The sequence below is a fragment of the Panulirus ornatus genome, chromosome 52, assembly GCF_036320965.1.
Source record: "Panulirus ornatus isolate Po-2019 chromosome 52, ASM3632096v1, whole genome shotgun sequence".
NCBI classification, from domain to species: domain Eukaryota; kingdom Metazoa; phylum Arthropoda; class Malacostraca; order Decapoda; family Palinuridae; genus Panulirus; species Panulirus ornatus.
In genome coordinates this window covers 1,030,873-1,102,961 of record NC_092275.1, presented here as the reverse complement: position 1 = coordinate 1,102,961, position 72,089 = coordinate 1,030,873, and positions in this window count along the sequence as shown.

Below are 72,089 nucleotides of genomic sequence, written 5' to 3'. Positions count from 1 at the left end.
GACAGTCCTGGGGAGAGGGTGTGTACAGTCCTGGTGATATTGAGGAGATGGTCCTGGGGATAGTGTGTGGACAGTCCTGGGAATAGGGTGTCGACAGTCCTGTGGATAGCATATGGACAGTCCTAGGGATAGTGTCTGGACAATTCTGGGAAAAGCGTTTGGACATTCCTGGGGATAGCTTTACCTCAGTCCTGGAGATAGCGTGTCGACAGTCCTGAGGATAGTGTTTGGATAATCCTGTTAATTGCGTGGGGACAGTCCTGGGAACAGCGTGTAGACAGTCCTGGGGATAGCGTCTCGACAGTCGTGGAGATAGTGTGTGGACAGTCCTGGGAATAAGGTGTCGACAGCCTTGGAGATAGTGTGTCTACAGCCCTGGAGTTAGTGTGTGGACAGTCCTTGGGATAGCGTGTCGACATTGCTGAGGATAGTTTGTGGACAGTTCTGGCGATTGCATGTCGACAGTCCTGAGGATAGTGTGTGGATAGTCCTCTTAATAGCTTGTGGACAGTCGGGAATAGCGTGTAGACAGTCCTGTTGATAGCGTCTCGAGAGTCCCGTGGATAGCATGTGGACAGTCCTGGCAATTGTGTGTCGACAGTCCTGGAGACAGCCTACAGACAGTGCTGGTGAGATTCTATCATAGGGATAGTGTGTGGACAGTCCTGGGGATAGCTTATGGACATTTCTGGGGATAGCGTTGCGTCAGTCCTGGAGATAGTGTGTGGACTGTCATGGGGATAGTGTGTGGACAGTCATGGGGATAGTTTGTGGATAGTCCTTGGGATAGCGTGTCGACAGTGCTGGCGATAGTTTGTTCACAGTCTTGGCGATAGCATGTCGAAAGTCCTGAGGATAGTGTGTGGGCAGTCCTGCATTACTGTGTGGACAGTCCTGGGAATTGCGTGTCGACAGTCTTAGGGATAGCGTGTTGACTGTCTTAGTGATAGCGTGTGGACAGTCCTGGGGATCGTGTTTCGACCTTGTTGGCGAAAGCGTGTCTCGAGTCCTGGAGATAGCATGTGGACAGAGTTGGGGATAGCGTGTGGACAATCCTTGCCAGAGCGTGTCGATAGTCCTGGGGATAGTATATGGACAGTCTTGGGGGATAGCGTTTGGACAGTCCTGGGTATCGCGTTTCGACAGTCCTGGCAAAAGCGTGTCTACAGTCCTGGTTATAGCTGATGGACAGTCATGGGGATAACTGGTGGACAGTCCTGGGGATAGCGTTTGGACAGTCCTTGGTATCGCGTTTCGACAGTCCTGTCGAAAGTGTGTCTACAGTCATGGTGATAGTCTGTGGACAGTCATGGGGATAACTGGTGGACACTCCTTGGGATCGCGTTTCGACATTCCCGGCGAAAGAGTGTCTACAGTCACGGTGATAGCATCTGGATAGTCCTGGGGATAGCGTGTGGACAGCCCTGGGGATAGCGTGTGAACAGTCTTAGGGATAGCGCGTGGACAGTCGTGGGTATAGCGTTTCGACAATCCTGGTGAAAGCGTGTGGACAGTCCTAGGGATAGCATGTGGACAGTCCTGGGGATATCGTGTGGTCAGTCCTGAGGATAGCGTTTCCACAGTCCTTGGGATAGCGTGTGGACAGTCCTGGCGATAGTGTGAGGATATTCCTGGGATAGTTTGTCGACAGTTCTAGGGATAGTGTGTAGACAATTGAGGGGATAGCGTGTCTACAGTCCTGTGGACAGTGTGTGGACAATCCTGGGGATTGTGTGTTGACAGTCCTGGAGATAGTTTTTCGACAGTCCTGGGCATAGCTTTCGACAGTCTTGGGGATAGTGTTTGGACAGTCCTGGGGATAGAGTGTGTACAGTTCTAGGGATAGCGTGTGGACAATCCTTAGGATAGTGTGTGGACAGTCCTGGGAATAGGATTTCGAGAGTCCTGGGATAGAGTGTCGACATTCCAAAGGATATTGTGTGGACAGTCCTGGGGATAGCGTATGTACAGTCGTTGGCTATAGCGTTACGCCAGTCCCGAGGATAGCGTGTCGACACTCCTGGGGATAGTTTGTGGACAGTCCTGGCGATAGCATATCGACACTCCTGTGGATAGTGTGTGGACAGTCTTGGTAATAGCGTGTGGACAGTCCTGGGGATAGCGTATGTACATACATTCCTAGGGTTAGCGTCTCGACAGTTGTGGGGATAGCGTGTGGACAGTTCTGGGGATAATGAGTGGAGAGTCCTGATGATAGTGTGTCGACAGTCCTCATAAAAGCGTGTGGAAGGTCCCTGGGATAGCCTGTCTACGGTTCAGAAGATTGTGTGTGTTCAGTACTGGGGATAGCATTTGGACTGTCTTGGGGAAGCATGTGGACAGTCCTGGAGATTGCGTTTAACCTTCCTGTCGAGAGCGTGTCTACAGTCCTAGGGATAGCATGTTGACAGTTCTACGGATAGTATTTGGAGAGTCCTCGGGAAAGCATGTCGACAGTCATGGGGATAGTATATGAACAGTCCTGGGGATATCGTGTAGACAGTCCCGGGGTTAGCGTGTGGACAGTCATGGGGACAGCGTTTCGACAGTCCCGTGGATAGCTTGCAGACAGTCGTGGAGACAGTGTGTAGACAGTCCTGGGGATAGCGTGTGGACAGTCCTAGGGATAACGATTTACAGTCCTGGCGATAGTGTGTGGACAGTCCTTGGGATACAGTGTCGACATTCCTCTGGATAGTGTGTTGTCATTCCTGGAGTCAACGTGTGGATAGTTCTGGGGACAGCGTCTCGACAATCCTGGGGATAGCCTGCCGACAGTCTTGGGTATAGTGTGTGGATAGCCCTGGGGATAGTGCGTCGACAGTTTTGTGGATGATGTGTAGACAGTCCTAGGGATACCGTGTTGATAGTCCTGGAGATAGTGTGTCGACAGTCCTTGCGATACTATGTCTACATTCTCGGGATAGTGTGTGGTCAGCCCTGAGGTTAACGTGTGAACAGTCTTGGGGATAGCGTTTCGACAGTCCTTGGGATATCCTTGGGATAGTCCTGGGAATACTGTGTGGATAGTCCTTGGGATAGTGTGTCGACAGGTCTGAGGATTGTGTAGACAGTCCTGGGGATAGTGTGTCGACAGTCCACGGAATAGTGGTTGGACAGTCCTGGGAGTAGTCTTTCGAGAATCCTCGGGATATTTTGTCGACATTCCAAAGGATAGTGTGTAGACAGTCCTGGGGATAGCGTGTGGACAGTCATAGAAATAGCGTTACGCCAGTCCTGAGGATAGCGCGTGGACAATCTTAGGGATAGTATGTGACCAGTCCTGGGTATAGCGTGTCGACACTCCTGGGGATAGTTTCTGGACAGTCCTGCCGATAGTATATCGACAGTAATGAGTATAGTGTGTCAATAGTCCTGGTAATATCGTGTGTGCAGTTCTGGGGATAGCGTATGTACATTGCTTGGGATAGCCTCTCAACAGTTGTGGAGATAGCGTGTGGACAGTCCTGGGGATAATGAGTGGATAGTCCTGATTATAGTGTGTCGACAGTCCTGATGAAAGCGTGTGGACAATCCTGGGGATAGCGTGTGGATGGTCCTGAGGATAACGTGTGGACAATCCTGGGGATAGTGTGTGGAAAGGCCTTGGGATAGCCTGTCTACAGTTCTGAAGATAGTGTGTGGTCAATACTGGGGATAGCGTGTGGACTAACTTCGGGATAGCATGTGGACAGTCCTGGGGATAGCGTGTGGAGAGTCCTGGGGATAGCGAGCCGACAGCCATGGGGATAGCATATGGATAGTCCTTGGGATAGCGTGTGGACAGTCCTGGGGATCGCGTTTCGAGGGTCCTGGCGAAAGCGTCTATAGCCCTTGTGACAGCCTGTGGACAATCATGGGGATAGCGTGTGGAAAATTCGTCGGATAACGTGTGGAGAGTTGTGGGGATAACATGTCGACAGTCCTGAGTATTGCGTGTAGACAGTCCTGGGGATAACATGTGGACAGTCCTGGAGATAGCATTTCGAAGATAGTGTGTGGACAGTCCTTATTATAGCGTATGATCAATCCTGGGGATAGTGTGTGGACAGTCCTGGGGATAGCGTTTCGACAATACTAGGAATAGCTTGTGGACAGACCTTTGGATAGTCTATGGACAGTCCTGAGGATAGAGTGGGGACAGTCCTGGGGGAAGTGTTTCGATAGTCCTGGGGATTGTGTGTGGACAGTCCTGACGATAGCTTGTCGACAGTCCTCGAGATACTGGGCAGACTGTCCTGTGGATAGAGTGTGGACAGTCTTGGGGATAGCGTGTGAAGAGTCCTGGGGATAGCGTTACGACAGTCCTGGGGATAGTGTGTCAACAGTCCTGGGGATAGCGTGTTGACAGTCCTGGGGATAAAGTGTGGACAGTTGTGGGGATAACATGTCGACAGTCCTGAGAATAGCGTGTCGACAGTCCTGGGAATAGCATTTCGACAGTCCTGGAGATAGTGAGTGGACAGTCTTTAGGATAGCGTATGGACAGTCCTGGGAATATTGTCTAGACAGTCCTGGGGATAGCGTTTCGACAGTACTGGGGATAGCTTGTTGACAGTCCTGGGGATAGTGTGTGGAAAGTCCTGGTTATAGCGTAGGGACAGTCCTGGGGATCGCTTTGCGACAGTCCTGGCGAAAGCGTGTATACAGTCCTTGTGATAGTCTGTAGATAGTCCTTGGGATAGTGTGTGGACAGTTCTGGGGATAGCGTTTTGACAGTCCTGTGGATAGCGTGTGGACAGTCCTGGGGATAGTGTGCATGGACAGTCCTCGGGATAGCGTGTCGATAGTCCTTGGGATAATGTGTAGACAGACCTGGGGATAGCCTTTCGACATTCCTGAGGATAGTGTGCTGATAACCCTGGGGATAGCGTGTGGAGAATCCTAGGGATAGCTTTTCGACAATCCTGGGAATAGCTTGTGGACAGTTCTGGGGATATTGTGTGGACGATCCCGGGGATAGGGTGTGTACATTCCTGGTGATATTGTGTGGATGGTCCTGGGGATAGTGTGTGGACAGTCCTGGGAATAGGGTGTCGACAGTCCTAGGGATAGTACTTGGACAGGCCTGGGGAAAGCGTTTGGACATTCCTGGGGATAGCTTTACTTTAGTCCTGGAGATAGCGTGTCGACAGTCCAGAGGATAGTGTGTGGATAGTCCTCTTAATAGCGTGTGGACAGTCCTGGAAATAGCGTGTAGACAGTCCTTGGGATAGCGTCTCGACAGTCCTGGGTATAGTGTGTGGACAGTCCTGGGAAGAGGGTGTTGACAGTCTTGGAGATAGTGTGTGGATAGTCCTGGGGATAGTGTGTGGACAGTCCTTTGGATAGCCTGTCTACATTGCTGAGGATAGTTTGTGGACAGTCCTGGCGATAACATGTCGACAGTCCTGAGGATAGTGTGTGGATATTCCTCTTAATAGCGTGTGGACAGTCCTGGGAATAGCGTGTAGACAGTCCTGGGGATAGCGTCTCCACAGTCCCGGGGGTAGCGTATGGACATTCCTGGGGATAGCGCTGAGTCAATCCTGGAGATAGCGTGTGTACTCCTTTGGGGATAGTGTGTGGACAATCACGGGGATACTGTGAGGACAGTCTTTGGGATAGCGTGTCGACAGTCCTGGGGATAGTGTGTGGACAGTCCTGGGAAGAGGGTGTTGACAGTCTTGGAGATAGTGTGTGGATAGTCCTGGGGATAGTGTGTGGACAGTCCTTTGGATAGCGTGTCGACATTGCTGAGGATAGTTTGTGGACAGTCCTGGCGATAACATGTCGACAGTCCTGAGGATAGTGTGTGGATATTCCTCTTAGTAGCGTGTGGACAGTCCTGGGAATAGCGTGTAGACAGTCCTGGGGATAGCGTCTCCACAGTCCCGGGGATAGCGTATGGACATTCCTGGGGATAGCGCTGAGTCAATCCTGGAGATTGCGTGTGTACTCCTTTGGGGATAGTGTGTGGACAATCACGGGGATACTGTGAGGACAGTCCTTGGGATAGCGTGTCGACAGTGCTGGCGATAGTTTGTGGACAGTCCTGGCGATAACATGTCGACAAGACTGAGGATAGTGTGTGGACAGTCCTATTATTAGTGTGTGGACAGTCCTGGGAATAGCGTGTCGACAGTCTTGGGGATAGCGTGTTGACTGTCTTAGGACAGCGTGTCCTGGGGATCACGTTTCGACCTTGCTGGCGAAAGTGTGTCTACAGTCCTGGGGATAGCATGTAGACAGAGTTGGGGAGAGTGTGTGGACAGTCCTGGCACGAGCGTGTCGACAGTTTTGTGGATAGTTTATTGACAGTCCTGGGGATAGCGTTTGGACAGTTCTGGGTATCGCGTTTTGGACAGTCCTGACGAAGGCGTGTCTACAGTCCTGGTGACAGCTGATGGACAGTTATAGGGGTAACTGTTGGACAGTCCTGGGCATAGCGTTTGGACAGTATTCGGTATCGCGTCTCGACAGTCCTGGCGAAAGCGTGTCTACAGTTCTGGTAATAGTCTGTGGACAGTCATTGGAATAAATAGTGGACAGTCAGTCCTGGGGATAGCGTTTGGACAGTTCTGGGTATCGCGTTTGGACAGTCCTGACGAAGGCGTGTCTACAGTCCTGGTGACAGCTGATGGACAGTTATAGGGGTAACTGGAGGACAGTCCTGGGCATAGCGTTTGGACAGTATTCGGTATCGCGTCTCGACAGTCCTGGCGAAAGCGTGTCTGCAGTTCTGGTAATAGTCTGTGGACAGTCATTGGAATAAATAGTGGACAGTCCTGGTGATCGCGTTTCGACAGTTCCGGCGAAAGAGTGTCTACAGTCATGGTGATAGCATCTGGACAGCCCTGGGGATAGCGTGTGGACAGCCCTGGGGATAGCGTGTGGGCAGTCCTGGGGATAGCGTGTGGACAGTCTTGGGAATAGCGTTACGACAGTCCTGGGGATAGTTTGTGGATAGTCTTAGGGATAGCGTCTGGACAGTCCTTGGGATACCATGTAAACAGTCCTGATGATAATGTGTATTCAGTCCTGGTGATAGCGTGTGAACAGTCTTAGGGATAGCGCATGGTACAGTCATGGGTATAGCTTTTCGACAGTCCTAGCGAAAGCATATGGACAGTCCTGGGAATAGCATGTGGACAGTCCTGGGGATAATGTTTGGACAGTCCTGGGGATAGTGTATGGACAGTCCTGGGGATAGTGTGTGGACAGTCCTTGGGATACCGTGTTGACATTCCTCTAGACAGTGTATGTTCACTCCTGGAGTCAACGTATGGATAGTTCTGGGGATAGCGTTTCGACAATCTTGGGGATAGCGTACCGACAGTCTTGGGTATAGTGAGTGGATAGCGCTGGGGATAGTGCGCCGACAGTTTTGAGGATAGTCTGTAGACAGTCCTAGGGATAGAGTATTGACAGTCCTAGTGATAGCGTGTGGACAGTCCTTGCAATACCATGTCGACATTCCTCGGGATAGTGTGTGGTCAGTCCTAAAGTTAACGTGTGTACGGTCCTGGGGATAGCTTCTCGACGGTCCCTGGGACAGCGTGTGGACAGTCATGTGGATAGTGTGCGGATTCTTCTGGGATACTGTGTCGATTGTTCTGGGGATATTGTGTGGACAGTCCTGGGGATAGCGTGTCGACAGTCCTGGGGATAGTGTGTGGACAGTCCTGGGTATAGTGTCTCGACAGTCCTGGAGATAGCTTTTCGAAAGTCCTGGGAATAGCTTTTCGACAGTCTTGGGATAGTGTGTGGACAGTCTGAGGATAGTGTGTGTACAGTCCTAGGGATAGCGTGTGGATAATCCTGAGGATAGTGTGTGGACAGTCCTGGAAATAGGATTTCCAAAGTCCTGGGATAGTGTGTCGACATTCCAAAGGATAGTGTGTGGACATTCCTGGGGATAGCGTTTGGACAGTCCTTGGCCATAGCGTTACGCCAGTCCTGAGGATACCGTTACGCCAGTCCTGAGGATAGCGTGTGGACAGTCTTAGGGATAGTGTGTGGATAGTCCTGGGTATAGCGTCTCGACACTCCTGGGGGATAGTTTGTGGACAGTCCTGGCTATAGCATATCGACAGTCCTGAGGATAGTGTGTGGACAGTCATGGTAATAGCGTGTGGACAGTCCTGGGGATAGCGTATGTACATTCCTAGGAATAGAGTCTCGACAGTTATGGAGATAGCGTGTGGACAGTCCTGGGGATAATGAGTGGAGAGTCCTGATCATAGTTTGTCGACAGTCCTCATGAAAGCGTGTGGACAGTCCTGGGGATAGCTTTTTGACAGTCCTGGGGATAGCGTGTGGACAGTCCTGGCATAACGTTTCTACTGTTCAGAATACAGTGTGTGGTCAGTACTGTGGATAGCGTGTGGACTGCCTTGGGGATAGCGTGTGGACAGTCCTGGGGATCGCGTTTAACCTTTCTGGCGAGAACGTGTCTGCAGTCCTGGGGATAGCATGTGAACAGTGCTGGGGATATTGTGTGGAGAGTCCTGGGGACAGCATGTCGACAGTCATGGGGATAGTATATGGACAGTCCTGGGGATAGCGTGTGGATAGTCCTGGGGATCGCGTTTCGACACTCCTGGCGAAAGCGTGTATACAGTCCTGGCGATAGCCTGTGGAAAGTCATTGAAGAAAACTGGTCGAAAGTCATTCCGATTGCGTTTTGACAGTCCCGGCGAAAGAGTGTCTACCGTCCTGGTGATAGGATATGGACAGTCCTAGGGATAGTGTGTGGACAGTCCTGGGGATAACGTGTCGACAGTCTTGTGGATAGTAAGTGGACAGTCCTGGGAATATCGTGTGGACGGTCCTGGGGATAGCGTTTCGACAGTACTGGGGATAGCTTGTAGACAGTCGTGGAGACAGTGTGTAGACAGTCCCGGGATAGTGAGTGGACAGTCTTGGGGATAACGTTTTACAGTCCTGGCGATAGTGTGTAAACAGTCCCGGGACACCGTGTCGACATTCCTCTAGATAGTGTGTGGTCAGTCCTCGAGTCAACGTGTGGATAGTTCTGGGGATAGCGTTTCGACAGTCTTGGGGATAGCTTGCCGACAGTCTTGGGTATAGTATGTGGATAGCCCTAGGGATAGTGCAATGACAGTTTTGGGGACGGTGTGTAGACAGTCCTAGGGATACCGTGTTGACAGTCCTGGGGATAGTTTGTGGACAGTCCTTGCTATACTATGTCTACAACCTCGGGATAGTGTGTGGTCAATACTCAGGTTAACGTGTGGACAGTCCTAGGGAGATAGCGTTTCGACAGTCCTTTGGATAGCGTGTGGACAGTCCTGGGGATAGTGTGTGGTTAGTCCTGGGGATAGTGTGTCAACAGTTCTGAGGATTGTGTAGACAGTCCTGGGGATAGCGTGTCGACAGTCCTGGGGATAGTGTGTGGAAAGTCCTGGAGATAGTTTGTCGACAGTCCTGGGAATAGCTTCTCGACAGGTCTTGGGCATAGCTATTCCACAGTCTTGGGAATGCTGTGTGGACAGTCCTGGGGATGGCAGTGTGTACAGTCACAGGGATAGCGTGTGGACAGTCCTGAGGATATTGTGTGGACAGTCCTGGGAATAGGATTTTGGGAGTCCTGGTGATAGTGTGTCGACATTCCAAAGGATAGTGTGTGGACAGTCCTGGGGATAGCGTGTGGACAGTCCTAGGAATAGCGTTACGCCAGTCCTGAGGATAGCGTCTAGACAGTCTTAGGGATAATGTGTGGCTAGTCCTGGGTATAGCGTGTCGACACTCCTTGGGATAGTTTCTGGACTGTCTTGGCGATAGCATATCGACAGTATTCAGGATAGTGTGTCGACAGTCCTGATGAAAGCGTGTGGACAGTCCTGGTGATAGCGTGTGGATAGTCCTGGGGATAACGTGTGGACAAATTTGGTGATAGTGTGTGGAAAGTGCTTGGGATAGCGTGTCTACAGCTCTGAAGATAGTGTGTTTTCAGTACTTGGGATAGCGTGTGGACTGTCTTAGGGATAGCGTGTGGACAGTCCTGGGGATCGCGTTTAACCTTCCTGGCGAGAGCGTATCTGCAGCCCTGTGGATAGAATGTGGACATTCCTGGGATTAGCGTGTGGACAGTCCTGGGGATCACGTTTCGAGAATCCTGGAGAAAGCGTGTCTATAGTTCTGGTGATAGCCCGTGGACAGTCATGGGGATAACTGGTGAACAGTCCAGGGGATCGCGTTTCGATAGTCCCGGCGAAAATGTCCACAGTCATTTTGTTAGCATCTGGACAGTCCTGGGGATAGCTGTGTGGACAGTCCTGGGGATAACGTGTCGATAGACCTGGGGATCGTAAGTGGACAGTCCTAGTGATATCGTGTGGACAGTCCTGGGGATAGCGTGTGGACAGTCTGGGGAATTGAGTTATGATAGACTTGGGGATAGATTGCAGACATTCTTGGAGACAGCGTGTGGACAGTCCTGGGGATAGTGTGTGGACATTCCTGGGGATAGCGTATGAACAATCCTTGTGATAATGTGTGAACAGTCCTAGGGATAGCGTGTCTACAGTCCATGGGATAGCGTTTCGACAGTCCTGGCGAAAGCTTGTGGACAGTCCATGGATTGGCATATGGACTGTCCTGTTGATAGCGTGTGGAGAGTCCTAGGGATTACGTGTGGATAGTCCTGGGGATAGTGAGTGGACAGTCTTGGGGATAGAGTTTTGACAGTCCTATGGATAGCGTGTGGACAGTCCTAGGTATAATATGTGGACAGTCCTCGTGATAGCGTGTCGATAGTCCTGGGGATAGTGTGCATGGGTTGCAGATGTGTGTGTGATGATGTCTGGTTATGGCTTGAGGATGTGTGTTTGATGATCACTGGTCATGAGTTGAAGATGAATGATGACCATTGGTCATGGGTTGAGGATGTCTGATGAGTCACTGGTCTTAGTTGAGGATGTGTGATCACTTGTCATAGGTAGAAGATATATGATGATGATAGTCTCCGGTCATTGGTTGAGGATGTGATCACTGTTCATGGGTTGAGAATGTGTGATGATGACTGGCCATGTGTTGAGAATGTGATAATGATTGTCACTTGTCATGGGTTGAGGATGTGTGATGGTCACTGGTCATGGGCTAAGGATGTGTGATCACTGGTCATGGGTTGATGATGTGAGTATGATCACTGGTCATGGGATTAGGATATGTGATGATGATCACTGGCCACGGGTTGAGGATGTGATGATCTCTATTCATAGGTTGCGGATGTGTGTGTGATGATCACTACTTAGGGGTTGAGGATGTGTGTGTGATGATCAATGGTCATGGGTTGAGGATGTATGATGACCATTGGCCATGGGGTAAGGATGTCTGATGAGAAACTGGTCATAGTTGAGGATGTGTGATCACTGGTCATGGGTAGAGGATGTACGATGATGATTGTCTCTGGTCATTGGTTGAGGATGTGATCACTGGTCATAGGTTGAGAATGTGTGATGATAACTAGTTATGGCTTGAGGATGTGTGATCACTGGTCATGGGTTGAGGATGTGTGATCACTGGTCATGGGTTGATGATGTGAGTATGATCACTGGTCATGGGATTAGGATGTATGATGATGATCACTGTTCATGGGTTGAGGATGTGATGATCTCTATTAATGGGTTGCGGATATGAGTGTGATGATCACTGCTTATGGGTTGAGGATGTGTATGTGTGATGATCACTGGTCATGGGTTGAGGATGTATGATGACCATTGACCATGGGGTGAGGATGTCTGATGTGTCACTGGTCATAGCTGAGGATGTGTGATCACTGATCATGGGTAGACAATGTATGATGATGGTCTCTGGTCATTGGTTGAGGATGTGATCACTGGTCATAGGTTGATGATGTGTTATGATCACAGGTCTTGGGTTCAGGATGTGATGAGGTCAGTGGTCATGGGTTGAGGATGTGTGTGATGATCACTGGTCATGGGATTAGGATGTGTGATGATGATCACTGGTCATAGGTTGAGGATGTGATGATCTCTATTCATTGGTTGCGGATGTGTGTGATGATCAATGCTTATGGGTTGAGGATGTGTGTGTGTGATGATCTCTGGTCATGGGTTGAGGATGTATGATGACCATTGGCCATGGGGTGAGGATGTCCGATGAGTCACCGGTCATAGCTGAGGATTTGTAGTCACTGGTCATGGGTAGACAATGTATGATGATGATGGTCTCTGGTCATTGGTTGAGGATATGATTACTGGTCATAGGATGAGGATGTGCGATGATCACAGGTCTTGGGTTGTGGATGTGATGAGGTCAGTGGTCATGGGTTGAAGGTGTGTGTGAGAATCACTGGTCATGGGTTGAGGATCTGTGATGATCAATGGTCATGGGTTGAGGATGTGGTGATGATTGTCACTGGTTATAAGTTCAGGATGTGTATGATGATCACTGGTCATTGGGTTAGGATGTGTGTGATGGTCACTGATCATAGATGATGATATGAAATGATCACAGGTCATGGTTGAGGATGTGAAGAGGATGCTTATTGGTCATAGGTTGAGGATGAGTGATGATTGCTCGTCATGGGTTGAGGATATGTAATGGTCACTGGTCATGAATTGAGGATATGTGAGCACTGGTCATGGGTTGAAGATGTGTGTATGATCATTGGTCATGGGATCAGGATGTGTGTATGATCACTGGTCAAGGGTTGAGGATATGATGATCATTGGTTATGGGTTGCCGATGTGTGTGTGATGATCACTGGTTATAGGAGGAGGATTTGTCTGTGATAATGACTAGTCACGGGGTGAGGATATATGATGAACATTGGTCATGGGCTGAGGATATCTGACGAGTCACTGTTCATATATGAGGATGTGTGATCACTGGTCATGGGTAGTTGTATGATGATGATGATCTCTGGTCATTGGTTGAGGATATGATCACTGGTTATGGGTTAAGGCTGTGTTATGATCACTGGTCATAGGTTGGGGATGTGGTGATAGTGGTCACTGGTCATGGATTGAGGATGTGTATGATGATCACTGGTCATGAGTAGAGGATGTGGTGACGTTGGTCATTGCTCATGGGTTGATGATGTGTACGATTATCAATGGTCATGGGTTGAGAATGTGTGATGATCACTGGTCGTGGATTAAGGATTTGTGATGATCACTGGTCAGGAGTTTAGGATGTGATGATGATGGTCATTGGTCATAGGTTGAGGATGAGTGATGATCACCGGTCATGGATTGTGTATGTGTGATTGTCACTGGTCATGGGTTGGGGATTTGTGATCACAGGTCAGGGTTAAGGATGTCTGCATAATTACTGGTCATGGAATTAGGATGTGGTATGATGATCACTGGTCATGGGTTGAGATTGTGATGATCACTTGCTCTGGGTTACGGATATGTGTGTGATGATCACTGGTTATGGATTGAGGATGTGTGCTTGATAATCACTGGTCATTGGTTGAAGATGTATGATGACCATTGGTCATGGGTTGAGGATGTCTGATGACTCACTGGTCATAGATAAGGATGGGTGATCACTGATCATGGGTAAAGGATGTATGATGACGATGGTCTCTCGTCATTGGTTGAGGATGTGACCACTGATCATGGGCTGAGAATGTGTGATGATAACTGGTTATGGTTGAGGATGTGTGATGGTCACTGGTCATGGGATGAGGATTGAGGATGATGTGATCATGGGTTGATGATGTGAGTATGATCACTGGTCATGGGAGGATGATCTGTGATGATGATCACTGGTCAGGGGTTGAGGATGTGATGATCTCTATCCATGGGTTGCGGATGTGTGTGTGATGATCACTGCTTATGTGTTGAGGATGTGTGTGTGTGATAATCACTGGTCATGGGGTGAAGATGTATGATGACCATTGGCCATGGGTGAGATGTCTGATGAGTCACTGGTCATAGCTGAGGATGTGTGATCACTGGTCATGGGTAGAAAATGTATGATGATGATGGTCTCTGGTCATTGGTTGAGGATGTGATCACTGGTCATAGGTTGAGGATGTGTGATGATCACTGGTCTTGGATTGATGATGTGATGAGGTCAGTGGTCATGGGTTGAGGATGAGTGTGATGATCACTGGTCATGGGTTGAGGATCTGTGATGATCAATGGTCATGGGTTAAGGATGTGGTGATGGTGGTCACTGGTTATGGGTTGAGGATGTGTATGATGATCACTGGTCATGGGTTGAGGATGTGTGTGATGATCACTGGTCATAGATTGATGATATAAATGATCACTGGTCAAGGTTGAGGATGTGATGATGATGGTCATTGGTCATAGGTTGAGGATGAGTGATGATCGCTGGTCATGGGTTGAGATATGTGATGGTCACTGGTCATGGTTGAGGATATGTGAGCACTGGTCATGGGTTGAAGATGTGTGTATGATCATTGGTCATGGGATTAGGATGTGTGTATGGTCACTGGTCATGGGTTGAGGATATGATGATCATTGGTTATGTTTTGCCGATGTGTGTGTGTGATGATCACTGGTTATAGGAGGAGGATTTGTCTGTGATAATGACTAGTCACGGGGTGAGGATATATGATGAACATTGGTCATGGGCTGAGGATATCTGACGAGTCACTGTTCATATATGAGGATGTGTGATCACTGGTCATGGGTAGTTGTATGATGATGATGGTCTCTGGTCATTGGTTGAGGATATGATCACTGGTTATGGGTTAAGGATGTGTTATGATCACTGGTCATAGGTTGAGGATGTGGTGATAGTGGTCACTGGTCATGGATTGAGGATGTGTATGATGATCACTGTTCATGAGTAGAGGATGTGGTGACGTTGGTCATTGGTCATGGGTTGATGATGTGTACGATTATCAATGGTCATGGGTTGAGAATGTGTGATGATCACTGGTCGTGGATTAAGGATTTGTGATGATCACTGGTCTGGGGTTTAGGATGTGATGATGATGGTCACTGGTCATAGGTTGAGGATGAGCGATGATCACCGGTCATGGATTGTGTATGTGTGATTGTCATTGGTCATTGGTTGATGATGTGTGATCACTGTTCAGGGTTAAGTAGGTGTGCATAATCACTGGTCATAGAATTAGGATATGGTATGATGATCACTGGTCATGGGTTGAGATTGTGATGATCACTTGCTATTGGTTGCGGATGTGTGTGTGATGATCACTGGTTATGGCTTGAGGATGTGTGTTTGATGATCACTTGTCATTGGTTGAAGATGTATGATGACCATTGGTCATGGGTTGAGGATGTCTGATGACTCACTGGTCATAGATGAGGATGTGTGATCACTGATCATTGGTAAAGGATATATGATGACGATGGTCTCTGGTCATTGGTTAAGTATGTGATCACTGGTCATGGGTTGAGAATATATGTGTGTGGACAGTCCTGGGAATAGCATATGGAGAATCCTTGGGATAGCGTTTTAACAGTACTAGGGATAGCGTGTGGATAGCCCTGGGGATAGTGTGTAGACAGTCCTGGGGATAGTGTATGAACAGTCCTAGGGATAGTGCGTCGACAGTCCTGATGATAGTGTATGGACAGTCCTAGGGATAGCTTGTGAACAGTCCTGGAGATATTTTGTCGACAATCCTGTGGATAGCGTGTGGACAGTCTTGGGATAGCGTGTGGACAGTCTTGGGGATAGCGTTTTGGCAGTCCTGGGAATAGCGTGTGTAGTCCTGGAGATAGGGTTTCGACAGTCCTGGGGATAACGTGGGGACAGTCCTGAGGATAGCGTGTCGACAGTCCTAGGGATAGCGTGTTCACAGTCCTGGCGAGAGCGTGTGAACAGTCCTGGGGATAGCTTGTGGATAGCCCTGGGGATATCATGTGGACAGTCCTAGGGGATAGCATTTGGACAGTCCTGGGGATAGCGTGTGGACAGTCTTGGGGATAGCGTGTGGACAGTCCTGGGGATAGCGTGATGGACAGTCTTGGGGATACTATGTGGACAATCCTGGGGATAGCTTGTCGAAAGTCCTGGGTATAGTGTGTGGATCGCCCAGGGTAGTCTCTGGGAACCCTTGGGATAGTGTTTTGACAGAACTGGGGATAGCGTTTGGACATCCCTGTGGATAGCGTGTCGACAGTCCAGGGTCCTTGGGATAGCGTGTCGACAGTCCTTGGGATAGCGTATGAACAGTCCTTGGGATAACATGTGGACAGTCCTGGGGATAGCTGTCGACAGTCCTGGGGATAGTGTATGGATAGTCAAGGGGATAGCGTGTGAACAGTTCTGGGGAAAGTGCATGGACAGTCCTGGGAATAGCGTGTGGACAGTAGTGGGGATAGTTTTTTACAGTCTTGTGGATAGCGTGTGGACAGTCCTAGGGATAACGTTCCGACAGTCCTGGGAATAGCGTGTGGAGAGTCCTGGGGATAGTGTGTCGACAGTCCTGGGGATAGTGTGTCGACAGTCCTGGGGATAGCCTGTCGACAGGCCTGGGGATAGTGTGCGGACAGTTCTGGGGATAGAATGTGGACAGTCCTGGGAATACGGTGTCGACATTACTGGGGATAGCGTGTCGACAGTCCTAGGGATAGTGTGTGGATAGTAATGGGGATATTGTGTTGACAGTCCTGGGGATAGCTTGTGGACAGTCCTGGGGATAGGGGTACGACAGTCTTGAAGATAGTGTGTCGACAGTCCTGGGGATAGCGTGTGGACAGTCCTGGGGATAGCACGTGGACAGTCCTGGGGATAACGTGTGGACAGTCTTGGTGATAACATGTCGACGGTCCTGAGTATAGCGTGTCGACAGTCCTGAGGATAACATGTGGACAGTCCTGGGGATAGCATTTCGACAGTCCTGGAGATAGTGTGTGGACAGTCCATAGGATAGCGTGTGGACGATCCTGGGATAGTGTCTGGACAGTCCTGGGGATAGTGTGTCGTTAGTCCTGGGATAGGTTGTCGACAGTCCTGGGGATAGTGTGTGGACAGTCCTGGGGATAGAGTGTGGACAGTCCTGGGAATACGGTGTCGACATTACTAGGGATAGCGTGTCGACAGTCCTAGGGATAGCGTGTGGACAGTAATGGGGTTATTGTGTCGACAGTCCTGGGCATATTGTCTGGACAGTCCTGGGGATAGTTTCGACAGTAGCTTGTAGGACAGACTAGGGATAGTGTGTGGACAGTGTGGATAGTGTGAACAGTCCTGGAAATAGTGCAAGGACAGTCCTGGGAATAGCGTGTGGACAGGCCTGAGGATAGTTTGTCGACAGTCCTGTGGATAGCGTGTGGACAGTCCTAGGGATAACATTTCAACAGTCCTGGGAATAGCGTATGAAGAGTCCTGGGGATAGTGTGTCGACAGTCCTGAGGATAGCTTGTCAACATTCCTGGGGATAGTGTGCGGACAGTCCTGGGGATAGAGTGTGGACAGTCCTGGGGAGAACGCATGGATAGTCGTGGGGATAACATGGCGACAGTCATGAGTATTGCGTGTCGACAGTCCTGGTGATAACATGGAGACAGTCCAGTGGATAGCATTTCGACAGTCCTGGAGATAGTGTGTGGACAGTCCTTAGGATAGCGTATGGACAATCCTGGGGATAGTGTCAGGACAGTCCTCGGGATAGCGTTTCGACAGTACTGGGAATAGCTTGTAGACAGTCCTGGGGATAGTGTGTGGAAATTACTGGGGATAGCGTGTGAACAGTCCTGGGGATAGTGCATGGACAGTCCTGGGAATAGCGGGTGGACAGTCCTAGGGATTGTTTGTCGACAGTCCTGTGGATAGCGTGTGGACAGTCCTGGGGATAGCGTTTGGACAGTTCCGGGGAAAGTGTTTCGACAGCCCTGGGGATAGCGTGTCGACAGTCCTGGGATAGTGTGTCGACATTTTTGGGATAGTTTGTCGACAGTCCTAGGGATAGTGTGCGCACAGTCCTGGGGATAGAGTGTCGACAGTCATGGGAATACGTTGTCGACATCACTGGGGATAGCGTGTCGACAGTCCTAGGGATAGTCTGCCGACAGTAATGGGGATATTGTGTCGACAGTCTTGGGGATAGGTTGTGGACAGTCCTGGGGATAGCGTTACGACAGTCTTGGATATAGTGTGTCGACAGTCCCGGAGATAGCGTGTGGACAGTCCTGGGGGTAGCGTATGGACATTCCTGGGGATAACGTGTGGACAGTCGTGGGAATAACATGTGGACAGTCCTGGGGATAACATGTGGACAGTCCTGTGGATAGCATTTCGACAGTACTGGAGATAGTGTGTGGACAGTCCTTAGGGTAGCGTATGGACAATCCTGGAGATAGTGTGTGGACAGTCCTGGTAATAGCGTTTCGACAGAACTAGGAATAGCTTGTGGACAGTCCTTTGAATAGTGTGTGAACAGTCCTGGGGATAACATGTCGACAGTCCTGGGAATAACATGTGGACATTTCTTAGGATAACTTGTTGACAGTCCTTGGGATACTGGGCAGACTGTCCTGGGGATAGTGTGTGGACAGTCTTGGGGATAGCGTGTGAACAATCCTGAAGATAGCGTTACGACACTCTTGGAGATAGTGTGTTGACAGTCCTGGGGATAGCGTGTGGACAGTCCTGGGGATAGCGTGTGTTCAGTCCTGGGGATAACGTGTGGACAGTCGTGGGGATAAACATGTCGACAGTCCTGAGAATAGCGTGTCGACAGTCCTGGGGATAACATGTGGACAGTCCTGGGGATAGTATTTCGACAGTCCTGGAGATAGTGTGTGGACAGTCCTTAGGATAGCGTGTGGACAATCCTGGGGATAGTGTTTGGACAGTCCTGGGGATAGCGTTTCGACAGTACTGGGGATAGCTTGTGAACAGTCCTGGGGATAGTGTGTGGAAAGTCCTGGATATAGCATGGGGACAGTCCTGGGGATCGCGATTCGACAGTCCTGGCGAAAGCGTGTCTACAGTCCTCTTGATAGTCTGTGGATAGTCCTTGTGATAGTGTGTGGACAGTTCTGAGGATAGCGTCTTGACAGTCCTGTGGATAGCGTGTGGACAGTCCTGGGGATAGTGTGTGGACAGTCCTCGGAATAGCCTGTTGAAAATCCTGGGGATAGTGTGTAGACATACCTGGGGATAGCCTATCGACAGTCCTGAGGATAGTGTGTTGATAGTCCTGGGGATAGCGTGTGAAGTGTCCTAGGGAAGCTCTTCGAAAATCCTGGGCATAGCTTGTGGACAGTTCTGGGGATATTGTGTGGACAATCTTGGGGATAGGGTGTTTACAGTCCTGGTGATATTGTGTGGATGGTCCTGGGGATAGTGTGTGGACCGTCCTGTGAATAGGGTTTCGACAATCCTGTGGATAGCATTTGGACAGTCCTAGGGATAGTGTGTGGACAATCCTGGGAAAGCGTGTGGACATTACTGGGGATAGCTTTACGTCAGTCCTGGAGATAGCGTGTCGACAGTCCAGAGGATAGTGTCTGGATAGTCCTATTAATAGCGTATGGACAGTCCTGGGAATAGCGTGTAGACAGTCCTGGAGATAGCGTCTCGACAGTCGTGGAGATAGTGTGTGGACAGTCCTGGGAATAGGGTGTCGACAGTCTTGGAGATAGTGTGTAGACAGCCCTGGGGTTAGTGTGTGCACAGTCCTGGGGATAGCGTGTCGACATTGCTGAGGATAGTTTGTGGACAGTTCTGGCGATAGCATGTCGACAGTCCTGAGGATAGTGTGTGGATGGTCCTCTTAATAGCGTGTGGACAGTCCTGGGAATAGCGTGTAGACAGTCCTGGGGATAGCGTCTCGACAGTCCCGTGGATAGCATGTGGACAGTCCTGGGAATAGTGTGTCGACAGTCCTGGAGATAGCCTGCAGACAGCGCTGGCGAGATCCTATCATAGGGATAGTGTGTAGACAGTCCTGGGGATAGCGTATGGACATTCCTGAGGATAGCGTTGAGTCAGTCCTGGAGATAGCGTGTCTACAGTCACGGTGATAGCATCTGGACAGTCCTGGGGATAGCGTGTGGACAGCCCTGGGGATACCGTGTGAACAGTCTTAAGGATAGCGCGTGGACAATCCTTGCCAGAGCGTGTAGGATAATCCTGGGGATAGGATATGTACAGTCCAGGGGATAGCGTTTGGACAGTCCTGTGTATTGCGCTTCGACAGTCCTGGCAAAAGCGTGTCTACCGTCCTGGTGATAGTTGATGGACAGTCATGGGGATAACTGGTGGACAGTCCTGGGGATAGCGTTGGACAGTCCTTGGTATCGCGTTTCGACAGTACTGTCGAAAGTGTGTCTACAGTCCTGGTGATAGTCTGTGGACAGTCATGGGGATAGCGTTTGGACAGTCCTGTGTATTGCGCTTCGACAGTCCTGGCAAAAGCGTGTCTACCGTCCTGGTGATAGTTGATGGACAGTCATGGGGATAACTGGTGGACAGTCCTGGGGATAGCGTGTGGACAGCCCTGGGGATAGCGTGTGAACAGTCTTAGGGATAGCGCGTGGACAGTCGTGGGTATAGCTTTTCGACAGTCCTGGGGATAGCGTGTAGACAGTCGTAGAGACAGCGTGTAGACAGTCCCGGGGATAGCGTGTGGACAGTCCTGGGGATAACGTTTTGCAGTCCTGGCGATAGTGTGTGGACAGTCCTTGGGATACCGTGTCGACATTCTTCTGGATAGTGTGTGGTCAGTCCTGGAGTCAACGTGTGGATAGTTCTGGCGATAGCGTTTCGTCAATCCTGGGGATAGCGTGCCGACAGTCTTGGGTATAGTGTGTGGATAACCCTGGGGATAGTGCGTGGACAGTTTTGGGGATGGTGTGTAGACAGTCCTAGGGATACCGTGTTGACTGAACTGGGGATAGTGTGTCGACAGTCCTTGCGATACTATGTCTACATTCTCGGGATAGTGTGTGGTCAGTCCTGAGGTTAGCGTGTGGACAGTCTTGGGGATAGCGGTTCGACAGTCCTTGGGATAGCGTGTGGACAGTCCTGGGAATAATGTGTGGATAGTCCTTGGGATAGTATGTCGACAGTTCTGAGGATTGTGTAGACAGTCCTGGGGATAGTGTGTCGACAGTCCTGGGAATAGTGTGTGGACAGTCCTGGGAATAGGGTTTCGAGAGTCCTGGGGATAGTGTGTCGACATTCCAAAGGATAGTGTGTAGACAGTCCTGGGGATAGCGTGTGGACAGTCCTAGGGATAGCGTTACGCCAGTCCTGAGGATAGCGTGTGGACAGTCTTAGGGATAGTGTGTGGCCAGTCCTGGGTATAGCGTGTCGACACTCCTGGGGATAGTTTCTGGACAGTCCTGCCGATAGTATATCGACAGTACTGAGGACTAGTGTGTCGACAGTCCTGGTAATATCGTGTGTGCAGTCCTGGGGATAGCGTATGTACATTCCTTGGGATACCCTCTCGACAGTTGTGGAGATAGCGTGTGGACAGTCCTGGGGATAATGAGTGGATAGTCCTGATGATAGTGTGTCGACAGTCCTGATGAAAGCGTGTAGACAGTCCTGGGGATAGCGTGTGGATAGTCCTGGGGATAACGTGTGGACAATCCTGGGATAGTGTGTGGAAAGGCCTTGGGATAGCCTGTCTACAGTTCTGAAGATTGTGTGTGGTCAATACTGGGGATAGCGTGTGGACTATCTTGGGGATAGCGTGTGGACAGTCCTGGGGATCGCGTTTAACCTTCCTGGCGAGAGCGTGTCTACAGCCCTGGGGATAGCATGTGGACAGTCCTGGGATAGCGTGTGGAGAGTCCTGGGGATAGCGAGTCGACAGTCATGGGGATAGCATATGGATAGTCCTTGGGATAGCTTGTGGACAGCCCTGGGGATCGCGTTTCGAAAGTCCTGGCGAAAACTTGTCTATAGTCCTAGTGATAGCTTGTGGACAGTCATGGGGATAGCGTGTGGACAATTTTTAGGATAACGTGTGGAGAGTCTTGGGGATAACATGTCGACAGTCCTGAGTACTCATTGCGTGTAGACAGTCCTGGGGATAACATGTGGACGGTCCTGGATATAGCATTTCGACAATCCTGAAGATAGTGTGTGGACAGTCCTTATTATAGCGTATGGACAATCCTGGGGATAGTGTGTGGACAGTCCTGGGGATAGCGTTTCGACAGTACTAGGAATAGCTTGTGGACAGACCTTTGGATAGTCTGTGGACAGTCCTGGGGATAGAGTGGGAAAGTCCTGGGGATAGTGTGTGGACAGTCCTGAGGATAGCTTATCCACAGTACTTGGGATACAGGACATACTCTCCTGGGGATAGTGTGTGGACAGTCTTTAGGATAGCGTGTGAAGAATCCTGGAGATAGCGTTACGACAGTCTTGGAGAAAATATGTCAACAGTCCTGGGGATAGCGTGTGTACAGTCCTGGGGATAAAGTGTGGGCAGTTGTGGGGATAAAATGTCGACAGTCCTGAGAATAGCGTGTCGACAGTCCTAGGGATAACATGTGAATAGTCCTGGGAATAGCATTTCGACAGTCCTGGAAATAGTGTGTGGACAGTCTTTAGGATAGCGTGTGGACAGTCCTGGGAATATTGTGTAGACAGTCCTGGGGATAGCGTTTCGATAGTACTGGGGATAGCTTGTGGACAGTCCCGGGGATAGTGTGTGGAAAGTCCTGGATATAGCGTAGGGACAGTCCTGGGGATCGCTTTCCGACATTCCTGGCGAAAGCGTGTATACAGTCCTCGTGATAGTCTGTAGACAGTCCTTGGGATAGTGTGTGGACAGTTCTAGGGATAGCGTTTTGACAGTCCTGTGGATAGCGTATGGACAGTCCTGGGGATAGTGTGTGTGGACAGTCCTCGGGATAGCGTGTCGACAGTCCTTGGGATAATGTGTAGACAGACCTGGGGATAGCCTGTCGACAGTCCTGAGGATAGTGTGCTGATAGTCCTGGGGACAGCGTGTGGAGAATCCTGTGGTTAGCTTTTCGACAATCCTGGGCATAGCTTGTGGACAGTTCTGGGGATATTGTGTGGACAATCCCGGGGATAGGGTGTGTACAGTCCTGGTGATAATGTGTTGGTGGTCCTGGGGATAGTGTGTGGACAATCCTGGGAATAGGGTGTCGACAGTCCTGTGGATAGCGTGTGGACAGTCGTAGGGATAGTATGTGGACATGCCTGTGGAAAGCGTGTGGACATTCCTGGGCATAGCTTTACGTCAGTCCTGGAGATAGCGTGTCGACAGTCCTGAGGATAGTGTGTGGATAGTCCTCTCAATAGCGTGTGGACAGTCCTGGAAATAGCGTGTAGACAGCCCTTGGGATAGCGTCTCGACAGTCCTCGGGATAGTGTGTGGACAGTCCTGGGAATAGGGTGTCGACAGTCCTGGAGATAGTGTGTGGATAGTCCTGGGGATAGTTTGTGGACAGTCCTTGGGATAGCGTGTCGACATTGCTGAGGATAGTTTGTGGACAGTCCTGGCGATAGCATGTCGACAGTTCTGAGGATAGTGTGTGGATATTCCTCTTAATAGCGTGTGGACAGTCCTAGGAAGAGCGTGTAGACAGTCCTGGGGGTAGCGTCTCGACAGTCCCGGGGATAGCGTATGGACATTCCTGGGGATAGCGCTAAGTTTATCCTGGTGATAGCGTGTGGACTGTCTTGGGGATAGTGTGTGGACAGTCACGGGGATAGTGTGAGGACAGTCCTTGGGATAGCGTGTCGACAGTGCTGCCGATAGTTTGTGGACAGTCCTGGCGATAACATGTCGACAGGACTGAGGAGAGTGTGGAGAGTCCTATTAATAGTGTGTGGACAGTCCTGGGAATAGCGTGTCGACAGTCTTGGGGATAGCGTGTTGACTGTCTTAGTGATAGCGTGTGGACACTCCTGGGGATCACTTTTCGACCTTGCTGGCGAAAGTGTGTCTACAGTCCTGGGGATAGCATGTGGACAGATTTGGGGATAGCGCGTGGACAGTCCTGGCCAGAGCGTGTCGACAGTCCTGGGGATAGTATATGGACAGTCCTGGGGATAGCGTTTGGACAGTCCTGGGTATCGCATTTCGACAGTCCTGGCTAAAGCGTGTCTACAGTCCTAGTGATAGCTGATGGACAGTCATGGGGATAACTGGTGGACAGTCCTGGGCATAGCGTTTGGACAGTCCTTGGAATCGCGTTTCAACAGTCCTGGCGAAAGCGTGTCTACAGTTCTGGTAATAGTCTGTGGACAGTCATGGGAATATGTGGTGGACACTCCTGGGGATCGAGATTCGAATGTTCCGGCGAAAGAGTGTCTACAGTCATGGTGATAACATCTGGACAGTCCTGGGGATAGCGTGTGGACAGCCCTGGGGATAGCGTGTGGGCAGTCCTGGGGATAGCGTGTGGACAGTCTTGGGAATAGCGTTACGACAGTCCTGGGGATATTTTGTGGACAGTCATAGGGATAGCGTCTGGACAGTCCTTGGGATACCGTGTAAACAGTCCTGGGGATAACGTGTATTCAGTCCTGGTGATAGCGTGTGAACAGTCTTAGGGATAGCGCGTGGACAGTCATGGGTATAGCTTTTCGACAGTCCTGGCGAAAGCGTGTGGACAGTCCTGGGAATAGCATGTGGACTGTCCTGGGGATAATGTTTGGACAGCCCTGGGGATAGTGTGTGGACAGTCCTAGGGATAGTGTGTGGACAGTCCTTGGGATACCGTGTCGACATTCCTCTAGACAGTGTGTGTTCAGTCCTGGAGTCAACGTATGGATAGTTCTGGGGATAGCGTTTCGACAATCTTGGGGATAGCGTACCGACAGTCTTGGGTATAGTGAGTGGATAGCGCTGGGGATAGTGCGCCGACAGTTTTGAGGATAGTCTGTAGACAGTCCTAGGGATAGAGTATTGACAGTCCTAGTGATAGCGTGTGGACAGTCCTTGCAATACCATGTCGACATTCCTCGGGATAGTGTGTGGTCAGTCCTAAAGTTAACGTGTGTACAGTCCTGGGGATAGCTTCTCGACGGTCCCTGGGACAGCGTGTGGACAGTCCTGTGGATAGTGTGCGTATTCTCCTGGGATAGTGTGTCAACAGTTCTGAGGATTGTGTAGACAGTCCTGGGGATAGCGTGTCGACAGTTCGGGTGATAGTGTGTGGAAAGTCCTGGAGATAGTTTGTCGACAGTCCTGGGAATAGCTTCTCGACAGTCTTGGGCATAGCTTTTCCACAGTCTTGGGAATAGTGTGTGGACAGTCCTGGGGATGGCAGTGTGTACAGTCACAAGGATAGCGTGTGGACAGTCCTGAGGATTGTGTGTGGACAGTCATGGGAATAGAATTTTAAGAGTCCTGGGGATAGTGTGTCGACATTCTAAAGGACTGTGTGTGGACAGTCCTGGGGATAGCTTGTGGACAGTCCTAGGAATAGCGTTACGCCAGTCCTGAGGATAGCGTGTGGACAGTCTTAGAGATAATGTGTGGCTAGCCCTGGGTATAGCGTGTCGACACTCATGGGGATAATTTCTGGACAGTCTTGGCGATAGCATATCGACAGTATTCAGGATAGTGTGTCGACAGTCCTGATGAAAGCGTATGGACACTCCTGGTGATAGAGTGTGGATAGTCCTGGGGATAACGTGTGGACAAATTTGGTGATAGTGTGTGGAAAGTCCTTGGGATAGCGTGTCTACAGCTCTGAAGATAGTGTGTGGTCAGTACTGAGGATAGCGTGTGGACTGTCTTAGGGATAGCGTGTGAACAGTCCTGGGGATCGCGTTTAACCTTCCTGGGGAGAGCGTGTCTACAGCCCTGTGGATAGTATGTGGACATTCCTGGATGAGCGTGTGAACAGTCCTGGGGATCGCGTTTCGAGAGTCCTGGAGAAAGCGGGTCTATAGTCCTGGTGATAGCCCGTAGACAGTCATGGGGATAACTAGTGAACAATCCAGTGGATCGCGTTTCGATAGTCCCGGCGAAAATGTCCACAGTCATGGTGATAGCATCTGGACAGTCATGGGAATTGTGTGTGGACAGTCCTGGGGATAACGTGTCGATAGACCTGGGGATCGTAAGTGGACAGTCCTGTTGATATCGTGTGTACAGTCCTGGGGATAGCGTGTGGACAGTCTTGGGAATAGCGTTATGACAGTCTTGGGGATAGATTGCAGACATTCTTGGAGACAGCGTGTGGACAGTCCTGGGGATAGCGTGTAGACATTCCTGGGGATAGCGTATGAACAATCCTGGTGATAATGTGTGAACAGTCCTAGGGACAGCGTGTCGACAGTCCATGGGATAGCGTTTCGACAGTCCTGGCGAAAGCTTGTGGACAGTCCATGGGATAGCAAATGGACTGTCCTGTTGATAGCGTGTGTAGAGTCCGAAGGATTACTTGTGCATAGTCCTGAGGATAGTGAGTGGACAGTCTTAGGGATAGAGTTATCACAGTCCTATGGACAGTACTAGGTATAATGTGTGGACAGTCCTCGGGATAGCGTGTCGACAGTCCTGAGGATAGTGTGTATGGGTTGCAGATGTGTGTGTGATGATCTCTGGTTATGGCTTCAGGATGTGTTTGATGATCACTTGTCATGGGTTGAAGATGAATGATGACCATTGGTCATGGGTTGAGGATGTCTGATGAGTCATTGGTCATAGTTGAGGATGTGTGATCACTGGTCATAGGGTAGAGGATGAATGATGATGATAGGTCTCCGGTCATTGGTTGAGGATGTGGTCACTGTTCATGGGTTGAGAATGTGTAAAGATAACTGGTTATGGGTTGAGGATGTGTGATCACTGGTCATGGGTTGAGAATGTGTGATGATGACTGGCCATGTGTTGAGAATGTGATGATGATGGTCACTGGTCATGGATTGAGGATGTGTGATGGTCACGGGTCATGGGTTGAGGATGTGTGATCACTGGTCATGGGTTGATGATGTGAGTATGATCACTGGCCATGGGATTAGGGTGTATGATGATGATCACTGTTCATGGGTTGAGGATGTAATGATCTCTAATCATGGATTGCGGATATGAGTGTGATGATCACTGCTTATGGGTTGAGATGTGTATGTGTGATGATCACTGGTCATGGGTTGATGATGTATGATGACCATTGGCCATGGGGTGAGGATGTCTGATGTGTCACTGGTCATAGCTGAGGATGTGTGATCATTGGTCATGGGTAGACAATATATTAAGATGATGGTCTCTGGTCATTGGTTGAGGATGTGATCACTGGTCATAGGATGAAGATGTGTGATGATCACTGGTCTTGGGTTCAGGGTGTGATGAGGTCAGTGGTCTAGGGTTGAGGATGTGTGTGATGAACTCTGGTCATGGGATTAGGATGTGTGATGATGATCACTGGTCATAGGTTGAGGATGTAATGATCTCTATTCATTGGTTGCGGATGTGTGTGTGATGATCACTGCTTATGGGTTGAGGATGTGTGTGTGTGATGATCTCTGTTCATGGGTTGAGGATGTATGATGACTATTGGCCATGGGGTGAGGATGTCTGATGAGTCACTGGTCATAGCTGAGGATGTGTGGTCACTGGTCATGGGTAGACAATGTATGATGATGATGGTCTCTGGTCATTGGTTGAGGATGTGATCACTGGTCATAGGTTCAGGATGTGTGATGATCACTGGTCTTGGGTTGTGGATGTGATGAGGTCAGTGGTCATGGGTTGAAGGTGTGTGTGATAATCACTGGTCATGGGTTGAGGATCTGTGATGACCAATGGTCATGGGTTAAAGATGCGGTGATGGTTGTCACTAGTTAGGAGTTGAGGATGTGCATGATGATCACTGGTCATGGGTTCAGGATATGTGTGATGATCACTGGTCATAGATGATCATATAAAATGATCACAGGTCATAGTTGAGGATGTGATGTTGATGGTCATTCGTCATAGGTTGAGGATGAGTTATGATTGCTGGTCATTAGTTGAGGATATGTGATGGTCAATAGTCATGGGTTGAGAATATGTGAGCACTGGTCATGGGTTGAAGATGTGTGTATGATCATTGGTCATGGGATTAGGATGTGTGTATGATCTCTGGTCATGGGTTGAGGATATGATGATCATTGGTCATGGGTTGCGGATGTGTGTGTGATGATCACTGGTTATAGGAGGAGGATTTGTCTGTGATGATGACTAGTCACGGGGTGAGGATATATGATGAACATTAGTCATGGGTTGAGGATGTCTGACGAGTCACTTCATATATGAGGATGTGTGATCACTGGTCATGGGTAGTTGTATGATGATGATGATCTCTGGTCATTGGTTGAGGATATGATCACTGGTTATGGGTTAAGGATGTGTTATGATCACTGGTCATAGGTTGAGGATGTGTTGATAGTGGTCACTGGTCATGGGTTGAGGATGTGTATGATGATCACTGGTCATGAGTAGAGGATGTGGTGACGTTGGTCATTGGTCATGGGTTGATGATGTGTACGATTATCAATGGTCATGGGTTGAGAATGTGTGATGATCACTGTTCGTGGATTAAGGATTTGTGATGATCACTGGTCAGGGGTTTAGGATGTGATGATGATGGTCACTGGTCATAGGTTGAGGATGAGCGATGAACACCGGTCATGAATTGTGTATGTGAGATTGTCACTGATCATTGGTTGAGGATGTGTGATCACTGTTCAGGGTTAAGGATGTGTGCATAATCACTGGTCATGGAATTAGGATGTGGTATGATGATCACTGGTCATGGGTTGAGATTGTGATGATCACTTGCTATTGGTTGCGGATATGTGTGTGATGATCACTGGTTATGGCTTGAGGATGTGTGTTTGATGATCACTGGTCATTGGTTGAAGATGTATGATGACCAGTGGTCATGGGTTGAGGATATCTGATGACTCACTGGTCATAGATGAGGATATGTGATCACTGATCATGGGTAAAGGATATTTGATGACGATGGTCTCTGGTCATTGGTTAAGGATGTGATCACTGGTCATGGGTTGAGAATATGTGATGATAACTGGTTATGGGTTGAGGATGTGTGATCACTGGTCATGGGTGAGAATGTGTGATGATCACAGGTCATCGGTTGAGGATGTGATGATGATGGTCACTGGTCATAGGTTGAGGATGAGTGATGATCACTGGTCATGGGTTGAGGATGTGTGATGGTCACTGGTCATGGGATGAGGATGTGTGATCATGGGTTATGGGGTGATGATGTGAGTATGATCATTGGTCATGGGATGAGGATGTGTGATGATGATCACTGGTCATGGGTTGAGAATGTGATGATCTCTATTCATGGGTTGCGGATGTGTGTGTGATGATCACTGCTTATGGGTTGAGGATGTGTGTGTGTGTGATGATCACTGGTCATGGGGTGAAGATGTATGATGACCATTGGCCATGGGGTGAGATGTCTGATGAGTCACTGGTCATAGCTGAGGATGTGTGATCACTAGTCATGGGTAGAAAATGTATGATGATGATGGTCTGTGATCATTGGTTGCGTATGTGATCACTGGTCATACGTTGAGATTATCACTGGTCTTGGATTTATTATGTGATTAGGTCAGTGGTCATGGGTTGAGGATGAGTGTGATGATCACTGGTCATGGGTTGAGGATCTGTGATGATCAATGGTCATGGGTTAAGGATGTGGTGATGGTGGTCACTGGTTATGGGTTGAGGATGTGTAAGATGATCACTGGTCATGGGTTGAGGATTTGTGTGATGATCACTGATCATAGATTGATGATAAAAAAATGAGCACTGGTCAAGGTTGAGGATGTGATGAGGATGGTCATTGGTCGTAGGTTGAGGATGAGTGATGATCGCTGGTCATGGGTTGAAGATATGTGATGGTCACTGGTCATGGGTTGAGGATATGTGAGCACTAGTCATAGGCTAAAGATGTGTGTATGATCATTGGTCATAGGATTAGGATGTGTGATGATCACTGGTCATGGGTTGAGGATATGATGATCACTGGTCATGGGTTGAGGATATGATGATCATTGGTCATGGGTTGCGGATGTGTGTGTGATGATCACTGGTTACAGGAGGAGTATTTGTCTGTGATGATGACTAGTCACGTGGGGAGGATGTATGATGAACATTGGTCATGGGTTGAGGATGTCTGACGTGTCACTGTTCATAAATGAGGATGTGTGATCACTGGTCATGGGTAGTTGTATGATGATGATATCTCTGGTCATTGGTTGAGGATATGATCACTGGTTATGGGTTGCGGATACGTGATGATCACTGGTCATGGGTTGAGGATGTGATGATGGTCACAGGTCATGGGTTGAGGATGAGTGTGATAATCCCTGGTCATAGGTAGAAGATGTGTTATGATCACTGGTCATGGGTTGAGGATGTGGTGATAATGGTCACTGGTCATGGGTTGAAAATGTGTGATGATCACTGGTCGTGGATTGAGGATATGTGATGATCACTGGTCAGAGGTTCAGGATGAGTGATGACCACCGGTCATGGGTTGAGTATGTGTAATTGTCACTGGTCATGGGTTGAGGATGTGTGAACACTGGTCAGGGTTAAGGATGTGTGCATAATCACTGGTCATGAAATTAGGGTGTGTGATGATGATCACTGGTCATGGGTTGAGATTGTGATGATCACTTCCTATGGGTTGGGGATGTGTGTGTGATGATCACTAGTTTTAGCATGAGGATGTATGTTTGATGATCACTTGTCATGGTTGAGGATGTATGACGACCATTGGTCATGGGTTGAGGATGTCTGACGAGTCACTGGTCACAGCTAAGGATGTGTGATCACTGGTCATGGGTAGTGGATGTATGATGATGATGGTGTCTGGTCATAGGTTGAGGATGTAATCACTGGTCATGGGTTGAAAATGTGTGATGATAACTGTTATGGGTTGAGGATGTGTGATCACTGGTCGTGGGTTGAGAATGTGTGATGACCATTGGTCATGGGTTTAGGATGTGATGATCAATTGTTACTAATCATAGGTTGAGGTTGAGTTATGATACTGGTCATGGGTTGAGGATGTGTGATGGTCACTGGTCATGCGTAGAGGATGTGTGATCACTGGTCATGGGTTGATGATGTGAGTATGATCACTGGTCATGGGATTAGGATGTGTTATGATGATCACTGGTCATGGGTTGAGGATGTGATGATCTCTTTTCATGGGTTTCGAATGTGTGTGTGATGATCACTGCTTATGGGTTGAGGATGTGTATGTGTGTGATGATCACTGTTCATGGGGTGAGGATGTATGATGACCATTGGCCATGGGGTGAGGATGTCTGATGAGTCACTGGTCATAGCTGAGGACGTGTGATCACTGGTCATGGTTAGACAATGTATGATGATGATGGTCTCTGGTCATTGGTTGAGGATGTGATCACTGGTCAGAGGTTGAGGATGTGTGATTATCACTGGTCTTGGGTTGAGGATGTGATGAGGTCAGTGGTCATGGTTTGAGGATGTGTGTGATGACCACTGGTCCTGGGTTGAGGATCTGCGATGATCAGTGGTTAATGGGTTAGAGATGTGGTGATGGTGGTCACTGGTAATGGTTTGAGGATGTGTGATGGTCACTGGTCATGGGATGAGGATTTGTGATCACTGGTCATGGATTGATGATGTGAGTATGATCACTGGTCAAGGTTGAGGATGTGATGATCTCTATTCATGGGTTGCGGATGTGTGTGTGATGATCACTGCGTATGGGTTGAGGATGTGTGTGATGATCACTGGTCATGGGGTGAGGATGTATGATGACCATTGGCCAGGGGGTGAGGATGTCTGATGAGTCACTGGTTATAGCTGAGGATGTGTGATCACTGGTCTTGGGTAAAGGATATATGATGATGATGGTCTCTGGTCATTGGTTGAGGATGTGTGATGATCACTGGTCTTGGATTGAGGATGTGATGAGGTCAGTGGTCATAGGTTGAGGATGAGTGTAATGATCACTGGTAATGGGTTGAGGATCTGTGATGATCAACGTCATGGATTAAGGATATGGTGATTGTCGTTACTGGTTATGGGTTGAGGATGTGTATGATGAGCACTGGTCATGGGTTGAGGATATGTATGTCTGATGATCACTGGTCAAAGATTGATGATATAAAATTATCACTGGTCAAGGTTGAGGATGTGATGATGATGGTCATTGGTCATATGTTGAGAATGAGTGATTATCACTGGTCATGGGTTGAGCATATGATAATCATTGGTCATGGGTTGCGGAAGTGTGTGTGATGATCACTGCTTATGGGAGGAGGATTTGTGTGTGATGATGACTAGTCATGGGGTAAGGTTGTATGATGAACATTGGTCATGGTTGAGGATGTCTGACGAGTCTGACGACTGTTCATGAATAAGGATGTGTGATCACTGATCATGGGTAGTTGTATGAAGATGATCGTCTCTGGTCATTGGTTGAGGATATGTTCAATGGTTATTGGTTGAGGATGTGCGATGATCACTGGTCATTGGTTGACGATGTGATAATGGTCACAGGTCATGGGTTGAGGATGATGTGGTAATCACTGGTCAAAGGTAAAAGATGTGTTAAGATCACAGATCATGGGTTGAGATATGGTGATAATGGTTACTGGTCATAGGTTGAGGATGTGGTGATAATGGTCACTGGTCATGAAGTAAGGATGTATATAATGATCACTGGTCATGAGTTGAGGATGTGGTGATGTTAGTCACTGGTCATGGGATTATGATGTGTACGATGATCAATGGTCATCGGGTGAGAATGTGTGATGATCACTGGTCATGGGATTAGGATGTGTGATGATGATCACTGGTCATAGGTTGAGGATGTGATGATCTCTATTCATTGGTTGTGGATGTGTGTGTGATGATCACTGCTTATGGGTTGAAGATGTGCGTGTGTGATGATCTCTGGTCATGGGTTGAGGATATATAATGACCATTGCCCATGGTGTGAGGATGTCTGACGAGTCACTGGTCAGAGCTGAGTATGTGTGGTCACTGGTCATGGGTAGACAATGTATGATGATGATGGTCACTGGTCATTGGTTGAGGATGTGATCACTGGTCATAGGTTCAGGATGTGTGATGATCACTGGTCTTTGGTTGTGGATGTGATGAGGTCAGTGGGCATGGATTGAAGGTGTGTGTGATAATCACTGGTCATGGGTTGAGGATCTGTGATGATCAATGGTCATGGGTTAAATATGTGGTGATGGTTGTCACTGGTCATGGTTTGAGGATGTGTATGATGATCACTGGTCATGGTTTGAGGATGTGTGTGATGATCACTGGTCATAGATGATCATATAAAATGATCACAGGTCATGGTTGAGGATGTGATGATGATGGTCATTTGTCATAGGTTGAGGATGGGTGATGATTGCTGGTCATGGGTTGATGATATGTGATGGTCACTGGTCATGGGTTGAGGATATGTGAGCACTGTTCATGGGTTGAAGATGTGTGTATGATCATTGGTCATGGGATTAGGATGTGTGTATGATCTCTGGTCATGGGTTGAGGATATGATGATCATTGGTCATGGGTTGCGGATGTGTGTGTGATGATCACTGGTTATAGGAGGAGGATTTGTCTGTGATGATGACTAGTCACGGGGTGAGGATATATGATGAACATTGGTCATGGGTTCAGGATGTCTGACGAGTCACTGGTCATATATGAGGATGTGTGATCACTGGTCATGGGTAGTTGTATGATGATGATGATCTCTGGTCATTGGTTGAGGATATGATCACTGGTTATGGGTTAAGGATGTGTTATGATCACTGGTCAAAGGTTGAGGATGTAGTGATAGTGGTAACTGGTCATGGGTTGAGGATGTGTATGATGATCACTGGTCATGAGTATAGGATGTGGTGATGTTGGTCATTGGTCATGGGTTGATGATGTGTACGATTATCAATGGTCATGGGTTGAGAATATGTGATGATCACTGGTCGTGGATTAAGGATTTATGATGATCACTGGCCAGGGGTTTAGGATGTGATGATGATGGTAACTGGTCATAGGTTGAGGATGAGCGATGATCACCGCTCATGGATTGTGTGTGTAGGATTGTCACTGGTCATTGGTTGAGGATGTGTGATCACTGTTCAGGGTTAAGGATGTGTGCATAATCACTGGTCATGGAATTAGGATGTGGTATGATGATCACTGGTCATGGGTTGAGGATGTGTTTGTGTGATGATCACTGGTCATAGACTGGTGATATAAAATGATCACTAGTCAAGGTTAAGCATGTGATGATTTTGGTCATTGGTCATAGGTTGTGAATGAGTGATGATCACTGGTCATGGGTTGAGCATATGATAATCATTGGTCATGGGTTGCATATGTGTGTGTGATGATCACTGCTTATGGGAAGAGGATTTGTGTGTGATGATGACTAGTCATGGGGTGAGGATGTATTATGAACTTTGGTCATGGGTTGAGGATATCTGACGAGTCTGACGACTGTTCATAGATAAGGATGTGTGATCACGAATCATTGGTAGTTGTATGATGATGATGGTCTCTGGTCATTTGTTGATGATGATGGTCACTAGTTTTGGGTTAAAGATGCGGCGATGGTTGTCTCTCGATATGGGTAGAGGATGTGTATGATCACAAGTCATGGGTTGAGGATGTGTATGATGATCACTGGTCATGGGTTGAGAATGTGTGATAAACACTGGTCATGGATTGAGGATATGTGATGATCACTGGTTATGGGTTGAGGATGCGATGATGATGGTCACTGGTCATAGGATGAGGATGAGTGATGATCACTGGTCATGGGTTGATGATGTGTGATGATCACTGTTCACGGGTTGATGATGTGTGATCACATGTCATGGGTTGAGAATGTGTATATGATCACTGGTCATAGGATTAGGAGGTGTGATGATCACAGGTCATGGGTTGAGGATGTGATGATGATGGTCGCTGGCCAGGGGTTCAGGATGTATGATGATGGTCACTGGTCATGGGATGAGGATGTGTGAATGATCACTGGTCATGGGTTGATAACATGTTTGAGAGATGATGGTCACTGTTCTTGAGGATGTGACGGTCACAGGTAATGGGTTGGGGATATGTGTAAGACGGTGATTACTGGTAATGGGTTGAAGATGTGTGATGATGGTCACTGGTCATGGGTTGATGTGATAATCACTGTTCATGGGTTGAAGATGTGTGTAATGATCGCTGGTCATGGATTGAGGAATAATGAAGACTATTGGTCATGGGTTGAGGATGTTTGATGAGTCACTGGTCATAGTTGAGGATATGTGATCGCTGGTCATGGGCACAGAATGTCTGATGATGATGGTCTCCGTTCATTGGTTGAGAATGTGATGATCACTGGTTATGGGTTGAGGATGTGTGATGATCACTGGTCATTTTTTGAGGATGTGATGATGGTCACTGGTTATGGGTTAAGGATGTGTGAATGATCACTAGTCATGGGTTGAGAACATGTTTGAGAGAAGATGGTCACTGTTCTTGAGGATATGACGGTACAGGTGATGGGTTGGGGATATGTGTATGATGGTGATTACTGGTAATGGGTTGAAGAAGTGTGATGATGGTCACTGGTCATGGGTTGATGATGTGATAATCACTGTTCATGGGTTGAAGATGTGTGTAATGATAGCTGGTCATGGGTTGAGGAATAATGAAGACTATTAGTGATGGGTTGAGAATGTTTGATGAGTCACTGGTCATAGTTGAGGATATGTGGTCGCTGGTCATGGGCACAGGATGTCTGATGATGATGGTCTCTGTTCATTGGTTGAGGATGTCTGATGATCACTGGTCATTTTTTGAGGATGTGATGATGGTCAGTGGTTATGGGTTGAGGATGTGTAATGATCACTGGTCATGGGTTAAGAATGTGGTCATGATGGTCACTTGTCATGCGTTGATGATATGTATGATGATCACTGGTCATGGGTTGAGAATATGTGTAATGATCACTGGTCATTGATTGAGGACATGTGATGATCACCGTTCATGGGTTGAGAATATGATTATGATGGTCAATGATCATGGTTTGAGTTTGAGTGATGATCAATGGTCATGGGTTGAGGATGTGTGATGATAATTGGTCATTGGTTGAGGATTTGTGATCACTGATCATGAGTTCAGGATGTGTGTATGATCACTGGTCATGGGATGAAGATGTGTAATGATGATCACTGGTCATGGGTTGAAGATGTGATGATCACTGGTTATAAGTTGAGGATGTGTGTGATGATCACTGGTCAAAGGTTGAAGATGTGTGTGTGTGTGTCTGTGTGTGATGATCACCTATGTGTTGAGGAGGTATGATAACATTGATCATGGTTTGAGGATGTCTGATTAGTCACTGGTCATAGTTGAGGATGTGTGATCAATGGTCATGGGTAGAGGATATATGATGATGATGGTCTCTGGTCATTGGTTGAGGATGTGATCACTGTCATGGGTTGAGGATGTATGTGTGATGATCACTGGTCATGCGTTGAAGATGTATAAATGACCATTGGTGATGGGATAAGTATGTGGTGATGGTGGTCACTGGTCATGGGTTGAGGACAGTCCTGGGGATAGAGTGTGGACAGTCCTGGGCACAGAGTGTGGACAGCTCTTGGAATAGTGTGTCAAAGAGCCCTGGGAAGAGCATATGGACAGGCCTTGAAATTGTATGCTGACAGTACTGGGGACAGCGTGTGAACAGTCCTGGGGATGGCGTGTTAAATAGGCCAAGGGATAACGTTTGACAGTACTGGGAAGAGGTATATAGACAGTCCCTGGGGAGTAGCGTTGTGGGAAAACTCTGAGAGTAAAGTGGGACATCCTTGGGTTTGTGCTCGACAGTACTTGGGGTTAGATGTGGGCAGTCCTGGGGTAGCGTGTAAGTCCTGAGGATAGCGTCCGAAAGTCATGGAATTAAATGTCCACAATCGTCGGATAGCGTTTTGGAAATTCTTGGGGATTTGCGTGTCATACAGTCCTGGGGATAGCTGTCATACGTCCTGGTGATAGCGTGTGGACAGTCCTGGGTATTGCGTGTGGAAATTCTGGGGATATAGTTAGGAAAGTACTTGGGACATTGGTCAAAAAGCCCTGGGGGTAGCGTTTAGACTGTCCTGAGAAAAGCAATCGACGTCCTTGGGATTTGGGGTGAGACTTTATGGTAGCAAAGCTGACATACTGCGATATCGATGGACATCATGTGGATAGCGTGTCAAACACCCTGGGGATAACAGGTGGACAATCCTGATAATAGCATGTCGACAGTCTTTGGATAGCGGTCGACGCCCGAATAGCATGCGGACAGTCCTGGGAAAGCGTGTACACGTCATGGGGGGGTAGCGTGTCAAAGATTCTAGGGATAACGTTTTGAGAGTCCTGGGAAGCGTATGACAGTCCAGGGAGAGCGTGTGGGATTTCCTTTGGATAGCTTGTGGACATCCTGGTAAAAAGCGTTTCGACAGTCCCCGTAGATAGCGTTCGCCAGCCCTTTAGATATCTGTGGCACTCTTCTGGGATAGCGTGTGGAGAGTCCTGGGGAAAAGCATATGGACAGTCCTGGAATTGAGTGTGGGCATTACTTGGAATAGCGTGTCGACAGTCCCATGGTAATGTGTGGACAGTCTTGGGATATTATGTGGACTGTCCTTTGATAGCGTTTCGACATTCCTGGGGATAGCGTGTGGGCAGTCCTGGGGTAGCTTTTCGACAATCCTGGGAGAGTGTGTAAACTTTCCTCGGAATAGCGTTTGATATCCTGGGGATAATGTGTCGACAATACTTTCGATTGCGTTTCGCTATTCCTAGGATAGCTTGAGGGCAGTCCTGGGGAGAGCGTGTGGACTTTCCTTTGGATAGTGAATGCACAGTCCAGGGGATACCATGTCCACAGTCCTGGGTATAGCGTGTCGACATTCCTGGGGAAAGCATGTGGACAGTCCTGGCGTAGAGTTTGGACAGTACTTGGGAAAAGGTGTCAAACAACCCTGGGATAGCATTTACACAAACCTGGGGGAGCATATGAACAGTCCTTGGGATAGTATGCTGACAGTACGGGATATTCGTGGGAAAAGTCCTGGGATAGCGTGTTAAACAGTCCAGGGATAACGTTTCGACGGTCCTGGGAAGAGTTTTTATGACATTTCCCGGGATGGCTTGCGACATCCGGGGGATGCGGGTTGGACTTTTCTGGATGGCGTGTCGAAAATCCCGGTGATAGCGTTTGGACAGTCCTGGAGATACGTTAAACCCCAGCCCGTGGGTTTAGCAAGTGAGAGTCTGGGGAAGTTTGTTGAAAAGTCCTGGGTAAAAAAGCATGTCGACATTCTGAAAAAGCGTGTATCATGCAGTCTAAGGGATTACATGTGGAACAGTCCTTGGGATATGATGTCGACATCCTGGGGATAACTATCGACAGTCCTGGGGATAGTATGTGGACATTCCTGGATTTTTTTTCGACAGTTCGGCGAAAGAATGCCTACATTGCTGTGAATCGTGTGTCGAAAGTCATGAGGATAGCTTGTGACAGTCGGGGGTTGCGTTTCGTTAATCCTAGCAAAGCGCGTCTAGAATCCCGGGGATAGCATGTGCACAGCCCCTGGGGATACTGAGGTTGGAGTCCTCATGATAGCGAGTCGAAACTGGGATTGTAATGGACATCCTTGGATAGCGTGTGGATAGTCCTGAAAATAACGTTTCGACAAATTTTGGGATAGTTTTGGAAAATTTCCTGGGATAGCAAGTCATGGGAAAAGGGCGTGTAAAATATTGGAGGATAGCTTTACGAAAGTTCAGAGATTTGCGTGTTGACAGTCCTAAAGATCGTGTTGGACGTCATGCGGATAGAAAGCGAACAGTCCTTGCATAGAATGGACAGTCCTGGGAAGACTAATCGACAATGCTGGGGATAATGTTACATATCCTGGTTATTGGTCACCACAATAGGGTAACATTTTGGGCAGTCTTTTGGGGTTAGTTGCTAACATTTCCCGGGGATAGTGATTCAACAGTCCTGAGATAGCGTATGACATCCCGGGATAGCGTGGGCAGTGTTGGGAAGTGCTCAACAGTCCTAGAATAGCATGCGACAGTCCCTAGTCATAAACGTGTGACAGTCCTGGGGAAGCATGTACACGTCCTTTGGATAGCGTGGGACATCCTGGGGATGTGTGTCGACGGTCCCAGATGCTTAGGACAGTCCTGGGCGAAAGCTTCTGGACATTCCTGGGGATTGCGTTCGACAGTCCGAAAGAGTATGTGACATCCTGGGAAAGCGTGTGGGAAAATCTGGGGATAGAGTTTCGACAGTCAAGGAGATTAAATGTCCATAGTCTCGGGATAGCGTTTGGAGATTCCCTGGGGATTGCGTTCATACAGTCCGGGGATAAGCGCGTGGACCCTATGTGGATACCATGTCGATAGTCCTGGGGAACAAAGACATTCCCGGGGATAAGAAATGGGAAAATACTTGGATAGTGTGTCAAACAGCCTTTGGGATAAGCGTTTAAAACAGCCTTGGTGAGCACCAGGAAAAGTCCTTGAAAAGGCTGTCGACAGTCATGGGGTAAGCATGCTGACAGTGCCTGCGATAGCGTGTGGACCCGTCCTGCTGATACTTTTCAAACAGCCCTGGGGATAACAGTGGACAATCCTGAGAATATCATGTTGATAGTCCTGGAATAGAATGTGGACAGTCCTGGGGATAGCGTGTGCACAGTCCAGATAGCGTGTCAGAGAGTCCAGGGATAACGTTTCGACAGTCCTGAGGATAGGGTGTGGACAGTCCTGGGGACAGCGTGTGGACTTTCCTTTGGATAGCGTGTGGACAGTCCAGGAGATATCATGTAGACAGTCCTAGGTATAGCGTGTCGACGTTCCTGGGGAAAGCGTGTGGGCAGTCCTGAGGATAGATTGTGGACAGTACTTGAGACAGTGGGTCAAACAGCCATGGGGATTACGTTTACACAGTCCTGTGGAGAGCAGATCGACAGTCCTTGGGTATCTATCTTATCAAGCATACTAGTTGATATAGGAATAACTCTAGCAAATAACTACAACTTGCTTATTTCTGTACTCTTATATTTAGTATTATTTCATGAATAATCCATAACTTATCATGACTCGCAGGAACTTGATCCAGGTTGTGGCCGAGCAAAATGTAAGACTCACGCACACTACCATTAATTTTTCATTAGCTATTTGTCATTATCATTTTACTGTGAGTTACATAAAGTTAGATGCATGTTCCCACGGGCTCACTGTTCCCAACGGGCTACTGTTAAACAAATGTTTGAACACGTTGGAGTGATCTGTTATTTAAAACACTTTGTTGAATGGGAGTTGATGACTCCCATATAACCACTGTCAGTGTGACCCGAGCAACACACGGTCAGCCTCGGGCCACTATTCACTAGAGTGTGTCTAGTGTTCAAAAGACTTTACCCAAGTACTACAGAAGTACGTACACGTCTTTTTGAAAAAAATCTACACAGACCGCCTGGATCTTCATTGATTACTACCCACGAAGAAGCCCTATTCCTTCCTATAAACCCTCAACCTTACAAAACACCCCTAGGTATAGCGTTTACACAGTCCTGGGGAGAAATATGACAGTCCGTGGGATAGCTGCTGACAGTACTGGGATAGCGTTTTAACAGTCCTGGGAACTTTGTTAAACACCCCAGGATAACGTTTTCGATTCGCAGTACTGGAAATCGCATAGAACAGTCCGGGGAAACTTGAATTTCCGGGAGATAAGCGTTAGAACTTTTCTTTGGTAACGTGTCCGACAGTCCTGGTATAGCGTTTGGACAGTCCTGGAGATAGCGTTACGCCAGTCCAGGGATAGCATGGGGACATTCTGGGAATATTTTGATGACAATCCTGGTATAGCGTGTCCATGCATTCCTAGAAATAACGGTGGACACCCTGGGGATACGATGTCGACAGTCCTGGGAAAGGTTTGGACAGCCCTAGGATAGTATTTGTGATAGTCCTTGGATAAGTATTGGACAGTCCTGGAATAGGTGTCGACAGTCTTTAAATGAGTGTGGGAAAACCCTGGGATAGCATGTCGACAGAAACTAGGGATGGTCTGGGACAGTCCTCGGAAAAGCGTATGAACAGCCCCGAGCGACAGCGTGTGAACATCCTAGGATAGCTTGCAGGATATCCAGGGATAGCGTTTCGACTGCTTGGCAAAGGCTGTGACAGTCCTGATAGCTATATGAACCAGTCCTGGTAAAGTGTGTAGACGGTCCTTTGGGAAAACGTGTGTACATCCAGGGATAGTGTGTAGATAGCCCCTTTAAAAATAGCGTGTCCGACATACACGGTAAGGTGTAATGGTCAAAAAACCCGGTAGTATCTTGACAGTCCTGGGATACGTTTTACAGTCTTGTGGAAAAGCGTTTGGACAGTCCTGGAATCTGTTGGACTGTCGTCGGGTGGAGTGTCACAGTCCTGAAGATAGTTGTAAAACAGTCCTGGCGAAGCGTATCGAATGTCCTGGGGTAGTGTGGGACAGTCCTCCGGATACGTTTAGAAAAGTCCTGGGGAAAATTTTCGACAATCCGGGCATAATTGTGGACTTGTCCCCGGGGATAGGGTGTGTACAAGTCCTGTGTAAATTTTTGCGGAAAGTCCCGGGGATAGTTGCGTGGACAGTCATGAATAGTTTTCGACAGTCCTAGGGATAGCGAGTGGACAGTTTTGGCAGATAGTGTGCGACAATCCAGGGGGATAGCGTGTCGACATTGCTGGGGATAGCATGTGGAAAGTCCTGGCATAGCATGTTTACAGTCCTGGGATGGTATGGACTTTCCTGTTAATAGCGTGTGGAAAGACCTGGAATAGTGTTAACAGTCTTGGGAAGCAGTATACAGTCCTGGGATAGCATTTTAACAGTCCGGGAAATGTGTGGACAGTCCTGTGCATAGTGTATGGACAGATTCTGGTGATACTGGTCGACAGTCCGAGGGGATATCGTGTCGACCTTCCTTGCGATAGCGTGTAGACAGTCCTGGGATAAACTTTGGCATTCCTGGGGGAAAGCGTTTTGGGACAGTCTTTTGGAAATGAACAGATCCCTGGTATATTGTGTGGACAATCCTGGGGAAAGTGTGTGTTCACCATGGGATAGTGTGCGACATTACGGATACATTTGGACAGTTTTTTAATAGCGTTTCGACAGGGCCAGGGATACCGTGTGAACAGTCCTGGGGGTAGCGTGTCGACAGCCCTGGGGATAGCAATGTCAAAATCTGGCGAAAGCGTGGGAACAGTCCTGGATAATATGTTGACAGTCCCGGTGATAGTGGTTGGGCAGTCCTTGGGATACCATTTGGACAGTCCTGGGATAACATGTGGACAGTCCTGGGGATAGCGTGTGGGCCCTTCCGGCGATAGTGTGATGTACCAATCATGGTGAAACTATGTGGAATCCTTGGGATAGGTGTCGAAAATTCCTGGGACAGTGTGTAACAGTCCTATTATACCCTATGGCAATCCTCGGGATAGCATTTGAAATCCTGGGATACGTAGAGAGGCCCAGGGATAGCTTGGACCGTCCTTGGGATAGTGTGTGTCATCTGGGATAACATGCGACAGTAACTGGGGGTTTGCGTGTGGACAGTCCTGGGGATAGCGTTTCGATAGCCTGGGAGTATGTTTTCACAGTCCCCGGATATAAGTGGACAAATCCCTGGGATAGTGTTGGACATCCTGGCATAGTGTGACGACATCCCCGGAGATGCTGTTCGAAATCCTGGGGATAGCGGTGGAAAAGTTCTTGGAAAAGCGTTCAACAGTACTTGGGATACCGTGTGGAACAGACCTGGGATAGCGTGTCGACTGCCCTGGGGATAGAGCGTTTCCAGTACTCGTCCGGGAGATGTGTGAACAGTAAGTGGAGGATAGCTATTTGACAATCCAGGGGATATATTGGACAGTCCCCCAGTGAAAATGTGTTTGGAACAGCCTGGAATACATTTGGACAGCCCTGGGGATAAACGTGTGGCAGATCTGCGATAGTGGTTTGGACATACCTTTTGGGGTAGGTGTGTAACAGTCCTGGGAATTTGCGGTCGAAAGTCCTGAGGATTGGGTGGGACAGTCCTGGGAAAGCAAGGAATCCTTGATAGCGTTTTTTACAGTACTTGGGGGAGCAGGACGCCCTGGGGAAGTGGTAACAGTCCTGGAGAAGCGGTTTTACAGCCGGGTAGCATGGAACACTTTGTGGATAACAATAGACAGTTCTGGGGCAGTGTGGACAGTCCTGGGATAGCTTTTGGGAAAAGACCGGTAAGTGCATGAAAAGCCTGGGGATAGTTTTCGCAAACCTGGATAGCGTTGCTCATTCGGGGACAGGGTTCGACAGTCCTGGGGTAACCGATTCGACTTTTCCTGGGTAGCGGGGAAAAATCCTGGGGGTAACATTTCGAAGTCCTAGTGCTTTGCCCCACCCTGGATAATATGTCGACAGTCCTGGGGAAATGGTAACGTCATGTGATAGTGTGTAAACATACAGACCCTGGGGGGATAGCGTTTATTGACAGCTTGTGGATAGCGTTTGGAGACAGTCCCCGGAATACTGTGTGGAACTGTCGTCGGATGGAGTGTCAACAGTCCTGAAGATAGTTGTAGACAGTCTGGCGATAAGCGGATCGAATTCCTGGGGATATGTTGGACAGTCCACCGGATAGCGTGTAGACAGTCCTGGGGATAATTTTCGCAATCCTGGGCATTACTTGTGGACTGTCCTGGGGATAGGGTGTGTACAGTCCTGGTGGTAGTGTGCGGAAAGTCCTGGGGATAGTGCGTGGACAGTCATGGAATAGTGTCGACAGTCCTAGGGATAGCGAGTGGACAGTCTTGCAGATAGTGTGTCGACAGTCCAGGGGATAGCGTGTCGACATTGCTGGGGATAGCTTGTGGAAAGTCCTGGCGATAGCATGTTGACAGTCCTGGGGATAGTGTATGGACTTTCCTGTTAATAGCGTGTGGAAAGACCTGGGAATAGTGTTAACAGTCTTGGGGATAGCATGTTTACAGTCCTGGGGATAGCATTTTTACAGTCCTGGGGATAATGTGTGGACAGTCCTGTGCATAGTGTATGGACAGTTATGGTGATACTGTGTCGACAGTCCAGGAGATAGCGTGTCGACCTTCCTTGCGATAGCGTGTAGACAGTCCTGGGGATAGCTTTTGGGCAGTCCTGGGGAAAGCGTTTGCACAGTCCTAGGGATAGTATGTCGACAGTCCTGGGGATATTGTGTGGACAATCCTGGGCATAGTGTGTGTTCACTCATGGGGATAGTGTGTCGACATTACTGGGGATAGCGTGTGGACAGTTTTTGTGATAGCGTTTCGACAGTCCTGGGGATACCGTGTGAACAGTCCTGGGGGTAGCGTGTCGACAGCCCTGGGGATAGCATGTTCACAATCCTGGCGAAAGCGTGGGAACAGTCCTGGGGATAGTATGTGGACAGTCCTGGTGATAGTGTGTGGACAGTCCTGGGGATAGCATTTGGACAGTCCTGGGGATAACATGTGGACAGTCTTGGGGATAGCGTGTGGACAGTCCTGGCGATAGTGTGATGGACAATCCTGGTGATACTATGTGGAATCCTTGGGATAGCGTGTCGAAATTCCTGGGGACAGTGTGTAGACAGTCCTAGGGATAACATATGGGCAATCCTCGGGATAGCGTTTTGAAAGTCCTGGGGATAGCGTGTGGACAGCCCTGGGGATAGCATGTGGACAGTCCTGGGGATAGTGTGTGGTCATTCCTGGGGATATCATGTCGACAGTACTGGGGATAGCGTGTGGACAGTCCTGGGGATAGCGTTTCGACAGTCCTGGGAGTAGCGTTTGCACAGTCCTGGGGATAATATGTGGACAGTCCTGGGGATAGTGTGTGGACAGTCCTGGGCATAGTGTGACGACAGTCCTGGAGATAGCATGTCGACAGTACTGGGGATAGCGTGTGGACAGTTCTTGGAATAGCGTTTCGACAGTACTGGGGATACCGTGTGGACAGTCCTGGGGATAGCGTGTCGACAGCCCTGGGGATAGCGTGTTCACAGTCCTGGCGAGAGTGTGTGAACAGTAGTGAGGATAGCTTTTGGACTATCCTGGGGATAGTATGTGGACAGTCCTGGTGATAGTGTGTGGACAGTCTTGGGAATAGCATTTGGACAGTCCTGGGGATAGCGTGTGGACAGTCTTGGCGATAGTGTGGTGGACAGTCCTGGGGATAGTGTGTAGACAGTCCTGGGGATAGCGTGTCGAAAGTCCTGAGGATTGTGTGTGGACAGTCCTGGGTATAGCATATGGGGAATCCTTGGGATAGCGTTTTGACAGTACTGGGGATAGCATGTGGACAGCCCTGGGGATAGTGTGTAGACAGTCCTGGAGATAGCGTGTTGACAGTCCTGGGGATAGCATGTGAACACTCCTAGGGATAACATATAGACAGTTCTGGGGATAGTGTGTGGACAGTCCTGGGGATAGCTTGTGAACAGTCCTGGGGATAGTGCATGAACAGTCCTGGGGATAGTTTGTCGACAATCCTGTGGATAGCGTGTGCTCAGTCCTGGGGACAGGGTTTCGACAGTCCTGGGGATACCGTTTCGACCTTCCTGGGGATAGCGTGTGAACAGTCCTGGGGATAGCGTTTCGACAGTCCTGGGAGTAGCGTTTGCACACTCCTGGGGATAATATGTCGACAGTCCTGGGAATAGTGTGTAGACAGTCATGGGAATAGTGTGTGTTCAGTCATGGGGATAGTGTGTCAACAGTCCTGGAGATAGCGTGTCGACAGTACTGGGGATAGCGTGTGGACAGTTCTTAGGATAACGTTTCGACAGTCCTGGGGATACAGTGTGGACAGTCTTAGGGATAGCGTGTCGACAGTACTGGGGATACCGTGTGGACAGTCCTAGGGATAGCGTGTCGACAGCTCTGGGGATAGCGTGTCGACAGCCCTGGGGATAGCGTGTTCACAGTCCTGGCGAGAGCGTGTGAACAGTCCTGGGGATAGCTTTTGGACAGTCCTGGGGATAGTATGTGGACAGTCCTGGTGATAGTGTGTGGACAGTCCTGGGGATAGCATTTGGACAGTCTTGGGGATAACGTGTGGAAAGTCTTGGTGATAGCGTGTGGACAGTCTTGGCGATAGTGTGATGGACAGTCCTGGGGATAATATGTAGTCCACCCTGGGGATAGCGTGTCAAAAGTCCTGAGGATAGTGTGTGGAAGGTCCTGGGTATAGCATATGGGGAATCCTTGGGATAGCGTTTTGACAGTACTGGGGATAGCGTGTGGACAGCCCTGGGGATAGTGTGTAGACAGTCCTGGGGATAGTGTATGAACAGTCCTAGGGATAGCGCGTCGACAGTCCTGATGATAGTGTGTGGACAGTCCTGGGGATAGCTTGTGAACAGTCCTGGGGATATTTTGTCGACAGTCCTGGGGATAGCGTGTGGACAGTCTTGGGGATAGCGTGTGGACAGTCTTGGGGATAGCGTGTGGACAGTCTTGGGGATAGCGTTTTGGCAGTCCTGGCAATAGCGTGTGTAATCCTAGAAATAGGGTTTCGACAGTCCTGGGGATAACGTGCGGACAGTGGATAGCGCGTCGACAGTCCTATGGATAGCGTGTTCACAGTCGTAGCGAGAGCGTGTGAACAGTCCTGGGGATAGTTTGTGGATAGCCCAGGGGATATCATTTGGACAGTCCTGGGGATATTTGGACAGTCTTGGGGATAGCATTTGGACAGTCCTAGGGATAGCATTTGGACAGTCCTGGGGATAGCGTGTGGACAGTCTTGGGGATAGCTTGTGGACAGTCCTGGCGATAGCCTGATGGACAGTCTTGGTCATACTATGTGGACAATCCTGGGGATAGCTTGTCGAAAGTCCTGGGTATAGTGTGTGGACAGTCCCAGGGGATAGCACGTGGACAGTCCTGGGGATAATGTGTGGACAGTCTTGTGATAACATGTCGACGGTCCTGAGTATATAGAGTGTCGAAGGTCGTGGGAATAACATGTGGACAGCCCTGGGATAGCTATCCGTAGGATAGCGTATGGAGAATCCTGGGGATAGTGTCTGGATAGTCCTGGGGATAGCGTTTCTGTAGTACTGGGGATAGCATGTGGACAGCCCTGGGGATAGTGTGTGGACAGTTCTTGGGATAACGTGTGAACAGTCCTGGGGACAGTGCGTGGACAGTCTTGGATATAGCGTGTGGACAGTCCTGGGTATTGTTTGTTGACAGTCATGTGGACAGCGTGTGGACAGTCCTGGGGATAGCATTTCGACAGTCCTGGAGATAGTGTGTGGACAGTCCTTAGGATAGCGTATGGACAAACCTGGGGATAGAGTAGGGACAGTCCTGGGGGTAGTGTTTCGACAGTGCTGGGGATAGTTTGTGGACAGTCCTGAGGATAGCTTGTCGACAGTCCTTGGGGTAGTGGGCGGACTGTTCTGGGGATAGGGTATGGACAGTCCTGGGGATAACTCATCGATAGTCGTGGGGATAACATGGCGACAGTCCTGAGTATTGCGTGTCGACAGTCCTGGTGATAACATGGAGACAGTCCAGTGGATAGCATTTTGACAGTCCTGGAGATAGTGTATGGACAGTCCTTAAGATAGCGTATGAACAATCCTGGGGATAGTGTCAGGGCAGTCCTCGGGATAGCGTTTCGACAGTACTGGGAATAGCTTGTAGACAGTCCTGGGGATAGTGTGTGGAAATTACTGGGGATAGCGTGTGAACAGTCCTGGGGAGAGTGTGTGGAAATTACTGGGGATGGCGTGTGAACAGTCCTGGGGATAGTGCATGGACAGTCCTGGGAATAGCGTGTGGGCAGTCGTAGGGATTGTTTGTCGACAGTCCTGTGGATAGCGTGTGGACAGTCCTGGGGATAGCGTTTGGACAGTTCCGGGGAAAGTGTTTCGACAGCCCTGGGGATAGCGTGTCGACAGTTCTTGGGATAGTGTGTCGACATTTCTGGGGATAGTTTGTCGACAGTCCTAGGGATAGTGTGCGCACAGTCTTGGGGATAGAGTGTGGACAGTCCTAGGAATACGGTGTCGACATTACTGGGGATAGCGTGTCGACAGTCCTAGGGATAGTCTGTGGACAGTAATGGGGATATTGTGTCGACAGTCCTAGGGATAGCTTGTGGACAGTCCTGGAGATAGCGTTACGACAGTCTTGGATATAGTGTGTCGACAGTCCCGGAGATAGCATGTGGACAGTCCTGGAGATAGCGTATGGACATTCCTGGGGATAATGTGTGGACAGTCGTGGGAATAACATGTCGACAGTCCTGAGTATTGCGTGTCGACAGTCCTGGGTATAACATATGGACAGTCCTGGGGATAGCATTTCGACAGTCCTGGACATAGTGTGTGGACAGTCCTTAGGGTAGCGTATGAACAATCCTGGAGATAGTGTGTTGACAGTCCTGGTGATAGCGTTTCGATAGAACTAGGAATAGCTTGTGGACAGTCCTTTGAATAGTGTGTGAACAGTCCTGGGGATAACATGTCGACAGTCCTGAGTATTGCGTGTCGACAGTCCTGGGAATAACATGTAGACATTTCTGCAGATAGCTTGTTGACAGTCCTTGGGATACTGGGGAGACTGTCCTGGGGATAGTGTGTGGACAGTCTTGTGGATAGGGTGTGATCAATCCTGAAGATAGCGTTACGACACTTTTGGAGATAGTTTGTTGACAGTCCTGAGGATAGCGTGTGGACAGTCCTGGGGATATCGTGTGTTCATTCCTGGGGATAACGTGTGGACAGTCGTGGGGATAAACATATCGACAGTCCTGAGAATAGCGTGTCGACAGTCCTGGGGATAATATGTGGACAGTCTGGGATAGGATTTCCACATCCAGGAGATAGTGTGTGGACAGGCCTAGGATAGTGTCTGCACAATCCGGGGGAAAGCTGTGGACATTCCAGGGGATAAGCTTTACGTACGCAGTCCACTGAGATAGCGTGTCGACACCTAGGATAGTGTGTGGATAGTCCTGTAGTAGTCCCTTATAGGTAGGTAGTCCTTAGGATAAGCGTTGGACATCCTGGGGATAGTGTTTTGGACAGTCCTGGGGATAGCGTTTGCGACAGGACTGGGGATAGCTTTTTTGAACAGTCCGGGGGATAGTGTGTGACAAGTTCCTGATATAGCATGGGGACAGTCCTGGGGATCGCGTTTCGACAGTCCTGGCGAAAGCGGTCTACATCCACTTGGTAGTCTTGGACAGTTCCCTTGGGATCGTGTGTGTACAGTTCTGAGAAAGCGTCATGACAGTCCTGTGATAGCGTGTGGACAGTCCTGGGGATTAGTGTGTGACATTCCTCGGAATAGCCTGTCGAAAGTCCTGGGGATAGTGTTAGAACAGACCTGGGGTTAGTCCTAATAGACCTCCTGCGGATATGTGTTGATAGTCACTGAGGAATAGCGTGTGAAGAGTCCTGGGCTAGCTTTCGACAATCTGGCATAGCCTTGTGGACAGATACTGGGATACTGTGTGGGGACAGTCCTGGGGATGAGGGGTGTGTACAGTCCTGGTGATATGTGTGGATGGTCAGTGATGTGTGGTGGACAGTCCTGTGGAATAGGTGTTCGACGCTGGAGCCTTTGGATAAGCATGTGAACAGTCCTAGGGATAGTGTTTGGATAATCCTGGGGATAGCATGTCATGGGGATAGCGTGTAAAATATTTGTGGATAGCTTTAGCAAGTCTCAGAATTGCGTGTTGGACAGTCTAAAGATCGTGTGTGGTAGCGTCAGGCGGATTAGCATGCGAACAGTCTTGCATAGAATGGACAGTCCTGGGGATAGCCTATCGACAATGATGGGGATAAGTGTCAACAGTATGGGTATTGGTGTGTCGACACACATAGGGATATCATGTGGACAGGTCTTTGGGGCTTAGTGTGTAACAGTCTGGGGATTGTGATTCACGTCCTGGAGATAGGTATGACAGTATGGGGATAGCTTGGTGGGGGAAAGTGTTGGGGATAGTGCGTCAACAGTCCTCGGAATAGCATGGCGACAGTCCTAGTATAGGTGTGGACAGTCCTGGGGATAGCATGTACACAGGTCTTCGGTATAGCGTTGTGGACAGTCTGGGGATGGTTTGTGTCGACGGTCCATGGGATAGCTTGTAGACGTCAGGCGATGGCTTATGGACATTCCAGAGGGATTTGCGTTTAGACAGTCCGAAAGGGAGTAAAAGAGTATGTGGGGCAGTCTGGGGATAGCGTGTGGAAAGTCCTTGGGATAGAGTTCGACAGTCATGGAGATTAATGTCCATAGTCCTCGGGATAGGCCGTTTGGAGATTCCTGGGGATAGGTGTTCATTCAGTCCTTGGGATAGGCGCCGTTGGACAGTCATGTGGTACCATGTCGATAGTCCTGGGTTAGAGTATGGACAGTTATGGGGATAGATATGGAAAAGTACTTGGGATAGTGTGTCAAAAGCCTTGGGGATAGCGTTTAGACAGCCCTGGGGTGAGCAACCGGACAGTCCTTGGGATAGTGTCGACTGTTCATTGAGGATAGCATGCTGACAGTGCTGTGCGATAGCGTTGTGGACTGATTGCTGATAAGCTTGTCAAACAGCCTGGGGATAAATGTGGACAATCCTGAGAATATCATGTTGATAGTCTGAATAGAATGTGGACATCCTGGGGATGCGTTGTGCCAGTCCTGGAGATAGCGTGTCAAAGAGTCCAGGGATAAAAGTTTCGACAGGTCCTGAGGGATAGGTGTGTGGGACAGTCCCGGATTGAGAGCGTGTGGACCTATCTTTGGATAGCGTGTGGACAGTCCAGGAGATATTCATGTAGGACAGTCCTAGGTATCGCGTGTCGACGTTCCTGGGGAAAGCGTTGTTTGGTGGGCAGTCCTGAGATTAGATTGTGGACAGTACGTGAGACAGTTAGTTGTGTCAAACAGCCATGGGGATTACGTTTACCAGTCTGTGGGAGAGCAGATCGACAGTCCTTGGGTATCTAGCTTATCAAGCATACTAGTTTGATATAGGAATAACTCTAGCAAATAAACTACAACTTGTTATTTCTGTAGCTTATATTTAGTATTATTTCTCATGAATAACCAATAACTTATCTTGACTGGCAGGAACTTGATCAGGGTTGTGCCGAGCAAGTGATTAGGACTTCACGCACACTCCATTAATTTTTCCATAGCTATTTGTCATTATCATTTTACTGTGAGTTACATAGAGTTAGATGCATGTTCCCACGGCTCACTGTTCCCAGGGCTATGTTAATCAAAATGGTTTGAACACGTTGGAGCTGATCTGTTATTTAAACACTTTGTTGAATGGGTGTTGATGGACTCCCATATAACCACTGTCAGTGTGACCCGAGCAACACACTGGTCAGCATCGTCACACTATTCACTAGAGTGTGTCGTAGTGTGTCATAAGACTTTAGCCCAGAGTACTACAGATGTACGTACACGTCTTTTTGTAATAAATCTACACAGACCGCCTGATCTTCATTGAGTACTACCCACGAAGAAGACCTGATTTCCTTCCTATCAACTCAACCTTACAAAACAGCCCTAGGTATAGCGTTTACACAGTCCTGGGGAGAAGATATGGACAGTCCGTGGGATAGTCTGCTGACAGTACTAGGGATAGCGTGTGAACAGTCCTGGGGATAGCGTGTTAAACAGTCCATGGGATAACGTTTCGACAGTACTGGGTAGATCGCATAGACAGTCCGGGGGATAACTTGTGGACACTCCTGGAGATAGCGTGTGAACTTTTCTTTGGATATCGTGTCGACAGTCCTGGTGATAGCGTTTGGACAGTCCTGGAGATAGCGTTACGCCAGTCCTAGGGATAGCATGTGGACAGTTCTGGGAATAGTTTGATGACAATCCTGGGTATAGCGTGTCATGCAGTCCTAGAGATAACGTGTGGACAGTCCTGGGGATACGATGTCGACAGTCCTGGGAATAGGGTTTGGACAGCCCTAGGATAGTATTTGGATAGTCCTGGGGATAGTGTTTGGACAGTCCTGGGAATAGGGTGTCGACAGTCTTGTGGATAGTGTGTGGACACTCCTGGGGATAGCATGTCGACAGTACTAGGGATGGTCTGTGGACAGTCCTCGGGATAGCGTATGAACAGTCCGAGCGACAGCGTGTGAACAGTCCTAGGGATAGCTTGCGGATAGTCCAGGGGATAGCGTTTCGACTGTCTTGGCAAAGGCTGTGGACAGTCCTGGGGATAGCATATGGACAGTCCTGGGGATAGTGTGTAGACGGTCCTAGGGATAACGTGTGTACAGTCCTAGGGATAGTGTGTAGATAGTCCTTAGAATAGGTGTCGGACAGTCATCGGGATGGTGTATGGTCAATCCTCCTGGTTAGTATCTTGACAGTCTGGGGATAGCGTTTTGACAAGGCTTGGGGATAGCGTTTGGACAGTCTTGGGAAATACTGTTGTGGACTGTCGTTCGGAGGAGTGTCAAAACAGTCTAAGATAGTGTGTAGTCAGTTGGCGATTGCGTATCGAATGTTGGGGATAGTGTATTGGGGACAGTCTAGGATAGCGTGTAGACGTTCTGGATAATTTTCGACAATCTGGGCATTACTTGTGGATGTCTGGGGCTAGGGTGTGTCCAGTCTGGTGGTAGTGTGCGGAAAGTCCTGGGGATAGTGCGTGGACAGTCATGGATAGTGTCGACCGGCTAGGGATAGCGAGTGGACGGTCTTGCAGATAGTGTGTCGACAGTCAGGGGATTGTTGTGTCGACATTGCTGGGGATTGCTTTGGAAAAGTCCTGGCGATTAGCTTGTTGACAGTCCTGGGGATAGTTGTATGGACTTTCCTGTTAATAGGTGTGGGAAAGACCTGGGATAGTGTTAACAGTTTGGGATAGCATGTTTACCAGTCCTGGGGGATAGCATTTTTACAGTATGGGGATAATGTTTTTGGACAGTTCTGTGCATAGTGTAATGGGACAGTTATGGTGTTACTGTGTCGTACAGTCCAGGAGTATAGCGTGTCGGACCTTCCTTGCGATGCGTGTAGACTGTCCTTTGGGGATAGCTTATTGGGCATTCCTGGGGAAAGCGTGGCACAGGTTAGGATAGAATGTCGGACAGTTCCTGGGGTTATTGTGTGGCATTCGTTTGGGATAGTGTGTGTTCACCTCAGGGGGGATAGTGTTGTACGTCATTACTGGGGATAGCTTTTTGGACAGTTTTTGTGATAGCGTTTCGACAGTCTGGGGGGATACGTGTGAACAGTCCTGGGGGGTTAGCGTGTCGAACAGCCTCATGGGGATAGCATGTTCAACAATCTGAGGCGATAAGGTGGGAACAGTCCTGGGGATAGTATGTGGACAGTCCTGGTGATAGTGTGTGGACAGTCCTGGGGATAGCATTTGGACAGTCCTGGGGATAACATGTGGACAGTCTTGGGGATAGCGTGTGGACAGTCCTGGCGATAGTGTGATGGACAATCCTGGTGATACTATGTGGAATCCTGGGGATAGCGTGATGAAATTCCTGGGGACAGTGTGTAGACAGTCCTAGGGATAACATATGGGCAATCCTTGGGATAGCGTTTTGACAGTCCTGGGGATAGCGTGTGGACAGCCCTGGGGATAGCATGTGGACAGTCCTGGGGATAGTGTGTGGTCATTCCTGGGGATATCATGTCGACAGTACTGGGGATAGCGTGTGGACAGTCCTGGGGATAGCGTTTCGACAGTCCTGGGAGTAGCGTTTGCACAGTCCTGGGGATAATATGTGGACAGTCCTGGGGATAGTGTGTGGACAGTCCTGGGCATAGTGTGACGACAGTCCTGGAGATAGCATGTCGATAGTACTGGGGATAGCGTGTGGACAGTTCTTGGGATAGCGTTTCGACAGTACTGGGGATACCGTGTGGACAGTCCTGGGGATAGCGTGTCGACAGCCCTGGGGATAGCGTGTTCACAGTCCTGGCGAGAGTGTGTGAACAGTCGTGGGGATAGCTTTTGGACTATCCTGGGGATAGTATGTGGACAGTCCTGGTGATAGTGTGTGGACAGTCCTGGGAATAGCATTTGGACAGTCCTGGGGATAGCGTGTGGACAGTCTTGGCGATAGTGTGGTGGACAGTCCTGGGGATAGTGTGTAGACAGTCCTGGGGATAGCGTGTCGAAAGTCCTGAGGATTGTGTGTGGACAGTCCTGGGTATAGCATATGGGGAATCCTTGGGATAGCGTTTTGACAGTACTGGGGATAGCGTGTGGACAGCCCTGGGGATAGTGTGTAGACAGTCCTGGAGATAGCGTGTTGACAGTCCTGTGGATAGCATGTGAACACTTCGTAGGGATAACATATAGACAGTTCTGGGGACAGTGTGTGGACAGTCCTGGAGTAGCTTTGTGAAAGTTCCGGGGATAGTGCATGAACTGCCTGGGGATAGTTGTCGACAATCCTAGGGATAGTGTTTGTGATTCAGTCTGGGGAAGGGTTTTCGAAAGTCCTGGGGATACGTTTAGACCTTCCTGGGGATAGCGTGTGAACACGTCCTGGGGATAACATTTCGATGTCCTGTTGAGTAGAGTTTGCACTTTCTCCTGGGGATAATATGTCGACAGTCCTGGGAATAGTGTGTTAGACAGTATGGGAATAGTGTGTTAATCAGTCATGGGGATAGGGTGTCATTATCCTGGTGATAGCGTGGGGATAGCGTTTCGACCAGTCCTCGACATAGCTTGCCGACAGTCGTGGAGACAGCGGGTAGACAGTCCCGGGGATAGCGTGTGGACAGTCCTGGGGAATAACGTTTTGCAGTGCCTGGCGATAGTTGTTGTGGATAGTCTATGGATACCGTGTCGACATTTTTCTGGACATGTGTGGATCAAGTCCTGAGTCAACGAGTAGAGAGTTTCTGTGATAGCGTTCGACAATCCTGGGGATAGCGTGCCGAACAGTCTTGGTATAGTGTGTTGATAGTCCTGGGACATTGCATCGACAGTTGTGGATGGTGTGTAGTACTAGTCCTAGGATAGCCGATTTGAATGAACTGTGGATAGTGTGTCGACAGTCCTTGAGATAGCTAGATCTACATTCAGGGAAAGTGATTGGTCAATCCGAGGTTCACGAGTGGAAAGTCTTGGGGATAGCGTTTCGACATCCTTGGGATAGCGTGTGGACATTCCTGGGATAATGTTGTGGATATTCCTTGGGAGTGTGTTGACAGTTCTGAGGATTGTGTCTACAGTCCGGGGATATGTGTCGACAGTTCTGGGAAAGTGTGTGGACAGTCCTAGGAATAGGGTTCGAGAGTCCTGGGGATAGATTGTCGACATTCCAAAGGATAGTGTGTAGACAGTCCTGGGGATAATACCGTGTGACAGTCCTAGGGAAAGCGTTAAACGCGAGTCCCTGTGATAGCGGTGGACAGTCCTAGGGATTAGTGAATGGCCAGTCCTGGGTATAACGTGTCGCACTCCTGGGGATAGGTTCTGGACAGTCGGCCGATAGAATATCGACAGTACTGAGGAAAGTGTGTCGATATTCCTGTAAATATCGGTTTTGCAATTCCTGGGGATAGCGTATGGTACATTCCTTGGGACAGCCTCTCGACAGTTTGTGTAGATAGCGGTGCGGACCGTCCTTGAATATTGAGTGGAAGTCCTGATCATAGTGTGTGTCGACAGTCCTGATGAAAGCGTGTGGACATTCCTGGGGATAGCGTGTGATAGTCCCTGAGGATAACGTGTGGACAATCCTGGGATAGTGTGTGGAAAGGCCTTTTCGGAATAGCTGTCACATGTCGGAAGATAGTGTGCGGTCAATACTGGGGATAGCGTGTGGACTATCTTGGGGAAGCGGGTGGACAGTCCTGGGGATTCGCGTTTTAAACCTTCCTGCGAAAGCGTGTCTACAGCCCTGGGGATTAGCAAGTGGACAGTCTTGGGGATAGCGTGTGAGAGTCCTGAGGATAGCAGTCGACAGTCATGGGGATAGTAAATGATAGTTCTTGGGATAGCGTGTGGACATACGGGGGATCGCGTTTCGAGAGTCCTGGGCGAAAGCGTTCTATAGAGTCCCTGCGGATAAGCCTGTGGACATCATGGGTAGCGTGTGGACAATTCGTAGGATAACGGTGGAGAGCTCTGGGAAACATGTCGAACAGTCCCTGAGTATTGCGTGTAGACCGTCCTAGGGATAACATGGTGGTCATCCTGGTGATTAGCATTTCCGACAATACTGAAGATAGTGTGTGGACAGTCCTTATTATGCGTATGGCAATCCTGGGATAGTGTGGGGGGGGGGGGAGGGGGGTGGTTGGTGTGGGGGGGGGGGGGGGTGGGGGGTGGTGGGGGTGGGGTGGGGGGGGGGGGGGGGGGGGGGGGGGGGGGGTGTGGGGGGGGGGGTGTGGGGGGGGGGGGGGGTGGGGGGGGGGGGGGGGGGGGTGGGGGGGGGGGGGGGGGGGGGGGGGGGGGGGGGGGGGGGGGGGGGGGGGGGTGGTGGGGGGTAGGTTGGGGGGGGGGGGACAGTCCTGGGGATAAGCGTTTCGTTCGACAGTACTAGGAATAGCTTGTTGACAGACCTTTAGATAGTCTATGGACATCCTGGGGATAGAGTTGGGACGTCCCCTGGGGGAAGTGTTTCCGACAGTCTGGGAATAGTGTGTGGACAGTCCTGGGGATAGCGTTTCGCGGACAGTACTAGTAATAGCTTGTGGACAGACATTTTGGATAGTTCTGGACAGTCCTGGGGATAGAGTTGGACAGTCCTGGGGAAGTGTTTGTTCGACATTCCTGGGAATAGAGTGTGGACAGTCATGAGCAATAGCTTTGCGACAGTCCTTGGGATATCTGGGCAGACTGTCCTGGGGATAGTGTGCGGACAGTTTGTGATAGCCGTGTGAACAGTCCTGGGGATAGCGTTATGACCGTGTTGGAATAGTGTGTCAACAGTCCCTAGGGATAAGCGTGTGGACAGTCCTGGGGTTAGCGGTGTTGACAGTCCGGGGATTAAGTGTGGACACTCCTGGGGATAGTTTCGACAGTGCTGGCGGATAGCTGTGGACAGTCATGGGCTGGTAAGGTGGAAAAGTCCCGGATAGGGGACAGTAACGGGGATCGCTTGCGACAGTCCCTGGCAGAAAGCGTGTATACAGTCCTTCGTGATAGTCTGTACATATTCCTTGGGATAGTGTGTGGACAGTCTGGGATTAGCGTTTTGGACAGTCCTGTTGATAGCGTTGTTCGAGAGTGCTGGGGATAGTGTTGTGGACAGTCCTCGGATAGCGTATCGACAGTCCCGGGATAATGTGTAGACAGACCTGGGGATGGCACTGTCGACCAGTCCTGAGGATAGAGGTGCTGATAGCCTGGGATAGCGTTGTGGAGAATACCGATTGATAGCAAATTTCGACAATCCTGGGCATAGCTTTTGGACAGGTCTGGGGATATTGTGGACGATCGGCGGGGATACGGTGTGTACCAGCCCTGGTGATATTGTTGGGATGGTCCTAAAGGATAGTTTGTGGACAGTCCTGGGAATAGGGTGGTGTCGACATCCCCTGTGGGTTACGTGTGGACAGTCCTAGGGAGAGAATTATTTACAGGCTGGGGAAAGCTGTGGACATTCCTGGGGAAAGCTTTACGTCATCCTGAAGAAGCGTGTCGACAGTCCTGGGATAGTGTGGGGAATATCCTCTTAATAGCATTTGGACATCCTGGAAATACGTGTAGACAGTCCCTGGGATAGAGGTGGGTGGATAGTCCTGGGAATAGGGTGTCGACAGTCTGGAGATAGTGTGTGGATATCCTGGGGATAATGTGCGGAAAGTTCCTTGGGATAGCGTGTGACATTACCGAAGGTAGTTTGAGGCAGTCCTGGCCTGCATAGCAATGTCGACAGTCACTGAGGAATAGTATGTGGATTTTCCTCTTAATAAGCGTGTGGACAGTCCTGGGAATAGCGTGTTTACATCCGTGGGGGATAGCGTCACGACAGTCCCGGGGATAGCTATGACATCCTGGGGATAGCGCTAAGCGGTCAGTCCTGGTGATACGTGTTGAATGTCTGTGGGGATAGTGTTGTGGACAGTCCACGGGGATAATGTGAGGACAGAGGTCCCGGATAGCGTGCGACAGTGCGGCGATATATTGTGGACAGTCCTGGCGATAGCAATGTCGACAGGACTGAGAACAGATGTGGTGGACATTCCTATTATTAGGTGTGGGCAGTCCTGGGGATCAACATTTCGACCGGCTAAAGTGTGTCTACAGTCCTGGGGACAGCATGTGGACAGAGTTGGGGATAGCGTGTTTGACAGTCCTGGCCCCCGAGCGTGGTCGACAGTCCTGGTGAATAGTTTAGGACAGTCCTGGGGATAAGCGTTTGGACAGTCCTGGGTTATCGCGTTTCGATAGTCTGACGAAAGCGTGTCCTATAGTCCTGGTGATAGCGATGGACAGTCCATGGGATAAACGGTGGCCAGATCCGGGGGATAAACGTTTGGACAGTCCTTGGTATAGCGGGTGTCGACAGTCCTGGCGAAAGCGTGTCTACAGTTTTCTGGTAATAGTCTTGGACAGTCCATTGGAATAAATGGTGGACACTCCTGTTGAACGCGTTTCGACATTCCCGGCGAAGTGTCTACAGTCATGGTGATAGCAACTGGACAGTCCTGGGGATAGCGTGTGGACGGCCCTGGGGATACTGTGGGCAGTCCTGGGGGATATGCGTGTGAACAGTCTTGGGAATAGCGTTACGACAGTAGCTGGGGATAGTTTTGTGGACATTCTTAGGGATAGCGGTCTGGACAGTCCTTGGGATAAACGGGTAAACAGTAGCCCCTGGGTAACGTGTATTCACCCTTGGGATACCGTGGTAAACAGTACTGGGGTTAACGTGTATCAGTACTGTGATACGTGTGAACAGTCCTTATGGATAGCGCGTGGAACAGTCCATGGGTATAGCTTTTCGACAGTCCTGGCGAAAGCGTGTGACATCCCCTGGGAATAGCATGTTGACAGTCCTGGGGATAATGTTTGGACAGTCCTGGGGATATGTTTGAACAGTCCTGGGAAAAATGTGTGGACAGTCCTTAGGATACCGTGTCGACAGTCCTCTGGACAGTGTGTGTTCAGATCCTGGAGTCAAACGTGGTGGGATAGTTTTCTGGGGATAGCGTTCGACAATCCTGGGGGATTATCGTGCCGACAGTCCTTGGAATATAGGGTGTGGATAACGCTGGGGATAGTGCGTCGACAATTTTTGGGGATAGTCTGTACACAGTCCTAGGGATAGAGTAATTGAGAGTACCTAATGGATAGCGTGTGACAGTCCTTGCAATACCATTCGACTTCCCTGGATAGTGTGTTTGCAGTCCCCTGAGGTTAACGTGGGGAACATTTCCGGGGGATACCTTTTTCCCCACCCCTTTGGGATCCCGGTGGCCCCACCCCTGGGATAGTGGCGGAAAACCCCCGGGAAAAATTTTGGTTGTCGGAAATGAGTTCTTGGGAAGTTGGAAGTCCGGGGGACAGGTTTTAAAAACCGGGGATAGTGGGGGGGGAACAGCCCTTTGGAGATAGCTTTTCAAAACCCCGGGGAAAAGTTTTACGACAGCCCTTGGGGGAAATAGGGGTTTGGACAGTCCTGGGAAAAGGGGGGGTTTTACACCCCTGGGGATAGCGTTTGGAAATCCTAGGTTTGGTTTTGGACACCCGGGGGAAAAGGGGTTTTCCGGTCCTGGGAAGGTGCCCGATTTTCCAAAAGGGATGGGGTTGTGGACACCCCGGGGGATAGCTTTTGGGGAACCCTTTGCCAAGCGTTACGCCAGTCCTGAGGATAGCTTTTTTCGGAACTTCCGGGGAAAAGGTTAATTGGGTGGGGAAGCCCCTTGGCGATAGCATATCAAAACCTTGGGGATAGTGTGTGGACAGCCGGGTAATAGCGTGTGGACGGGTTTTGGGGGAAGCGAAGTCCATTTCCGGGGGATAGCGTCCGACAGTTTGGGGATAGCGTGGGACTCCTGGGGATAATGGGGAGTCCGAAATAGTGTTCAACAGCCCTTTCATAAAGCGTGTGGACAGTCCCCTTGGGATAGCTTTTTTAAAACCAGTCCTGGGGTAGGTGGGGAAAGCCCTTTGGGATACCTTTTCTACGGTTCAAAAAATAGTGTGGGCCCCTTTTCTGGGGATAGCTTTGGACTGTTTTGGGGAAATAGCGTTGGAATTTGGGGGAGCTTTCCCCCTTTTCCTCGAAAAGGGGGGCCTCAGTCCGGGGGATAGCTTTTGGGCAGCCCGGGGGAAAAGGTGGGGGGAGAGTCCTGGGGAAGCTTTGTCGACAGTCATGGGGATAGTATAGGACTCCGGGGAAAGCGTTGGAAGCCCCTTGGGGATCGCTTTCGCCATCCGGGGCGAAAGCGTGAAATACAGCCCGGGGATACCCTTTTTGGAAAGCCCATTGGGGAAAAGGGGTAAACAGTTTGATGCGGTTTAAACACCCCCCGGCAAAGGGTGCCCCTTACCCCTGGTGTGGGTTTGGGAACAGCCCGGGGGGAAATTTTGGGGTTGGAAACAATTTTCCCTGGGGTAATTTCCCCGCCCCCCCCCCCCTTGGGGAAAAGTAAGGGGAAAGCCCCGGGAAAAACGTGTAAAACCAGTCCCTGGGGAACTTTTTAAGTCCGGGGGGGAAGCTTTGCCCCGGGATATTCGGTGGAACATTTGTGTAAAAAACCCGGGATAGGTGGGAAGTCCTGGGGATAACTTTTTTTACAGTCCCGGGGGTAGGGGTTGGAACACCCCGGGAAACCCCCGTGTCGAAAATTCCTCTGGTTTGGTGTGGGGGTCATCCTGATCAATTGGGGATAGTTCGGGGATATTTTTTCGAAAACCCGGGGATAGCTTCCCACAGTCTTGGGAAAGGGAAAACCCCGGGGGGATATTTTCTTTGAATTTTTTGGGAAAGGTTTTAAAGACATTTTTTTTTTTTTTTTTTTTTTTTTTTTTTTTTTTTTTTTTTTTTTTTTTTTTTTTTTTTTTTTTTTTTTTTTTTTTTTTTTTTTTTTTTTTTTTTTTTTTTTTTTTTTTTTTTTTTTTTTTTTTTTTTTTTTTTTTTTTTTTTTTTTTTTTTTTTTTTTTTTTTTTTTTTTTTTTTTTTTTTTTTTTCCCCCCCCCCCCCCCCCCCCCCCCCCCCCCCCCCCCCCCCCCCCCCCCCCCCCCCCCCCCCCCCCCCCCCCCCCCCCCCCCCCCCCCCCCCCCCCCCCCCCCCCCCCCCCCCCCCCGACAGTCCTGGGATAGCGTGTGGACAGTCCTGGGGATAACGTTTTACAGTCCTGGCGATAGTGTGTGGACAGTCCTTGGGATACCGTGTCGACATTCCTCTGGATAGTGTGTTGTCAGTCCTGGAGTCAACGTGTGGATAGTTCTGGGGATATCGTTTCGACAATCCTGGGGATAGCTTGGCAACAGTCTTGGGTATAGTGTGTATATAGCTCTGGGGATAGTTCGTCGACAGTTTTGTGGATGGTGTGTAGACAGTCCTAGGGATACCGTGTTGATAGGCCTGGAGATAGTTTGTGGACAGTCCTTGCGATAATATGTCTACAATCTCGGGATAGTATGTGGTCATTCCTGACGTTAACGTGTGGACAGTCCTGGGGATAGAGTGCGTACAGTCCTAGGGATAGCGTGTTGACAATCCTGAGGTTAGTGTGTAGATAGTCTTGGGAATAGGATTTCGAGGGCCCTGGGATAATGTGTCGACATTCCAAAGGATAGTGTGTAGACAGTCCTGGGGATAGCGTGTGGACAGTCCTAGGGATAGCGTTACGCCAGTCCTGAGGATAGCGTGTGCACAGTCTTAGGGATAGTGTGTGGCCAGTCCTGGGTATAGCGTGTCGACACTCCTGGGGATAGTTTCTGGACAGTCCTGCCGATAGCATATCGACAGTACTGAGGATAGTGTGTCGACAGTCCTGGTAATAGCCTGTGTGCAGTCCTGGGGATAGCGTATGTACATTCCTAGGGATAGCGTCTCGACAGTTGTGGAGATAGCGTGTGGACAGTCCTTGGGATAATGAGTGGAGAGTTCTGATGATAGTGTGTCGACAGTCCTGATGAAAGCGTGTGGACAGTCCTGGGGATAGCTTTTCGACAGTCCTGGTGATAGCGTGTGGACAGTCCTGGGGATAACGTGTGGACAGTCCTGGGGATAGTGTGTGGAAAGTCCTTGGGATAGCGTGTCTACTGTTCAGAAGATAGTGTGTGGTCAGTTCTGGGGATAGCGTGTGGAGAGTCATGGGGACCACGTTTAACCTTCCTGGCGAGAGCGTGTCTACAGTCCTGGTGATAGCATATGGACACTCATGGGGATAGTAAATGGACAGTCCTGGGGATACCGTTTCGACAGTCATGGCGAAAGCGTGTATACAGTCCTGACGATAGCCTGTGGAAAGTCATTGGGGATAACTGGTGGACAGTCCTTGGGATCGCGTTTCGACAGTCCCGGCAAGTGTCTACAGTCCTGGTGATAGGGTCTGGACAGTCCTGGGGATACTGTGTGGACAATCCTGGGGTTAACGTGTCGACAGTCCTGGGGATAGTAAGTGGACCGTCATGGGGATATCGTGTGGACAGTCCTGGGGAAAGCGTGTGGACTGTCCTGGGGATAGCGTTGCGACAGTCCCGCGGATAGCTTGCAGACAGTCGTGGAGACAGCGTGTAGACAGTCCCGGGGATAGCGTGTGGACAGTCCTGGGGATAACGTTTTGCAGTCCTGGCGATAGTGTGTGGACAGTCCTTGGGATACCATGTCGATATTCTTCTGGATAGTGTGTGGTCAGCCCTGGAGTCAACGTATAGATAGTTCTGGGGATAGCGTTTCGACAATCCTGGGGATAGCGTGACGAAAGTCTTAGGTATAGTGTGTAGATAGCCCTGGGGATAGTGCGTCGACAGTTATGGGGATGGTGTGTAGACAGTCCTAGGGATACCGTGTTGACTGAACTGGGGATAGTGTGTCGACAGTCCTTGCGATGCTATGTCTACATTCTCGGGATAGTGTATGGTCAGTCCTGAGGTTAACGTGTGGACAGTCTTGGGGATAGCGTTTCGACAGTCCTTGGGATAGCGTGTGGACAGTCCTGGGAATAATGTGTGGATAGTCCTTGGATAGTGTGTAGACAGTTATGAGGATTGTGTAGACAGTCCTGGGGATAGTGTGTCGACAGTCCTGGGAATAGTGTGTGGACAGTCCTGGGAATAGGGTTTCGAGAGTCCTGGGGATAGTGTGTCGACATTCCAAAGGATAGTGTGTAGACAGTCCTGGGGATAGCCGTGTGGACAGTCCTAGGGATAGCGTTACGCGAGTCCTGAGGATAGCGTGTGGACAGTCTTAGGGATAGTGTGTGGCCAGTCCTGGGTATAACGTGTCGACACTCCTGGGGATAGGTTCTGGACAGTCCTGCCGATAGAATATCGACAGTACTGAGGATAGTGTGTCGATATTCCTGGTAATATCGTGTTTGCAATTCTGGGGATAGCGTATGTACATTCCTTGGGATAGCCTCTCGACAGTTGTGGAGATAGCGTGCGGACAGTCCTTGGAATAATGAGTGGATAGTCCTGATCATAGTGTGTCGACAGTCCTGATGAAAGCGTGTGGACAATCCTGGGGATAGCGTGTGGATAGTCCTGAGGATAACGTGTGGACAATCCTGGGGATAGTGTGTGGAAAGGCCTTCGGATAGCCTGTCTACAGTTCTGAAGATAGTGTGTGGTCAATACTGGGGATAGCGTGTGGACTATCTTGGGGATAGCGTGTGGACAGTCCTGGGGATCGCGTTTAACCTTCCTGGCGAAAGCGTGTCTACAGCCCTGGGATAGCATGTGGACAGTCCTGGGGATAGCGTGTGGAGAGTCCTGGGGATAGCGAGTCGACAGTCATGGGGATAGCATATGGATAGTCCTTGGGATAGCGTGTGGACAGTCCTGGGGATCGCGTTTCGAGAGTCCTGGCGAAAGCGTCTATAGTCCTGGTGATAGCCTGTGGACAATCATGGGGATAGCGTGTGGACAATTCGTAGGATAACGTGTGGAGAGTCGTGGGGATAACATGTCGACAGTCCTGAGTATTGCGTGTAGACAGTCCTGGGGATAACATGTGGACCGTCCTGGAGATAGCATTTCGACAATCCTGAAGATAGTGTGTGGACAGTCCTTATTGTAGCGTATGGACAATCCTGGGGATAGTGTGTGGACAGTCCTGGGGATAGCGTTTCGACAGTACTAGGAATAGCTTGTGGACAGACCTTTGGATAGTCTGTGGACAGTCCTGGGGATAGAGTGGGGACAGTCCTTGGGGAAGTGTTTCGACAGTCCTGGGGATAGTGTGTGGACAGTCCTGAGGATAGCTTGTCGACAGTCCTTGGGATACTGGGCAGACTGTCCTTTGGATAGTGTGTGGACAGTCTTGGGGATAGCGTGTGAACAGTCCTGGCGATAGCGTTACGACAGTCTTGAAGATAGTGTGTCAACAGTCCTGGGGATAGCGTGTGGACAGTCCTGGGGATAAAGTGTGGATAATTGTGTGGATAACATGTCGACAGTCATGAGAATAGCGTGTCCACAGTCCTGAGGACTACATGTGGACAGTCGTGGGAATAGCATTTCGACAGTCCTGGAGATAGTGTGTGGACAGTCTTTTTGATAGCGTGTGGACAGTCCTGGGGATAGTGTTTCGACAGTACTGGGGATAGCTTGTGGACAGTCCTGGGGATAGTGTGTGGAAAGTCCTGGATATAGCGTAGGGACAGTCCTGTGGATCGCTTTGCGACAGTCCTGGTGAAAGCGTGTATACAGTCCTCGTGATAGTCTGTAGATAGTCCTTGGGATAGTGTGTGGACAGTTCTGAGATAGCGTTTTGACAGTCCTGTGGATAGCGTATGGACAGTCCTGGGGATAGTGTGTGTGGACAGTCCTCGGGATAGCGTGTCGACAGTCCTTGGGATAATGTGTAGACAGACCTGGGGATAGCCTGTCGACAGTCCTGAGGATAGTGTGCTGATAGTCCTGGGGACAGCGTGTGGAGAATCCTAGGGATAGCTTTTCGACAATCCTGGGCATAGCTTGTGGACAGTTCTGGGGATATTGTGTGGACAATCCCGGGGATAGGGTGTGTACAGTCCTGGTGATATTGTGTGGATGGTCCTGGGGATAGTGTGTGGACAGTCCTGGGAATAGGGTGTCGACAGTCCTGTGGATAGCGTGTGGACAGTCCTAGGGATAGTATATGAACAGGCCTGGGGAAAGCGTGTGGACATTCCTGGGGATAGCTTTACGTCAGTCCTGGAGATAGCGTGTCGACAGTCTTGAGGATAGTGTGTGGATAGTCCTCTTAATAGCGTGTGGACAGTCCTGGAAATAGCGTGTAGACAGTCCTGGGGATAGCGTCTCGACAGTCCTGGGGATAGTGTGTGGACAGTCCTGGGAATAGGGTGTCGACAGTCCTGGAGATAGTGTGTGGATAGTCCTGGGGATAATGTGTGGACAGTCCTTGGGATAGCGTGTCAACATTGCTGAGGATAGTTTGTGGACAGTCCTGGCAATAGCATGTCGTCAGTCCTGAAATAGTTTGTGGATATTCTTCTTAATATCGTGTGGACAGTCCTGGAAATAGCGTGTAACAGTTCTGGGGATAGCGTCTCGACAGTCCCGGGATAGCGTATGGACATTCCTGGGGATAGCGCTGAGTCAATCCTGGAGATAGCTTGTGGACTGTCTTGGGGATAGTGTGTGGACATTCACGAGGATAGTGTGAGGGGAGTCCTTGGGATAGCGTGTCGAAAGTGCTGGCGATAGTTTGTGGACAGTCCTGGCAATAGCATGTCGACGGGACTGAGGATAGCGTGTGGACAGTCCTATTATTAGTGTGTGGACAGTCCTGGGAATAGCGTGTCGACAGTCTTGGGGATAGCGTGTTGACTGTCTTAGTGATAGCGTGTGGACGGTCCTAGGGATCACGTTTCGACCTTACTGGCGAAAATGTGTCTACAGTCCTGGGGATAGCATGTGGACAGAGTTGGGGATAGCGTGTGGACAGTCCTGGCCCGAGCGTGTCGACAGTCCTAGGGATAGTTTATGGACAGTCCTGGGGATAGCGTTTGGACAGTCCTGGGTATCGCGTTTCGACAGTCCTGACGAAAGCCTGGTGATAGCTGATGGACAGTCATGGGGATAACTGGTGGACAGTCCTGGGGTTAGCGTTTGGACAGTCCTTGGTATCGCGTTTCGACAGTCCTGGCGAAAGCGTGTCTACAGTTCTGGTAATAGTCTGTGGACAGTCATGGGATTAAATGGTGGACAGTCCTGGGGATCGCGTTTCGACACTTCCGGCGAAAGAGTGTCTACAGTCATGGTGATAGCATCTGGACAGTCCTGGGGATAGCGTGTGGACAGCCCTGGGGACAGTGTGTTTGCAGTCCCGGGGATAGGGTGTGGACAGTCTTGGGAATAGCAATACGACAGTCCTGGGGATAGTTTGTGGACAGTCTTAGGGATAGCGTCTGGACAGTCCTTGGGATACCGTGTAAACAGTCCTGGGGATAACGTGTATTCAGTCCTGGTGATAGCGTGTGAACAGGGATAGCGCGTGGACAGTCATGGGTATAGCTTTTCGACAGTCCTGGCGAAAGCGTTTGGACAGTCCTGAGAATAGCATGTGGACAGTCCTGAGAATAGCATGTGGACAGTCCTGAGAATAGCATGTGGACAGTCCTGAGAATAGCATGTGGACAGTCCTGGGGATAATGTTTGGACAGTCCTGGTGATAGTGTGTGGACAGTCCTGGGGATAGTGTGTAGACAGTCCTTGGGGTACCGTGTCGACATTCCTCTGGATAGTGTGTGTTCAGTCCTGGAGTCAACGTGTGGATAGTTCTGGGGATAGCGTTTCGACAATCTTGGGGATAGCGTGCCGACAGTCTTGGGTATAGGGTGTGGATAGCGCTGGAGATAGTGCGTCGACAGTTTGGGGATAGTCTGTAGACAGTTTTGGGGATAGGGTATTGACAGTCCTGGAGATAGCGTGTGGACAGTCCTGGGGATAGCGTGTGGACAGTCCTTGCAATACCATGTCGACATTCCTCGGGATAGTGTGTGGTCAGTCCTGAGGTTAACGTGTGTACAGTCCTGGGGATAGCTTCTCGACGGTCCTTGGGATAGCGTGTGGACAGTCCTGGGGATAGTGTGCGGATACTCCTGGGATAGTGTGTCGACAGTTCTGGGGATATTGTGTGGACAGTCCTGGGGATAGCGTGTCGACAGTCCTGGGGATAGTGTGTGGACAGTCCTGGGAATAGTGTGTCGACAGTCCTGGAGATTGCTTTTCGACAGTCCTGGGCATAGCCTTTCGACAGTCTTGGGGTTAGTGTGTGGACAGTCCTGGGGATAGTGTGTGTACAGTCCTAGGGATAGCGTGTGGATAATCCTGAGGATAGTGTGTGGACAGTCCTGGAAACAGGATTTCCAGAGTCCTGGGATAGTGTGTCGACATTTCAAGGGATAGCGTTTGGACAATCCTTGGCCATAGCGTTACGTCAGTCCTGAGGAAAGCGTTACGCCAGTCCTGAGGATAGCGTGTGGACAGTCTTAGGAATAGTGTGTGGACAGTCCTGGGTATAGCGTCTCGACACTCCTGGGTATAGTTTGTGGACAGTCCTGGCTATAGCATATCGACAGTCCTGAGGATAGTGTGTGGACAGTCCTGGTAATAGCGTGTGGACAGTCCTGGGGATAGCGTATGTACATTCCTAGGGATAGCGTCTCGACAGTTATGGAGATAGAGTGTGGACAGTCCTGGGGATAATGAGTGGAGAGTTCTGATCATAGTGTGTCGACAGTCCTCATGAAAGCGTGTGGACAGTCCTGGAGATAGCGTGTGGACAGTCCTGGCATAACGTTTCTACTGTTCAGAAAATAGTGTGTGGTCAGTACTGGGGATAGCGTGTGGACTGTCTTGGGGATAGCGTGTGGACAGTCCTGGGGATCGCGTTTAACCTTTCTGGCGAGAACGTGTCTGCAGTCCTGGGGATAGCATGTGAACAGTCCTGGGGATATTGTGTGGAGAGTCCTGGGGAGAGCATGTCGACAGTCATGGGGATAGTATATGGACAGTCCTGGGGATAGCGTGTGGATAGTCCTCGGGATCGCGTTTCGACACTCCTGGCGAAAGCGTGTATACAGTCCTGACGATAGCCTGTGGAAAGTCATTGGGGAAAACTGGTCGACAGTCATTCCGATTGCGTTTTGACAGTCCCGGCGAAAGAGTGTCTACCGTCCTGGTGATAGGATATGGACAGTCCTGGGGATAGTGTGTGGACAGTCCTGGGGATAACGTGTCGACAGTCTTAGGGATAGTAAGTGGACAGTCCTGGGAATATCGTGTGGACAGTCCTGGGGATAGCGTTTCGACAGTCCTGGGGATAGCTTGCAGACAGTCGTGGAGACAGTGTGTAGACAGTCCCTGGATAGTGTGTGGACAGTCCTGGGGATAACGTTTTACAGTCCTGGCGATAGTGTGTGAACAGTCCTGGGACACCGTGTCGACATTCCTCTAGATAGTGTGTGGTCAGTCCTGGAGTCAACGTGTGGATAGTTCTGGGGATAGCGTTTCGACAGTCTTGGGGATAGCTTGCCGACAGTCTTGGGTATAGTGTGTGGATAGCCCTGGGGATAGTGCGTTGACAGTTTTGGGGACGGTGTGTAGACAGTCCTAGGGATACCGTGTTGACAGTCCTGGGGATAGTTTGTGGACAGTCCTTGCGATACTATGTCTACAATCTCGGGATAGTGTGTGGTCAATCCTGAGGTTAACGTGTGGACAGTCCTGGGATAGCGTTTCGACAGTCCTTTGGATAGCGTGTGGACAGTCCTGGGGATAGTGTGTGGTTAGTCCTGGGGATAGTGTGTCGACAGTTCTGAGGATTGTGTAGACAGTCCTGGGGATAGCGTGTCGACAGTCCTGGGGATAGTGTGTGGAAAGTCCTGGAGATAGTTTGTCGACAGTCCTGGGAATAGCTTTTCGACAGTCTTTGGCATAGCTTTTCCACAGTCTTGGGAATAGTGTGTGGACAGTCATGGGGATGGAGTGTGTACAGTCACAGGGATAGCGTGTGGACAGTCCTGAGGATAGTGTGTGGACAGTCCTGGGAATAGGATTTTGAGAGTCCTAGGGATAGTGTGTCGACATTCCAAAGGATAGTGTGTGGACAGTCCTTGGGATAGTGTGTGGACAGTCCTAGGAATAGCGTTACGCTAGTCCTGAGGATAGCGTGTGGACAGTCTTAGGGATAATGTGTGGCTAGTCCTGGGTATAGCGTGTCGACACTCCTCGGGATAGTTTCTGGACAGTCTTGGCGATAGCATATCGACAGTATTGAGGATAGTGTGTCGACAGTCCTGATGAAAGCGTGTGGACAGTCCTGGTGATAGCGTGTGGATAGTCCTGGGGATAACGTGTTGACAAATTTGGTGATAGTGTGTGGAAAGTCCTTGGGATAGCGTGTCTACAGCTCTGAAGATAGCGTGTGGTCAGTACTGGGGATAGCGTGTGGGCTGTCTTGGGGATAGCATGTGAACAGTCCTGGGGATCGCGTTTAAACTTCCTGGCGAGAGCGTGTCTACAGCCCTGAGGATAGCATGTGGACAGTCCTGGGATTAACGAGTGGATGGTTCTGGGGATTGCGTTTCGAGAGTCCTGGCGAAAGCATGTCTATAGTCCTGGTGATAGCCCGTGGACAGTCATGGGGATAACTGGTGAACAGTCCAGGGGATTGCGTTCCGATAGTCCCGGCGAAAATGTCCATAGTCATGGTGATAGCATCTGGACAGCACTGGGGATAGTGTGTGGACATTCCTGGGGATAACGTGTCGATAGACATGGGGATCGTAAGTGGACAGTCCTGGTGATATCGTGTGGACAGTCCTGGGGATAGCTTGTGGACAGTCTTGGGAATAGCGTTATGACAGTCTTGGGATAGATTGCAGACATTCTTGGAGACAGCGTGAGGACAGTCCTGGGGATAGCGTGTGGACATTCCTGGGGATAGCGTATGAACAATCCTGGTGATAATGTGTGAACAGTCCTAGGGATAGCGTGTCGACAGTCCATGGGATAGCGTTTCGACAGTCCTGGCGAAAGCTTGTGGACAGTCCATGGGATAGCATATGGACTGTCCTGGTGATAGCGTGTGGAGAGTCCTAGGGATTACGTATGGATAGTCCTGGGGATAGTGAGCGGACAGTCTTGGGGATAGAGTTTTGACAGTCCTATGGATAGCGTGTGGACAGTCCCAGGTATAATGTGTGGACAGTCCTCGGGATAGCGTGTCGACAGTCCTGGGGATAGTGTGTATGGGTTGCAGATGTGTGTGTGATGATCTCTGGTTATGGCTTGAGGATGTGTGTTTGATGATCACAGGTCATGGGTTGAAGATGAATGATGACCATTGGTCATGGGATGACGATGTCTGATGAGTCACTGGTCATAGTTGAGGATGTGTGATCACTGGTCATAGATAGAGGATGTATGATGATGATGGTCTCCGGTCATTGGTCTAGGGTGTGATCACTGGTCATGGGTTGAGAATGTGTAAAGATAACTGGTTATGGGTTGAGGATGTGTGATCACTGGTCATGGGTTGAGAATATGTGATGATGAGTGGCCATGTGTTGAGGATGTGATGATTATGGTCACTGGTCATGGGTTGAGGATGTGTGATCACTGTTTATGGGTTGATGATGAGTATGATCACTGGTCATGGGATTAGGATGTGTGATGATGATCACTGGTCACGGGTTGAGGATGTGATGATCTCTATTCATGGGTTGCGGATGTGTGTGTGATGATCACTACTTATGGGTTGAGGATGTGTGTGTGTGATGATCAATGGTCATGGGTTGAGGATGTATGATGACCATTGGCCATGGGGTGAGGATATCTGATGAGAAAATGGTCATAGGTTGAGGATGTGTGATGAACACTGGTCATGGGTTGTGGGTGTGATGAGGTCAGTGGTCATGGGTTGAAGGTGTGTGTGATAATCACTGGTCATGGGTTGAGGATCTGTGATGATCAATGGTCATGGGTTAAGGATGTGGTGATGGTTGTCACTGGTTATGAGTTGAGAATGTGTATGATGATCACTGGTCATGGGGTGAAGATGTCTGTAATGATCACTGGTCATAGATGATCATATAAAATGATCACAGGTCATGGTTGAGGATGTGATGATGATGGTCATTGGTCATAGGTTGAGATGAGTGATGCTTGCGGGTCATGGGTTGAGGACATGTGATGGTCACTGGTCATGGGTTGAGGATATGTGAGCACTGGTCATGGGTTGAAGATGTGTGTATGATCATTGGTCATGGGATTAGGATGTGTGTATGATCACTGGTCATGGGTGAGGATATGATGATCATTGGTCATGGGTTGTGGATGTGATGAGGTCAGTGGTCATGGGTTGAGGATGTGTGTGATGATCACTGGTCATCGGATTAGGATGTGTGATGATGATCACTGATCATAGGTTGAGGATGTGATGATCTCTGTTCATTGGTTGCGGATGTGTGTCTGATGATCACTGCTTATGGGTTGAGGATGTGTGTGTGTGTGATGATCTCTGGTCATAGGTTCAGGATGTGATGATCTCTGTTCATTGGTTGCTGATGTGTGTGTGATCATCACTACTTATGGGATGAGGATGTATGTGTGTGATGATCAATGGTCGTTGGTTGAGGATATATGATGACCATTGGCCATGGGGTGAGGATGTCTGCTGAAACTGGTCATAGTTGAGGATGTGTGATCACTGGTCACGGGTAGAGGATGTATGATGATGATTGTCTCTGGTCTTTGGTTGTGTGATCACTGGTCATAGGTTGAGAATGTGTGATAATAACTGATTATTTCTTTAGGATGTGTGATCACTGGTTATGGGTTGAGGATGTGTGATCACTGGTCATGGGTTGATGATATGAGTATGATCACTGGTTATGGGATTAGGATGTGTGATGATGATCATTGGTCATGGGTTGAGGATGTGAT